Consider the following 72089-nt stretch of genomic DNA (forward strand, 5'->3'; position numbering starts at 1 on the left):
ACAGATGCTTGCACTATAGGGCCTATGGTTGCATTGGAAGTTATGTGCAAACAAAAAGGTGGATTGTCATCAGAAAAGACTTGTTCTACTTCATCCCCAAAATCATCTACGTCAGAGACATGTGAAGCAACATCATCAGCAGGATTGTCATTCTCGAGACTGCTTAAGGCTTCAAAGGAATTGTGAACGGGGATGGTGTACTCATTATCACCTACTGTCACCATGGGACGGTTTGACTGAGGCGCTCGAATTCCCCCGAATTGGAAGAATGAGCCTGGTTCTGGTTAGTTTGAGAATTGGAAGAATAAGCCTGGTTCTGGTTATTTTGAGAACCACGATATCTGTTTCCTCTACGGGTTCTGCGGTTGGAACGGCCACGGAAAGACCTAGAGTACTGAAGGTTATAGAGAGCATTGCACTCAGATGTGTCATGTCCATGTATTCTATGATAAGTACAGTAGGGAAGATCTGGGTACTCATCATCAATACGACGTCTCTTAGGGTAACTATCAGGACAATTAATTGCAATATGGCCACGGAAACCACAGTTGTAACAAGTCCGCCGACTATGGTTACTGAATGTACTATGAATACTACGAGGTTTATAATGACTCTGTACACTGGTCCTTGGTGATCTCTGCGATGGTTGACGACCATGATTTGTCTCTGTGGCGCAAACAAGAGGTGGTACAGACTGAGGCATATGTGTGAAATTACTTTTGATACATGGGAAAGTACCCTGGGGGGCATTAGTTCTTTGATTGCTCCAAAAGCTGCTATTTTAGCAAGCGATTCTGTAAATGGTTTAGCCTCTTCAGGGAGAAAAGCTGATGACTGGACAGCATTGATAAATGATGATAAAAGTTTGTCTAATCTAACAGCAAATGCACTCAACGATTCATTACTCATGGGTGTAGCATTCACTAGTTCCCTAAGAACGACATATGGATCAGCTGTTTTTACTAGGACAAGGAAAGAACGAATCAGTTCCTCATATTGTGACCACTTAGTAAGATTCCTGAAGTCACGCATATCAAGGAGATCAACAACGTGAACAGCAGCAGGGGATCGATGAAGAGCTTCTTTAGCAAGTCTGATAAGACTTTCCTCTGAAGGAGGACCTTCAACTAGAGCACCAGCACGAGAACGAATGGCCGCAAACCATGCTTCAAGACTATGTACATGGCCATTGAATAAAGGTAACGCATCAAGGGAATCACGAGTATAACTATAGTATCTCGGTGTCTGGGTCGGTCTGTCAGTCGCTAAGGAACTGTGAGGACTGATGACAGGGGCAACAGCAGTCTGAGAGGTCTGAGTGTCAACATTCACTAAAGTATCACTTGACGGCATGTGAGACATAATGGCAAGGAAATTGCACGAGAACAAATAAGGCAAAAATAGAGAACAATAAAAATGATACAAAATGCTAAAATTGAAATAAAAGAGATGCAACTAATTCTGCAGAAGTAACAAAAAATGTCTAAGATACACTGCAAGAGGAAGAACAACTCAATGTAAAGGACTATTGGCCAAGAAAAAAAAAATTACATTGAAATATACAAGTAAAAATATTACTGGAGACTGAATTAAATGCAAAATGAGCTGTCTGTACTCTTGCTAATAAAGGAATTAACTAATAAAATTTTAAATCAATGTAAAAAGTATAAAATAAAATTACTAAATTGTATGCAACGAGAGATAACTGGGAAATTTAAATATTTTCTAAGAATGCATAAACAAAATTAAAATATAATGCAAAGACAACATCAGGAAAATTAATAAAATGAAAAACAAGATGCAATAATAAACTGAGAATAATAATGCATAAAAATATCAATAAAAGAAAATAATTCACTGCAGAACAAGTGCAACAAAAATAATTCACTGCAGAACAAGTGCAACAAAATAATTCACTGCAGAACAAGTGCAACAAAATAAGGTGTAGAAATAATCACTGCAGTAATAAAGTGTCACTGGGAAAACTCAGGTTAAATAATAAAATAAAAATATGAAGAAAAAACTGATTGAACACTTTAACTCTTAATTGTAAATTAGACAAAACAATTTACTCAAACAGAGTAAAGAAAACACTTTACGTTAAAAGTAATTGAAATTACATCAAGAGTGAAATTGTTCAAAGAAATATGAAAAAGTATGAATAAAAATTAAAACAAGGAACAAAACGGGAAGTTTAACACTTACAAGTGGCGGGGCACACAACACATAATCACGTATTCATTATTTTATTATATTCTTACAACAAAATCTTGCTGTGACTGATACGACAAAAATTTGCTGGCAAAAATAATGGTACACAGTCTGCGAAAAAATTAGAGGAATGAGACACTGCTGGCATACGAAAAAAGACACACATAGAAATAAATGGATAATTTGGTAAACTGGGGTGAATATCACTGCATGAAATACAATGACAATTACTGGAGAATACAATGCTGAAAGAATACACGATAAAAAAATTAATCACTTCACACAGAGTGACTGACTGGTACACTACACAATAATACTTACTACAGACAGAGAGTAGCATAAAAAAAAACACAGATAAAAATATGAGATGAGCGATAACACTGAAAAATATTGCAAAAATAACGAGTCAAAGAAACACTGAGTCTACATTGAAAACACAAGGTTTAGAGTACACAAGAAATTCACTATCAATGTCTCACACACGCAAATGTCTTCAAATGCAAGAAAAATGTCTCTAAACAGAAAATTATCACAGAAGTCTGGAGGAGTCGACGGGATGACTGGTGATGAGGAAGGTTGTCCTGCGAGATGATGACGCCGACACTCACACTGTCGTCGTGAAGAAATGCGCTTTCTCGGTGAACTCACATAACTGGCTTTATCGGTGGTGCTCAGCTACAATCTCTTGACCAATTATGTGAGCCAAAACAGTATTAGGACCCGGTACAAGGGTGCAAACAACCACAGGTAGATGAGGTGGGTGGCGGTGGTGGTGGTGGTGGTGAGTAGAGTGGATGGGTGGTGGTGGGTGTGATGCTCGCTGGCGCTCACTCCACTCACTACCCACGAAGGTGGCTTGATAAGCCACTCTATGCCACAGGAATGGTTAAATTCACTCTTAGCATCCAACAGGGTGCACAAAGCGATACATGAAACAATACTTCAGAGGAACTTGCGTGGCTTCTTCTCTCTCTCAGCTGGGTTAGAAGCTGGGTTGGCTGACTGGCTTAACTCACGAGAATGGCTGACTGGAAGACGTGTAACGATGCACACAGCATAAAGGAGCAGGTGGATGACAGGAGACAGGCTGGATGATAGGCTGACTGGCGTTCACTTCCACAGTCTGGCTTACTGACTGGCTTAATTGCAAAATCCGGGTCAACCCCTCGGAGATTGAAGCAATTAGCACACGAACTAAGCCAGGAAGCTTGAAAAAACGGCTGCAACAGGCTTGCAGGCTGGAGGGTGTCAGGGGAGCGAGTAGCTGGTGGGTGAGACGGTTCACCTTTTGACCCGCCGGCTACTCACAGTCTTCTAACGTCTTGAAATACCCTTAAAAAAGCTTAAATCCACGATCGCACACCGCTGCCACCATTTATCATGTGGGGTTCGAACACGTGGATAGGGTAAAGTAATACTCACGTACGCTGGTAGTACGTATAATTACGGATAATGTGGGAAGCGCCCAAACAGCCGTGAACCTGCCTCCTTTCTCACTCTCGTATAACTGACCGCCCACAGTACCCATATGTGAGGGGGTCTTTGAATACTGCTGTGGTCAGCACAATATGAATACAGACAGTGACTCAGGCAGAGACGGTTGGTAGTGAGTCATCTACTGGTACACTGGTTACTGGTAACTGGTTACTACTACTGAGATGTGGGTGGCAGGTGGGTAGCAGGTGGGTGGCATGTGGGTGGCAGGTGGGTAGCAGGTGGGTGGCATGTGGGTGGCAGGTGGGTAGCAGGTGGGTGGCATGTGGGTGGCAGGTGGGTAGCAGGTGGGTGGCATGTGGGTAGCAGGTGGGTGGCAGGTTGGTGGCAGGTTGGTGGCAGGTTGGTGGCAGGTTGGTGGCAGGTTGGTGGCAGGTTTGGCAGACGGTACAGCACACTCTTTAGATCACTGGTTGTCTCCAGACTGGAATATTTCTGTGTACTAACAGTCACCTTCAAGGCAAGAAAAATTACTTAGCTGGAGAAATGTAGAGAATCTCCACAGGTCGTATACACTCACTCAAGCACCTAAATTACTGCCAGTGTTTGAAATCCCTGGAGCTGTACATGAACAACCCGCACACAGAAACGAGGAGCTCAGCACGACGTTTCGGTCTGATTTGGACTATTTACAAAGTCACACATTGTGACTTTCTAAATGATCCAAGACTGACCGAAACGTCGTCGTAAGCTCTTCTCTCCTATGTGTGTGTGCTGTTTATGTATTGTTTCAGTCACGGTATTGTACCTTTTTGTTCTACCCTAGAACTGTACTCCATAGAAAGTAGGCGAGAAAGATACATCATAACCTACACCTGGAAGATAATGGAGGGATTAGTCCCAAATCTGTACACCGAAATCACTACATATGAACACAAGAGGCTTGACAGATAGTGCAGAACACCTCCAGTGAATAACAGGGAAGTGGTGAGTACACTGGGAGAGTACTCAGTAAGGGTTAGGGGTCCACGACTCTTCATCACCCTCCCTTCATGCATAAGGGAGATTAACAACAAATCTGTATCTGCTTTCAAGGGAAAACTTGACAGATTCCTCAAAACAGTTCCTGATGAGCCGGGTTGTGGTGCATACGGTGGACTGCGGGCACTAACAGCTCGATCGATCAGGCCAGCAACCAGGAGGTCTGATCTGGGGCCTGACCTCGGGAGCGGTGACCCCAGAAGCGACTACAGGTAACCAATAGGCAACAGTGAGGTAGCTGGTAGGTGGGTGGCAGCAGTGAGGTAGGTGGTTGGCAGCAGTGAGGTAGGTGGGTGGCAGCAGTGAGGTAGGTGGGTTACCTGGAGGTTACCTGGAGGTTATTCTGGGGATCAACGCCCCCGCAGCCCGGTCCATGACCAGGCCTCCCGATGGATCAGGGCCTGATCAACTAGGCTGTTACTGCTGGCCGCACGCAGTCCAACGTACGAGCCACAGCCCGGCTGATCCGGCACTGACTTTAGGTATCTGTCCAGCTCTCTCTCGAAGGCAGCCAGGGGTTTATTGGCAATTCCCCTAATGCTTGATGGGAGGCTGTTGAACAGTCTTGGGCCCCGGACACTTATGGTGTTTTCTCTTAGTGTACCAATGGCGCCCTTACTTTTAATTGGGGGCATTTTGCATCGCCTGTCCAGTCTTTTACTTTCGTAGGGAGTGATTTCTGTGTGCAGATTCGGGACCATTCCTTCCAGGATTTTCCAAGTGTAGATTATGATATATCTCTCCCTCCTGCGTTCCAACGAGTACAAGTCAAGTGCTTCCAAGCGTTCCCAGTAGTTAAGGTGCTTGACAGAACTTATACGTGCAGTAAAGGATCTCTGTACACTCTCTAGATCTGCAGTTTCACCTGCTTTGAATGGAGATGTTAATGTACAGCAGTATTCCAGCCTAGAGAGAACAAGTGATTTGAAAAGAATCATCATTGGTTTGGCATCTCTCGTTTTGAACGTTCTCATTATCCATCCTATCATTTTCTTTGCACTTGTGATCGTGGCACTGTTGTGATCCTTGAAAGTGAGATCCTCAGACATTACTACTCCCAGGTCCCTTACATTATTTTTCCACTCTATTGCATGGCCAGAGTCTGTAGTATACTCTGTTCTAGTTATTATCTCCTCCAGTTTTCCATAACGGAGTAGTTGGAATTTGTCCTCATTGAACATCATATTGTTTACCGTTGCCCACTGGAAAACTTTGTTTATATCTTCTTGGAGGTTAACCGCGTCCTCAGGAGATGACAGCCTCATGCAGATCCTAGTATCATCCGCAAAGGATGATACGGTGCTGTGATGTATATCTCTGTCTATGTCTGATATGAGGATGAGGAATAAGATGGGGGCGAGTACTGTGCCTTGTGGAACAGAGCTCTTCACTATGGCAGCCTCCAATTTAACTCTGTTGACCACTACTCTTTGTGTTAGATTTGTTAGGAAGTTGAAGATCCATCTCCCCACTTTCCCAGTTATTCCTTTAGCACGTATTTTATGGGCTATTACGCCATGATCGCATTTGTCAAATGCTTTTGCAAAGTCTGTGTATATTACATCTGCATTCTGATTTTCTTCCAGTGCATCCAAGGCCATGTCATAGTGATCCAGTAGTTGTGAGAGGCAGGAGCGACCTGCCCTGAACCCATGTTGCCCTGGATTGTGCAGATTTTGGGAATCCAGGTGATTTGCAATCCTGCTTCTTAGCACTCTTTCAAAGATTTTTATGATGTGGGACGTCAGAGCTATTGGTCTATAGTTCTTAGCTAATGCTTTGCAGCAGTGAGGTAGGTGGGTGGCAGCAGTGAGGTAGGTGGGTGGCAGCAGTGAGGTAGGTGGGTGGCAGCAGTGAGGTAAGTGGGTAGCAGCAGTGAGGTAGGTGGGTGGCAGCAGTGAGGTAGGTGGGTGGCAGCAGTGAGGTAGGTGGTTGGCAGCAGTGAGGTAGGTGGGTGGCAGCAGTGAGGTAGGTGGGTGGCAGGTGGGTGGTAGGTGGGTGGCAGGTGGGTGGCAGGTGGGTGGTAGGTGGGTGGCAGGTGGGTGGCACAACACAATACCTCCATAACCTCCCAACATAACTCCCGGAAATTAATATATAATCCTTAAATAATCCATAAAAAAATCCCAAATAATCCCTAAATCGATTTCTTCTTTGGGATGGACTTAGTGGGAGGGAGACTACAGAGGATTCTGGGAGGGAGGGAGGGAGGGAGGGAGAGTGCTGGGAGTAACTCCATCAGTCTATTATGTAACTCCATCAGTCTATTATGTAACTCCATCAGTCTATTATGCAACTCCATCAGTCTATTATGTAACTTCATCAGTCTATTATGCAACTCCATCAGTCTATTATGTAACTCCATCAGTCTATTATGCAACTCCATCAGTCTATTATGTAACTCCATCAGTCTATTATGCAACTCCATCAGTCTATTATGTAACTTCATCAGTCTATTATGCAACTCCATCAGTCTATTATGTAACTCCATCAGTCTATTATGCAACTCCATCAGTCTATTATGCAACTCCATCAGTCTATTATGTAACTCCATCAGTGTATTATGCAACTCCATCAGTCTATTATGTAACTCCATCAGTCTATTATGCAACTCCATCAGTCTATTATGCAACTCCATCAGTGTATTATGTAACTCCATCAGTCTATTATGCAACTCCATCAGTCTATTATGTAACTTCATCAGTCTATTATGCAACTCCATCAGTCTATTATGCAACTCCATCAGTCTATTATGCAACTCCATCAGTCTATTATGTAACTTCATCAGTCTATTATGCAACTCCATCAGTCTATTATGCAACTCCATCAGTCTATTATGTAACTCCATTCAGTCTATTATGCAAGTCCATCAGTCTATTATGTAACTTCATCAGTCTATTATGCAACTCCATCAGTCTATTATGCAACTCCATCAGTCTATTATGCAACTCCATCAGTCTATTATGTAACTTCATCAGTCTATTATGCAACTCCATCAGTCTATTATGCAACTCCATCAGTCTATTATGCAACTCCATCAGTCTATTATGCAACTCCATCAGTCTATTATGCAACTCCATCAGTCTATTATGTAACTTCATCAGTCTATTACGCAACTCCATCAGTCTATTATGTAACTCCATCAGTCTATTATGCAACTCCATCAGTCTATTATGTAACTTCATCAGTCTATTACGCAACTCCATCAGTCTATTATGTAACTCCATCAGTCTATTATGCAAGTCCATCAGTCTATTATGCAACTCCATCAGTCTATTATGTAACTCCATCAGTCTATTATTTATTACATTACTGTTGTTTTCTCAGCCCTGGGGTAGAACTTCACTCTTGTAAGAACTGCTGTCTACTGTTTCTTCAACCAAAGTCCGGTTAACAGCGCACTTACCTCATACACTGAGGTCCTTGGTTCGATCCCCGGTAGTCCGGAAACATTAGGACGTATTTCCTTAAGACATCTGCTGTCCATGTTCACCTATCACTAAAATAGGTACCTGGGTGTTAGTCGACTGGTGTGGGTCGCATCCTGGGACAAAAGTAACCTAATTTGGCCGAAATGCTCAGCATAACAAGGGGCTTTCTATATAGCAGTATGTCGTTGATGTCAGCTATGTATACTTTGAACATGTACTTGCAGAAGTAAAGATTATTATTATTATTATTATTATTATTATTATTATTATTATTATTATTATTATTATTATTATTATTATTATTAATGGAAGAACGTAAGTATATGAGAAGGTTACAGAACGATATTCTGAATCTTGCTTTGGAGACTTTTTGAGAGACAAGCCTGGCCCGGGGTCGGACAAGCAGCAGACAAGCCTGGCCCAGGGTCGGACAAGCAGCAGACAAGCCTGGCCCAAGGTCGGTCAAGCAGCAGACAAGCCTGGCCCAGGGTCGGACAAGCAGCAGACAAGACTGGCCCAGGGTCGGACAAGCAGCAGACAAGCCTGGCCCAGGGTCGGACAAACAGCAGACAAGCCTGGCCCAGGGTCGGACAAGCAGCAGACAAGCCTGGCCCAGGGTCGGTCAAGCAGCAGACAAGCCTGGCCCAGGGTCGGACAAGCAGCAGACAAGACTGGCCCAGGGTCGGACAAGCAGCAGACAAGCCTGGCCCAGGGTCGGACAAGCAGCAGACAAGCCTGGCCCAGGGTCGGACAAGCAGCAGACAAGCCTGGCCCAGGGTCGGACAAGCAGCAGACAAGCCTGGCCCAGGGTCGGACAAGCAGCAGACAAGCCTGGCCCAGGGTCGGACAAGCAGCAGACAAGCCTGGCCCAGGGTCGGACAAGCAGCAGACAAGCCTGGCCCAGGGCCGGACAAGCAGCAGACAAGCCTGGCCCAGGGTCGGATAAGCAGCAGACAAGCCTGGCCCAGGGTCGGACAAGCAGCAGACAAGCCTGGCCCAGGGTCGGACAAGCAGCAGACAAGCCTGGCCCAGGGCCGGACAAGCAGCAGACAAGCCTGGCCCAGGGTCGGACAAGCAGCAGACAAGCCTGGCCCAGGGTCGGACAAGCAGCAGACAAGCCTGGCCCAGGGTCGGACAAGCAGCAGACAAGCCTGGCCCAGGGCCGGACAAGCAGCAGACAAGACTGGCCCAGGGTCGGACAAGCAGCAGACAAGCCTGGCCCAGGGCCGGACAAGCAGCAGACAAGACTGGCCCAGGGCCGGACAAGCAGCAGACAAGACTGGCCCAGGGCCGGACAAGCAGCAGACAAGCCTGGCCCAGGGCCGGACAAGCAGCAGACAAGCCTGGCCCAGGGTCAGACAAGCAGCAGACAAGCCTGGCCCAGGGTCAGACAAGCAGCAGAAAAGCCTGGCCCAGGGTCGGGCAAGCAGCAGACAAGCCTGGTCCAGGGCCGGACAAGCAGCAGACAAGCCTGGCCCAGGGCCGGACAAGCAGCAGACAAGCCTGGCCCAGGGTCAGACAAGCAGCAGAAAAGCCTGGCCCAGGGTCGGGCAAGCAGCAGACAAGCCTGGTCCAGGGCCGGACAAGCAGCAGGCAAGCCTGGCCCAGGGCCGGACAAGCAGCAGACAAGCCTGGCCCAGGGCCGGACAACCAGCAGACAAGCCTGGCCCAGGGCCGGACAAGCAGCAGACAAGCCTGGCCCAGGGTCGGGCAAGCAGCAGACAAGCCTGGCCCAGGGTCGGACAAGTAGTAGACAAGCCTGGCCCAGGGCCGGACAAGCAGCAGACAAGCCTGGCCCAGGGTCAGACAAACAGCAGACAAGCCTGGCCCAGGGCCGGACAAGCAGCAGACAAGCCTGGCCCAGGGCCGGACAAGCAGCAGACAAGCCTGGCCCAGGGCCGGACAAGCAGCAGACAAGCCTGGCCCAGGGCCGGACAAGCAGCAGACAAGCCTGGCCCAGGGCCGGACAAGCAGCAGACAAGCCTGGCCCAGGGCCGGACAAGCAGCAGACAAGCCTGGCCCAGGGTCGGACAAGCAGCAGACAAGCCTGGCCCAGGGTCGGACAAGCAGCAGACAAGCCTGGCCCAGGGTCGGACAAGCAGCAGACAAGCCTGGCCCAGGGTCGGACAAGTAGCAGACAAGCCTGGCTCAGGGCCGGACAAGCAGCAGACAACCTGGCCCAGGGTCGGACAAACAGCAGACAAGCCTGGCCCAGGGTCGGACAAGCAGCAGACAAGCCTGGCCCAGGGTCGGACAAGCAGCAGACAAGCCTGGCCGAGGGGCGGACAAGCAGCAGACAAGCCTGGCCCAGGGTCGGACAAGCAGCAGACAAGCCTGGCCCAGGGTCGGACAAGCAGCAGACAAGCCTGGCCCAGGGCCGGACAAGCAGCAGACAAGCCTGGCCCAGGGTCGGACAAGCATCAGACAAGCCTGGCCCAGGGTCGGACAAGCAGCAGACAAGCCTGGCCCAGGGTCGGACAAGCAGCAGACAAGCCTGGCCCAGGGCCGGACAAGCAGCAGACAAGCCTGGCCCAGGGCCGGACAAGCAGCAGACAAGACTGGCCCAGGGTCGGACAAGCAGCAGACAAGCCTGGCCCAGGGCCGGACAAGCAGCAGACAAGACTGGCCCAGGGCCGGACAAGCAGCAGACAAGCCTGGCCCAGGGCCGGACAAGCAGCAGACAAGCCTGGCCCAGGGCCGGACAAGCAGCAGACAAGCCTGGCCCAGGGTCAGACAAGCAGCAGACAAGCCTGGCCCAGAGTCAGACAAGCAGCAGACAAGCCTGGCCCAGGGCCGGACAAGCAGCAGACAAGCCTGGCCCAGGGCCGGACAAGCAGCAGACAAGCCTGGCCCAGGGCCGGACAAGCAGCAGACAAGCCTGGCCCAGGGTCGGGCAAGCAGCAGACAAGCCTGGCCCAGGGTCGGACAAGTAGTAGACAAGCCTGGCCCAGGGCCGGACAAGCAGCAGACAAGCCTGGCCCAGGGTCGGGCAAGCAGCAGACAAGCCTGGTCCAGGGCCGGACAAGCAGCAGACAAGCCTGGCCCAGGGCCACTAGCAGCAGACAAGCCTGGCCCAGGGCCGGACAAGCAGCAGACAAGCCTGGCCCAGGGCCGGACAAGCAGCAGACAAGCCTGGCCCAGGGTCGGGCAAGCAGCAGACAAGCCTGGCCCAGGGTCGGACAAGTAGTAGACAAGCCTGGCCCAGGGCCGGACAAGCGGCAGACAAGCCTGGCCCAGGGTCAGACAAACAGCATACAAGCCTGGCCCAGGGCCGGACAAGCAGCAGACAAGCCTGGCCCAGGGTCGGTCAAGCAGCAGACAAGCCTGGCCCAGGGCCGGTCAAGCAGCAGACACTCCTGGCCCAGGGCCGGACAAGCAGCAGACAAGCCTGGCCCAGGGCCGGACAAGCAGCAGACAAGACTGGCCCAGGGTCGGACAAGCAGCAGACAAGCCTGTCCCAGGGCCGGACAAGCAGCAGACAAGCCTGGCCCAGGGCCGGACAAGCAGCAGACAAGCCTGGCCCAGGGACGGACAAGCAGCAGACAAGCCTGGCCCAGGGCCGGACAAGCAGCAGACAAGCCTGGCCCAGGGCCGGACAAGCAGCAGACAAGCCTGGCCCAGGGCCGGACAAGCAGCAGACAAGCCTGGCCCAGGGCCGGACAAGCAGCAGACAAGCCTGGCCCAGGGCCGGACAAGCAGCAGACAAGCCTGGCCTAGGGCCGGACAAGTAGCAGACAAGCCTGGCCCAGGGTCGGACAAGCAGCAGACAAGCCTGACCCAGGGCCGGACAAGCAGCAGACAAGCCTGGCCCAGGGTCGGACAAGCAGCAGACAAGCCTGGCTCAGGGTCGGACAAGCAGCAGACAAGCCTGGCCCAGGGTCGGTCAAGCAGCAGACAAGCCTGGCCCAGGGTCGGTCAAGCAGCAGACAAGCCTGGCCCAGGGTCGGACAAGCAGCAGACAAACCTGGGCCAGGGTCAGACAAGCAGCAGACAAGAAGCAGACAAGCGTGGCCCAGGGTCGGACAAGCAGCAGACAAGCCTGGCCCAGGGTCGGTCAAGCAGCAGATAAGCCTGGCCCAGGGTCGGACAAGCAGCACACAAGCAGCAGACACTCCTGGCCCAGGGTCGGACAAGCAGCAGACAAGCCTGGCCCAGGGCCGGACAAGCAGCAGACAAGCCTGGCCCAGGGTCGGACAAGCAGCAGACAAGCCTGGCCCAGGGTCGGATAAGCAGCAGACAAGCCTGGCCCAGGGCCGGACAAGCAGCAGACAAGCCTGGCCCAGGGTCAGACAAGCAGCAGACAAGCCTGGCCCAGGGTCAGACAAGCAGCAGACAAGCCTGGCCCAGGGCCGGACAAGCAGCAGACAAGCCTGGCCCAGGGCCGGACGAGCAGCAGACAAGCCTGGCCCAGGGTCAGACAAGCAGCAGACAAGCCTGGCCCAGGATTGGACAAGCAGCAGACAAGCCTGTCCCAGGGCCGGACAAGCAGCAGACAAGCCTGGCCCAGGGCCGGACAAGCAGCAGACAGGCCTGACCCAGGGCCGGACAAGCAGCAGACAAGCCTGGCTCAGGGCTGGACAAGCAGCAGACAAGCCTGGCCCAGGGCCGGACAAGCAGCAGACAAGCCTGGCCCAGGGTCGGTCAAGCAGCAGACAAGCCTGGCCCAGGGTCGGTCAAGCAGCAGACAAGCCTGGCCCAGGGTCGGACAAGCAGCAGACAAGCCTGGCCCAGGGCTGGACAAGCAGCAGACAAGTCTGGCCCAGGGCCGGTCAAGCAGCAGACACTCCTGGCCCAGGGCCGGTCAAGCAGCAGACAAGCCTGGCCCAGGGCCGGTCAAGCAGCAGACAAGCCTGGCCCAGGGCCGGTCAAGCAGCAGACAAGCCTGGCCCAGGGCCGGTCAAGCAGCAGACAAGCCTGGCCCAGGGCCGGTCAAGCAGCAGACACTCCTGGCCCAGGGCCGGTCAAGCAGCAGACAAGCCTGGCCCAGGGCCGGTCAAGCAGCAGACAAGCCTGGCCCAGGGCCGGTCAAGCAGCAGACAAGCCTGGCCCAGGGCCGGTCAAGCAGCAGACAAGCCTGGCCCAGGGTCGGTCAAGCAGCAGACAAGCCTGGCCCAGGGTCGGTCAAGCAGCAGACAAGCCTGGCCCAGGGTCGGACAAGCAGCAGACAAGCCTGGCCCAGGGTCGGTCAAGCAGCAGACAAGCCTGGCCCAGGGCCGGTCAAGCAGCAGACAAGCCTGGCCCATGGCCGGTCAAGCAGCAGACAAGCCTGGCCCAGGGCCGGTCAAGCAGCAGACAAGCCTGGCCCAGGGTCGGTCAAGCAGCAGACAAGCCTGGCCCAGGGCCGGTCAAGCAGCAGACACTCCTGGCCCAGGGCCGGTCAAGCAGCAGACAAGCCTGGCCCAGGGCCGGTCAAGCAGCAGACAAGCCTGGCCCATGGCCGGTCAAGCAGCAGACAAGCCTGGCCCAGGGCCGGTCAAGCAGCAGACAAGCCTGGCCCAGGGTCGGTCAAGCAGCAGACAAGCCTGGCCCAGGGCCGGTCAAGCAGCAGACACTCCTGGCCCAGGGCCGGTCAAGCAGCAGACAAGCCTGGCCCAGGGCCGGTCAAGCAGCAGACAAGCCTGGCCCATGGCCGGTCAAGCAGCAGACAAGCCTGGCCCAGGGCCGGTCAAGCAGCAGACAAGCCTGGCCCAGGGTCGGTCAAGCAGCAGACAAGCCTGGCCCAGGGCCGGTCAAGCAGCAGACAAGCCTGGCCGAGGGTCGGGCTGAGAGAATTGGAAAACTCTCAAATCCCTTCAAATATCACCGGCGGTGGGGAGTGCAAAATCTGCCCAACAAAAGCCGGGTACAGCACGTTCACTACGATGAATTAGACACCGGTGCAACATCTGGGCATCTTTATTCTGTAGACGTTTCTCCAACCTGTTTGGTGAAACGTCTACAGAGTAAAGATACCCAGTTGCTGAACAGGTGTTTTATTGATAAATTAGACACATGTGCTACCTGGAGTCTACCTGGAGGGTATTCCGGGGGTCAACGCCCCCACGGCCCGATCCATGACCAGGCCTCCCGGTGGATCAGGGCCTAATTAACCAGGCTGTTACTGCTGGCCGCACGTAGTTTAACGTACGATTCACAGCCCGGCTGATCCGGCACCGACTTTAAGTATGTTTTGGAGATTGTATAGCAGTGATATACAGGACGACTACGAGACAACTTCAGTAAGAACGATGGTGTGGAGGTTGATCCAACACCCAGACTCTGACTTTAAGAAGGAACTTGACAAGAATAAGAGGCACAATACCGTGAATGGAACGATACACAAATAACCCGCTCATAGTGTGACTTTGTAAATGGTCCAAGTCAGATCGAAACGTCGTTGTAAGCTTTTCTATCTCCTTTATGTGCGGATTGTAAGTGCATTGAACTTGATAAGTTTCATTGAACTGATTCTTATCAATGGAACTCGGAGCTCTAAGCGCCAACAGCCTGACCTACTTGGTCAAGCAGGAGGTCTGGTCTGGGACCAACCCCTCGGGAGATGGATAGGAAGTTGGGGAGGCGGTGATCCAGCACCAGTCGCCTCGCTTCAGCCACACCATCAGTAAACACCTCTTTGTCATCAAAGTCTTTTGTTAGTGTGAGTGGCGATGGAGTATTATCCTCGGGGTTTCCGCCCTTCGGGGACAGACCGCCCAAGAACCGGCACAAAACGAGCACCAACAAGGCGCTTCCCAGCCATTCACAGCCATTCATACGTAAGCCACTCAAAATTGGTCCCGCTGGATCACGACCATCTCCCAATCCAGATGCCAGAGGGGTCGAAGACACCGGCGTTTCTGAGGACTCTGGGCTGTAAGGACTGTTGTGGGAATGCCTCTTCTTGGCGCCTTAAACGGTTCCTGTCGCAGCTGATGAATAGCGGGTCTGAAACCTACACCAATAAGCCTCTTGTCTGACCCGGCGGGAGAACCACCAGTGTCTCACTGGTAATTATATTCAGTGCTCCAGTAGCCTCACCACCACAACAACACCATCCACTCGAACCCACACAAACAGACACGGGGCTCCTCTCCACCGACTGGACCTTGGTAGCGTCAGGAAGGACTCGCGTATCTGCTAAAGAGGATCCCAGAAGTGGGTCGAAATATATAGATCAATCAGTTTCCTAATCTTCCGAGTAGGGTGATCGAGGCTAGGACCTTAGGCAGCTATAACAGAGATTAGACAAATATATGAGTGGGAGGGGCTGAGTTTGATTGGCGTCATTGGGTACGGGGGTAAATTCTTGGGTAGTTTTGGGTAGGGGTGGTTTTGATAAGGGCCTGCCTTGTATGGGCCAGTAGACCTTCTACAGTGTTCCTCCATTCTTATGTACTAAGTTTCTGTTTCCATGTGGGTTATTATTGAGCAAGGACTCACATACTGAAGCTGGCAACGGCCACCGGATGCAACAGGGCTTGATACGGCGTAAGCTATCAGTGGCCCTATAAACTACCAACAAGAGCACCATATGCAATCCTGTTGCAGGCTCTTGCAGAGATCTCTTCACCCTACCACAGCTAGAGTAAAAGCTCTTACGGAGAGCTCTTCCCGCTACCACAGCTAGGGTACAGGTTCGTACAGAAAGCTAGAGTTAGAGTGCAGCTCCTGTTACAACTGCTGCCAGTAAGTCGGAAAACAGCAATAAACAATTGACTACTTTTTTTCACGACGGAGTAGAGAGACTGCACTCGCTGACAGCAGTTAGGACAAGAGCTGCACTCTGACTCCCACAACTTCATCTACGCCTCCCACAGCCTCATCTCCTTCCCACAGCCTCCCACAGACACACCTATGGAGATCACTGACAGGAGAACAAAGGAGGAAGCAAATCCGTGTAGGCCAGAGCGGCGGGAGGAGATCTCCGAGCCAGCGGCAGCGTCCAGGGATGCTGTGAGAGCATCTATATAAGATCCCGGCTGACGGCAGTATTAGCGGCGGCCGCATGCGGCGACGGCCCGAGGCTGCGGCCCCGCCTGGGAGGAGGTTCAAACAAATATAACGGAAGTAATTTTCACCCCATTAAGGGAAGTAATTTCCACGAGAAATATATCCATAATAAATATATATATGTGAAATATCGTCATGAGAAATATATCCATGAGAAGTATAGCCATGAAAAATATATCCGTGAGAAATAGTCATGAGACATAACGCGTACTTACCTAAGGTGTCTTCACATGAACACACACACACAGGAGCTGTGACTCGACTCATGCAACCACAACTAGGTGAGTACATACACACACACACACACACACACACACACACACACACACACACACACACACACACACACACACGCCTCCCCACAAGTACCACTTAAACAAACACGACCTCAAGTGACAACTTAGAAAAACACACAAAGGGTCACCCTTGTTGTGCGACCTGTATAAATGACGCTAAAACCCACACTCCCAAGTGAGGTGAAGGTGAGGGGTGGCTGGTAGGTGGTAGGGGGTCGCATATTGGTGGTAGGGGGTAGCGGGGGTCGCAGGTAGGTGGTAGGGGGTAGCAGGGGGTGGTAGATAGGTGGTAGGGGGTAGGTAGGTGGTTGGGGGTGACAGTTAGGTGGTAGGGGGTAGCAGGGGGTGGTAGATAGGTGGTAGGGGGGCAGGTAGGTGGTTGGGGGTGACAGGTAGGTGGTAGGGGGGTGACTGAGGTGATGGAAGGGGGGTAAGGCGTGGTAGGTCGGAGCATTAGCACGGTGTGTATTGTCTGGGTGTTAGCGGCTCTCAGGGAAGAAAGATTTGCTTAATTACTAGTAACAAGGATATGTTGGTACCCCCACCATGACTGTAGGATGTTGGTAGTGGTGGTGGTGTGGTGGTAGTGGTGGTGGTAGTGGTGGTGGTGTGGTGGTAGTGGTGGTGGTAGTGGTGGTGGTTTGGGTGGTGGTGTGGTGGTGGTATGGGTGGTGGTTGTGTTGGTATGGGGGTATTGGTATGGTGGGCGGTGTTGGTATGAGGGTGGTGGTGTTATGTAGGGGTTGTGGTGTTGGTATGGGGGTGGTGATGGTATGGGTGGTGGTGATGGTATGGGGGTTGGTCAGGGGTGTGGTGTGGGGGGTGGTGATGGTATGGGGGTTGGTATGGGGGGTGGTATGGGGGGTGGTATGGGGGTGGTGGGGGGGGGCCATCAAACATACCATCACTAACATATCTTGAACCTGACGTCAACAAGGTGTAGTCAAGACTGTCATTTCGGAGTCCGAATTAAATCTTGTAATAAATCAAGTAATCAGAGAGTAAAGTTATGTACATTATGTACATTATTTACATTATGTATATTATGTACATTATATTATGTACATTACTCTCTCGTTACTTTACTCATTAAGATAATTACGCCCCTAAATGACTTTTCAGTAAGTCTTCTTTGAATATATTAAGTACAGAAACACTACTGGGAAAACTGGACAAGTATCTTCACCAGGTGCTAGATTGACCAGGCTGTGATGAATGTGCGGGGTAGCGGGCCTCCAGCAGCAACAGCCTGGTTGACCAGGCAAGCACCGGAGGAGCCTTGCCCAAGGCCGGGCTGTGGGAGTAGAGAAACTCTGGGAATTCATCAGAGGTTCAGCTCTCTCTCTCTCTCTCTCTCTCTCTCTCTCTCTCTCTCTCTCTCTCGTCAACAGATAACCATCTCCCTCCGAGGTTATTAACCCAGGATACCAAGCTGGCGGTCCGGGGTCAAACAAGGTGCTCGGGGTCACACAAAGAACAATGGGGCAGACGAGGTCATTTAGAAATTCGACAGGAAGATTAAATCTCCTTTGAGAGGGATGGAAGCAGCTGGAGAAGGATTGAGATGGCTGGGCAGTTGAGATCCTCAGCTGATTGCCTGCCCCAAGGTGGTGTCTCTGCCTGCCCCAAGGTGGTGTCTCTGCCTGCCCCAAGGTGGTGTCTCTGCCTGCCCCAAGGTGGTGTCTCTGCCTGCTCCAAGGTGGTGTCTCTGCCTGCCCCAAGGTGGTGTCTCTGCCTGCTCCAAGGTGGTGTCTCTGCCTGCTCCAAGGTGGTGTCTCTGCCTGCTCCAAGGTGGTGTCTCTGCCTGCCCCAAGGTGGTGTTTGCCAGTCCCAAGGTGGTGTCTCTGCCTGCCCCAAGGTGGTGTCTCTGCCTGCCCCAAGGTGGTGTCTGCCAGTCCCAAGGTGGTGTCTCTGCCTGCCCCAAGGTGGTGTCTCTGCCTGCCCCAAGGTGGTGTCTGCCAGTCCCAAGGTGGTGTCTCTGCCTGCCCCAAGGTGGTGTCTCTGCCTGCCCCAAGGTGGTGTCTGCCAGTCCCAAGGTGGTGTCTCTGCCTGCCCCAAGGTGGTGTCTGCCAGTCCCAAGGTGGTGTCTCTGCCTGCCCCAAGGTGGTGTCTGCCTGCCCCAAGGTGGTGTCTGCCAGTCCCAAGGTGGTGTCTCTGCCTGCCCCAAGGTGGTGTCTGCCAGTCCCAAGGTGGTGTCTCTGCCTGCCCCAAGGTGGTGTCTGCCAGTCCCAAGGTGGTGTCTCTGCCTGCCCCAAGGTGGTGTCTGCCTGCCCCAAGGTGGTGTCTCTGCCTGCTCCAAGGTGGTGTCTCTGCCTGCCCCAAGGTAGTGTCTCTGCCTGCCCCAAGGTGGTGTCTGCCAGTCCCAAGGTGGTGTCTCTGCCTGCCCCAAGGTGGTGTCTCTGTCTATATAGATCCACCGAACTTCTCTCGGTAAGGATAGGAGTGTAGGCAGGTGTGGGTGCTCAACCAGGGACGATTTAAGCCTGAGTGCAATGTAAACAGACTGAAATATGTTGTATTAGCCAGTTTTAAGCCTGGTTGCAATGTAAACAGACTGAAGGATGTTGTAAAAGCCAGATTTAATCCTAGTTGTAATATAAACAGACCGAAGGATGTAAGAGCCAGATTTAAGCCTGACACCCATGTAAACAGACTGAAGGATGTTGTAATAGCCAGAAATAGCATTTATTTCTCCTCTGGGTGGTCCTAAGAAAGGAGAGGTCGCGTGTCAGTGGGATCGAACACCAGCTGCCCAAACAGAAACAGTAGATGCAAGAAGACCTGCCAAAAATAAAACGTCTCCCCAACCTTGAAATCGAATCCTGTACCCTTGGATTGTAAGCCAAGCTGATAGTCTGTCCTTCCACTTCACGGTTTCTTGATCAAAAATTACTTCAACTCTTCATATCACATTAAAATTACTTTCATTACAGTGTGAAATTGATAGTTTCTCCGAGTACCTCACAGGTATTCTCAGTCCCCAGATAATAGCAATGAAACAAGGCAATTAGGCTGTTCGCAGCGCAGGTGCAGGCTTGACACGGTAATAACATCACAAGGATCGTTGTTAGTTGTGTGTGGAGTGTAGTTCGGGACGGGACGGTGTTGAACACACCTTGCACAGTAATGTTAAGAGCCTCCACGATGGAACACACATCACTGCTTCAAACAGTGTGACAGGATAATAAGCTTCAACTAGACCAAATGTTGTATAATTTTGTAATGTTTTCGTTTAGCACATGTTCATTTTGATGCTGGTCATGGGAAGGTGATAGTGATGGTGATGGTGGTGGTAGATGCAGTGTAAGTACTAGTGGGTGTAACAGTAATGGCGTTACTACACTGGGTTATCTGGAGTTTACCTGGAGAGGGTTTCGGGGGTCAACTCCCCCGCGGCCCGGTCTGAGACCAGGCCTCATGGTGGATCAGGGTCTGATCAACCAGGCTGTTACTGCTGGCCGCACGCAAGCTGACGCACGAACCACAGCCCGGTTGGTTAGGTACTGACTAGGTGCCTGTCCAGTGCCTTCTTGAAGACAGCCAGGGGCCTATTGGTAATCCCTCTTATGTATGCTGGGAGGCAATTGAACAGTCTTGGGCCCCGGAAACTTATTGAGTTGTCTCTCAGTGTACTCGTGGCACCCCTGCTTTTCATCGGGGGAATGTTGCATCTCCTGCCGAGTCACATTCATAGGGAGTGATTTTCGTGTGCAGGTTTGGTACTAATCCCTCCAGGACCTTCCAAGTGTATATTATCATGTATCTCTCTCGCCTGCGTTCGAGGGAAAACAGATCAAGGACCTTCAGCCGTTCCCAGTAGTTTAGGTGCCTTATCGCACTTATGTGTGCCGTGAAAGTTCTTTATACACTCTCCAGGTCTGCAATGTCGCCAGCCTTGAAGGGGGCCGTTAGTGTACAGCAGTATTCCAGCCTAGAGAGCACAAGCAATTTGAAGAGAATGATCATGGGTTTGGCGTCCCTAGTTTTGAAGGTTCTCATTATCCATCCTATCATTTTCCTAGCAGATGAGGTAAATACATTGTTGTGGTCTTTGAAAGCGAGATCCTCTGACATTATCACTCCCAGGTCCTTCACATTACTTTTCCGCTCTACTGTATGGTTAGAATGTGTGGTATACCCTGACACATTTTTAATTTCAAGTTTTCCGTATCTAAGTAATTTAAATTTCTCCTCGTTGAACTTCATATTGTTTTGAGTGGCCCATTCAAAGATTTGGTTGATGTCCGCTTGGAGTCTCGCGGTGTCTTCGATGGAGGTCACTGCCATGGTGATCCGGGTGTCATCCGCAAAGGAAGACACGGAGCTATGGCTTACATCTCTGTGTCAGAAATGAGGATGGGGAATAGAATGGGAGCGAGTACTGTGCCTTGTGGAACAGAGTTTTTAACCATGGCTGCCTGGGACTTTACTCTGTTTACTATTACTCTTTGTGTTCTATTTGTCAGGAAGTTGTAGATCCATCTACCAACTTTTCCTGTTATTCCTTTATCCCGCATTTTGTGTGCTATTACACCATGGTCACACTTGTCGAAAGCTTTTGCAAAGTCTGTGTATACTACATTTGTATTTTGTTTATCCTCTACAGCATCCAGGACCTTGTCATAGTGGTCCAGTAGCTGGGACAGGCAGAAGCGACCTGCTCTAAACCCGTGTTGTCCTGGGTTATGTAACTAATGGGTATCTAGGTGGTTGGCTATCTTGCTTCTTAAAGCCCTCTCAAAGATTTTTATGATGTGGGATGTTAGTGCTATCGGCCTGCAGGTCTTTGCAATTGCTTTACTGCCACCTTTGTGGAGTGGAGCTGTGTCTGTTGTTTTTAGTGTGTGTGGGATGACCTCTGTGTCCATGCTCCCTATCCATAAAATGCTGAAGGCACGCGATAGGGACTTCTTGCAGTTCTTGATGAACACGGAGTTCCACGAGTCTGGACCTGGGGCAGACTGCGTGGACATGTTATTGTTAATTGCCTCTTCGAAGTCTTGTGGAGTTAGAATAATATCCGAGATATTTGGGATGACCAAATTTTGGGTTTTGTTCATAAAGAATTAATTTGGATTAATTTGGCTCTCTGAACACTGAGTCATATTGGGACTTGAATATCTTATTCATTTCTTGGTTGTCATCTGTGTATGTCCCATCCCGCCTAAGAAGGGGCCCAGTACTGGATGTTGTTTTTCTCTTAGATTTGGCATAAGAGAAGAAGTATTTTTCTTTTCAATTTCATTTATGGCTTTTAGTTCTTCCTGTGATTCTTGCCTCCTATAAGATTCCTTCAGCTTAAGTTCGATATTTGAAATTTCATGGACTAGTACTTCCCTTCGTATTTCAGATATATTGACCCCACTCAGCAGCTCTGTGACTCTTCGTCTTCGTCTGTATAGGGAACGTCTCTCATGATGCACATGAATGTCTTTATATGTAGATGTTTCGCCATCCAGTGGCTTTATCAATACAATACAAGGACAAATTGTGAAGACAGTAGAACTATATACAAAAGACGAAGTAATCAGTTCCTCAGCCTTGGAGTTCAAATCCTGTCACTGTCAGCTTACATCTAGCCCCTGTCAGCTCAAATACAGCCCTATCAGTCAAATCCAGCCCCTGTCAGCTCAAATCCTGCCACTGTCAGCTCAAATACAGCCATTAACACTCTATATCGTCCTTGTTGCAGGCATACTAACATTCTCTGAGGCGCTGCTGCAAGGCTCCTTGCAGTCTTTCACGCACACTATTGCAGCCACCGCAGTGAGACGCAGACTCTTGCACGGGAATCTGTGAGTTTGGTAGTGTAAACTTTCTCTTGTCCAGGTCCCTGGTGGTGATCGAAGTATTGCTGACTGAACTCATCTTATAAAAGACGAGTTCACTGGACACGTTGATAAGTAGACCTGTGTGAAGCGAAGACGTCCTCACTGGCCTTTGTGTTAGTGTTAGTCATCTTTTGATATATGAGACAATTGTGTAACATTTGTGTATCTTTATTCTGGGACAGCGCTGTATAGCCCTTGTGGCTTAGCGCTTCTTTTTGATTATAATAATAATTTATTCTGGAAACATTTCGCCAACCAGTGGCTTCTTCAGCCCAGTGACTTCTTCAGCCCAGTGGCTTCTTCAGCCCAGTGGCTTCTTCAGCCCAGTGACTTCTTCAGCCCAGTGGCTTCTTCAGCCCAGTGACTTCTTCAGCCCAGTGGCTTCTTCAGTACAGTGACTTGTTCAATACAGTGACTTCTTCAGCCCATTGCTTTTGCAGCTGTCTTTTTTGTTGGGGTTTATAGGGCCACTGACAGCTTACACCGTATCAAACCCTTGCTAATGTTAGTCAAGTGTCAGGAATATCTTTTCTGAGCCTTGAGCTGCTGTACTATCAGGTGGAGACAAGGCTGGAGGAAGCTAGCAAGGCGATACAGCTTCTTGGAGAGGAGAAGAAGATATATTCTTAAAACAAGGGGGAGAATACCAGCCATAACGAATGGAAATTGGTCTTCAAAAAAGGACTGATGGTGAAGATACCGCTGCCGAGAACACCATTTCCTTCGCTAGATTGCTTAATGAATGTGTGTTCGCAACAAAAGTCACTAGTGAAGGTAAGAATGTTGCGTGTTTATTAGAAAACGTTTCGGTCTTGGGACCTTGATCACTTCTAACACACACACACACACACACACACACACACACACACACACACACACACACACACACACACACACACACACACACACACACACACACACACACACACACACACACACACACACACACACACACACACACACATACACACACACACACACACACACACACACACACACACACACACACACACATACACACACACATACACACACACATACACACACACACACACACACACACACACACACACACACACACACACACACACACACAAACACACACACACACACACACACACACACATTAAAATGACAGTATATATGAGGAGAGTGGGGTGTGAGTGACATATGAGGAGAGTGGGGTGTGAGTGACATATGAGGAGAGTGGGGTGTGAGTGACATATGAGGAGAGTGGGGTGTGAGTGACATATGAGGAGAGTGGGGTGTGAGTGACATATATGAGGAGAGTGGGGTGTGAGTGACATATATGAGGAGAGTGGGGTGTGAGTGACATATATGAGGAGAGTGGGGTGTGAGTGACATATATGAGGAGAGTGGGGTGTGAGTGACATATATGAGGAGAGTGGGGTGTGAGTGACATATATGAGGAGAGTGGGGTGTGAGTGACATATATGAGGAGAGTGGGGTGTGAGTGACATATATGAGGAGAGTGGGGTGTGAGTGACATATATGAGGAGAGTGGGGTGTGAGTGACATATATGAGGAGAGTGGGGCGTGAGTGACATATATGAGGAGAGTGGGGTGTGAGTGACATATATGAGGAGAGTGGGATGTGAGTGACATATATGAGGAGAGTGGGGTGTGAGTGACATATGAGGAGAGTGGGGTGTGAGTGACATATGAGGAGAGTGGGGTGTGAGTGACATATGAGGAGAGTGGGGTGTGAGTGACATATGAGGAGAGTGGGGTGTGAGTGACATATGAGGAGAGTGGGGTGTGAGTGACATATGTATACTGCCAGTTTAATCTCTTTATGTTAGAAGTTATCAAGGTCCCATGACTGAAACATTTTCTAACAAATATGTCCTAGTGTTTGCTCACATATCTTCTTAAACCAATTTGTCGGCATCAATTACCAAAATTTATACCAAAAAATGCCGTTCCAGTAAGATTCTCAGATGAGATATATGAACAGAGCTCTTTATAACAAAGACAGGAAGAGGAGGCAGAAGGTGTGTTTTCCTGGGGTAAAGGAGAGACGATAACGTTATTAGATATAGAAGTACCATGACTAGAAACACTGTTATCTGCTTCATTACCGGAGGAAATGTTGGGAAGTGTAGACGAGAGGATCTGCTTGCAATAACTGGGACATGTCTGCCGAATGCCAGATTCAGGGGATCAATTTTGTGAACGTTGATAAAAAAAGACAGGAAGAAGGGGGTACTATACTTTCAAGACAACTTGAATTGTTTCATTTAAAAACATAAGAACTGAGTATAATTTGTAGAAGAACGTGAAAAGATGATTTTTAGATGTGCTGTAACGACCTCTGACTTATTTAAGGCTTCAAGGCATGAACTTAAAGCAACCTTTGGCACAGTTACATGTAGAATTTTAGGAAATTGAAGTCATTAGGTTTGTCAACTACTTCCATGTGGGTTGGTAGGTAAGACACATAGACAACAGTTAGGCAACTTTATTCCGAAACGTTTCGCCTACACAGTAGGCTTCTTCAGTCAAATAAAGAAAGTAGGCAGGAACAGTAGATATGTGAAGACGATGTAATCAGTCCATCACCCTTGAAGTCGTAGATTTGAGGTTGTCAGTACCTCAGCCTGGAGAAATTCAGTTCCATGGTCAGGAACTATCTGTAGATCAAGTTGTTGTTAAAGATTCGCCGGTATTCTCCCGGCCCGGGCCCTTCCAAGTGGTGGCCCGGCACTGGCTCCCTGTCTAGGGAGTGTCTGAGACCTAAATCTCCATGGGAGGAGGCACAAGTACCCCCCTCATCTTGTGAGCTACAAACTCGGGCTCTGGCACCAACCCTGCCCTAGAAGGGCAATGCATGGTGTCGATCGTGCTAGCGCTGTGCTCTCCTGTGTGGAGTGTCGTGTGTTGGTGTTTATTTTCATTCATGTTGATTCGCTGGTACTTCCGGCCCAGGTCTTCTCCAGATGGTGACCCGGCAGTTGCCCCCCGGGTGGGGGGTGACGATCATCATCTTCTTTCTTCTCTCTTGGCCCTCCGGTTGGAAGGTGTCGTAGATCAAGTGACAGTGCGGAGACTTAAATACTGTCGGAAGGAGAGGTGCAGAGTAGTAGTAGTAGTAGTAGTGAGAATGTAGCCACTGAGAGGTCACGTCCTTCCATCTCCAATATTTAGATATAAATACATAAATGCCGTGGCTGGACAAAAAAAATAGCAAATTCAATGGACACTTACAAGACTAACTTGGGAAAGAAACTAACCTCAGCATTCGTAACCTAAATATCATAGATTTTAATTTAACCGGATGTCATGGTGAAGGTGACTGAATTACAAGAGGCAATAAGTGGTAGCAATAAGCTTTAGTAGCCTGTTTAGCTTATTATTAACGAGTATAAATAACAGAAGTCGACAAACAGTGGAAGTATCAAGGTCAGTGTTCAATTTAACAAAAGTATTTAAGTTTATACAATCATTTTGCGTATTGTTGGTAAGTCATCAGTTAGAGAACTTGACGAAGATTTGGTCTCCAGTTTATGGTAGGATCCTTGACCTGGAGAACACCAAGATGCGTGAAAAACTTGATTACCTTTGAGAAAGTAGATTGTTACGAAAGCAGACTGAGAACTCAGTGTTTACAGTCACTTGAAACACTCAAAATAAATGTGTAAAAACGAATGTCAGCCTATGGCCTATGCTAGGCAGGTCCCATTCGCAACCAATCATTCCCAATCATGTATATGTTTGACGGAGGATGCGGTTGAGGTGCAGAATAGAGCATGTGGATAAATAAAGGAATGTGCACAGAGTGCTAAAATCGTGTGGTCATACCTTTGACATACCTTTAATGAGCTCCCAGAGTTTTGCCACTCCCGGAGCCCGGCCATGGGACAGACTCGTCTGGTGCTTGCCTTGTCAACCAAGCTGTTGCTGTTAGTGGCCCACAGTCCCACATATCCATCACAGCCCATGTGCAGCACCTGGGTATCTTTATTATGTAGATGTTTCGCTAACCAGTGACTTTATATATATAATAAAGGAACAGAAGCGGAAGACTGAAGAGGTAGAAGATGAGGTAAACAGTCTCTCAGCCTCGCAGCATGTGTACAGTACCACAGTCTTGGTTCATCAAGGGACTGACCACCTCCCACTGAGGGTGACTAACTGATCACGTCAAAATAACTTCAACTGCTTCCTGAGTTCGACCGAAGAAGCATTTTGTGCAGGCGAAACGTTTCGTCAATAAAGACAGCCAAGTGCTGTACATGCGTCTTAAGCACCAACCTGAGAGTATTGTAAACCATCACTGATAAAACACAGCGTGTGTAAGAACATAAGAAAGAAGGACTACTGAAGCATGACATGGTCTTGGATGCACTGGAAGAAAAAACAGAATGCAGATGTAATATACACAGACTTTGCAAAAGCATTTGACAAATGCGATCATGGCGTAATAGCCCATAAAATACGTGCTAAAGGAATAACTGGCAAAGTGGGGAGATGGATCTTCAACTTTCTAACAAATCGAACACAAAGAGTAGTTGTCAACAGAGTTAAATCGGAGGCTGCCATAGTGAAGAGCTCTGTTCCACAAGGCACAGTACTCGCCCCCATCTTATTCCTTATCCTCATATCAGACATAGACAGAGATATACATCACAGCATCGTATCATCCTTTGCGGATGATACTAGGATCTGCATGAGGCTGTCATCTGCTGAGGACGCGGTTAACCTCCAAGAAGATATAAACAAAGTTTTCCAGTGGGCAACGGTAAACAATATGATGTTCAATGAGGACAAATTCCAACTACTCCATTATGGAAAACCGGAGGAGATAATAACTAGAACAGAGTATACTACTGACTCCGGCCATACAATAGAGCGGAAAAATAATGTAAGGGACCTGGGAGTAGTAATGTCTGAGGATCTCACTTTCAAGGATCACAACAGTGCCACGATCGCACGTGCAAAGAAAATGATAGGATGGATAATGAGAACTTTCAAAACGAGAGATGCCAAGCCAATGATAATCCTTTTTAAATCACTTGTTCTCTCTAGGCTGGAATACTGCTGTACATTAACATCTCCATACAAAGCAGGTGAAATCGCAGATCTAGAGAGTGTACAGAGATCCTTTACTGCACGTATAAGTTCTGTCAAGCACCTTAACTACTGGGAACGCTTGGAAACACTTGACTTGTACTCGTTGGAACGCAGGAGGGAGAGATATATCATAATCTACACTTGGAAAATCCTGGAAGGAATGGTCCCGAATCTGCACACAGAAATCACCCCCTACGAAAGTAAAAGACTGGGCAGGCGATGCAAAAATACCCCCAGTGAAAAGTAAGGGCGCCACTGGTACACTAAAAGAAAGCACCATAAGTGTCCGGGGCCCAAGACTTCTCAACAGCCTCCCAGCAAGCATAAGGGGAATTACCAATAGGCCTCTGGCTGCCTTCAAGAGGAAGCTGGACAGATACTTAAAGTCGGTGCTGGATCAGCCGGACTGTGGTTCGTACGTTGGACTACGTGCGGCCAGCAGTAACAGCCTGGTTGATCAGGCCCTGATCCACCGGAAGGCCTGGTCGTGGACCGGGCCACGGGGGCGTTGATCCCCGGAATACCCTCCAGGTACTCTCCAGGCAGGTAGGCCTACTGGCCGATGCGAGGCAGGTCCAAGTCTCTTAACAGCTTAAGCCAATGACTCAACCTAGTCAGGTGAGGTCACATTCACGGAGCATCTGTCTGATACAACAACCTGGAGTCTTGGTACAGACAATCCTTCATCGCTCTCCTAACCAACCTATTGACGTGACCTTCGCTTTAATGTTATGTACAACAATACTAGTCCAACTAATACCACATTTTATTGTTGCAACGTTTCGCTCAGGATGTTATAAACAGCACAGGGACACAGTGGGTATATATAGGTATAGAGTGAGGTGAAAAACATAACTGTTGTAGGTGGTAGTAGTAGTAGTAGTAGTACTTGTGATAATAGTAGTAGTACTTGTGATAGTAGTAGTAGTACTTGTGATAGTAGTAGTAGTACTTGTGATAGTAGTAGTAGTAGTACTTGTGATAGTAGTAGTAGTAGTACTTGTGATAGTAGTAGTAGTAGTACTTGTGATAGTAGTAGTAGTAGTACTTGTGATAGTAGTAGTAGTAGTACTTGTGATAGTAGTAGTAGTACTTGTGATAGTAGTAGTAGTAGTACTTGTGATAGTAGTAGTAGTAGTACTTGTGATAGTAGTAGTAGTACTTGTGATAGTAGTAGTAGTAGTACTTGTGATAGTAGTAGTAGTAGTACTTGTGATAGTAGTAGTAGTACTTGTGATAGTAGTAGTAGTACTTGTGATAGTAGTAGTAGTAGTACTTGTGATAGTAGTAGTAGTACTTGTGATAGTAGTAGTAGTAGTACTTGTGATAGTAGTAGTAGTAGCAGTACTTGTGATAGTAGTAGTAGTACTTGTGATAGTAGTAGTAGTACTTGTGATAGTAGTAGTAGTACTTGTGATAGTAGTAGTAGTACTTGTGATAGTAGTAGTAGTAGTACTTGTGATAGTAGTAGTAGTAGCAGTACTTGTGATAGTAGTAGTAGTACTTGTGATAGTAGTAGTAGTAGTACTTGTGATAGTAGTAGTAGTACTTGTGATAGTAGTAGTAGTACTTGTGATAGTAGTAGTAGTAGTACTTGTGATAGTAGTAGTAGTAGCAGTACTTGTGATAGTAGTAGTAGTACTTGTGATAGTAGTAGTAGTAGTACTTGTGATAGTAGTAGTAGTACTTGTGATAGTAGTAGTAGTAGTACTTGTGATAGTAGTAGTAGTAGTACTTGTGATAGTAGTAGTAGTAGCAGTACTTGTGATAGTAGTAGTAGTAGTACTTGTGATAGTAGTAGTAGTACTTGTGATAGTCGTAGTAGTAGTACTTGTGATAGTAGTAGTAGTAGTACTTGTGATAGTAGTAGTAGTAGTACTTGTGATAGTAGTAGTAGTACTTGTGATAGTAGTAGTAGTACTTGTAATAGTGATAGTAGTAGTAGTAGTAGTAGTAGTACTTGTGATAGTAGTAGTAGTACTTGTGATAGTAGTAGTAGTACTTGTGATAGTAGTAGTAGTAGTACTTGTGATAGTAGTAGTAGTACTTGTGATAGTAGTAGTAGTAGTACTTGTGATAGTAGTAGTAGTAGTACTTGTGATAGTAGTAGTAGTACTTGTGATAGTAGTAGTAGTAGTACTTGTGATAGTAGTAGTAGTACTTGTGATAGTAGTAGTAGTACTTGTGATAGTAGTAGTAGTAGTACTTGTGATAGTAGTAGTAGTACTTGTGATAGTAGTAGTAGTACTTGTGATAGTAGTAGTAGTACTTGTGATAGTAGTAGTAGTAGTAGCAGTACTTGTGATAGTAGTAGTAGTAGCAGTACTTGTGATAGTAGTAGTAGTACTTGTGATAGTAGTAGTAGTAGTACTTGTGATAGTAGTAGTAGTACTTGTGATAGTAGTAGTAGTAGTACTTGTGATAGTAGTAGTAGTACTTGTGATAGTAGTAGTAGTAGTACTTGTGATAGTAGTAGTAGTAGTACTTGTGATAGTAGTAGTAGTAGTACTTGTGATAGTAGTAGTAGTACTTGTGATAGTAGTAGTAGTAGTACTTGTGATAGTAGTAGTAGTAGTACTTGTGATAGTAGTAGTAGTAGTACTTGTGATAGTAGTAGTAGTAGTACTTGTGATAGTAGTAGTAGTAGTACTTGTGATAGTAGTAGTAGTAGTACTTGTGATAGTAGTAGTAGTAGTACTTGTGATAGTAGTAGTAGTAGTACTTGTGATAGTAGTAGTAGTAGTACTTGTGATAGTAGTAGTAGTAGTACTTGTGATAGTAGTAGTAGTACTTGTGATAGTAGTAGTAGTAGTACTTGTGATAGTAGTAGTAGTACTTGTGATAGTAGTAGTAGTACTTGTGATAGTAGTAGTAGTAGTACTTGTGATAGTAGTAGTAGTACTTGTGATAGTAGTAGTAGTACTTGTGATAGTAGTAGTAGTACTTGTGATAGTAGTAGTAGTACTTGTGATAGTAGTAGTAGTACTTGTGATAGTAGTAGTAGTACTTGTGATAGTAGTAGTAGTAGTAGTACTTGTGATAGTAGTAGTAGTACTTGTGATAGTAGTAGTAGTACTTGTGATAGTAGTAGTAGTACTTGTGATAGTAGTAGTAGTAGTAGCAGTACTTGTGATAGTCGTAGTAGTACTTGTGATAGTAGTAGTAGTACTTGTGATAGTAGTAGTAGTACTTGTGATAGTAGTAGTAGTACTTGTGATAGTAGTAGTAGTAGTAGTAGTACTTGTGATAGTAGTAGTAGTACTTGTGATAGTAGTAGTAGTACTTGTGATAGTAGTAGTAGTACTTGTGATAGTAGTAGTAGTACTTGTGATAGTAGTAGTAGTAGTACTTGTGATAGTAGTAGTAGTAGTACTTGTGATAGTAGTAGTAATAGTACTTGTGATAGTAGTAGTAGTACTTGTGATAGTAGTAGTAGTACTTGTGATAGTAGTAGTAGTACTTGTGATAGTAGTAGTAGTAGTACTTGTGATAGTAGTAGTAGTAGTACTTGTGATAGTAGTAGTAGTAGTACTTGTGATAGTAGTAGTAGTAGTACTTGTGATAGTAGTAGTAGTACTTGTGATAGTAGTAGTAGTAGTACTTGTGATAGTAGTAGTAGTACTTGTGATAGTAGTAGTAGTACTTGTGATAGTAGTAGTAGTACTTGTGATAGTAGTAGTAGTAGTACTTGTGATAGTAGTAGTAGTAGTACTTGTGATAGTAGTAGTAGTAGTACTTGTGATAGTAGTAGTAGTACTTGTGATAGTAGTAGTAGTACTTGTGATAGTAGTAGTAGTAGTAGTACTTGTGATAGTAGTAGTAGTAGTACTTGTGATAGTAGTAGTAGTACTTGTGATAGTAGTAGTAGTAGTAGTACTTGTGATAGTAGTAGTAGTAGTACTTGTGATAGTAGTAGTAGTAGTACTTGTGATAGTAGTAGTAGTACTTGTGATAGTAGTAGTAGTAGTAGTAGTAGTACTTATGGTAGCAGTACTTGTGATAGTAGTAGTAGTAGTACTTGTGATAGTAGTAGTAGTACTTGTGATAGTAGTAGTAGTACTTGTGATAGTAGTAGTAGTACTTGTGATAGTAGTAGTAGTAGTATTAGTACTTGTGATAGTCGTAGTAGTACTTGTGATAGTAGTAGTAGTACTTGTGATAGTAGTAGTAGTACTTGTGATAGTAGTAGTAGTACTTGTGATAGTCGTAGTAGTAGTACTTGTGATAGTAGTAGTAGTAGTACTTGTGATAGTAGTAGTAATAGTACTTGTGATAGTAGTAGTAGTACTTGTGATAGTAGTAGTAGTACTTGTGATAGTAGTAGTAGTAGTACTTGTGATAGTAGTAGTAGTAGTACTTGTGGTAGTAGTAGCAGTAGTACTTGTGGTAGTAGTAGTAGTAGTACTTGTGGTAGTACTAGTAGTACTTGTGGTAGTACTAGTAGTACTTGTGGTAGTACTAGTAGTACTTGTGGTAGTACTAGTAGTACTTGTGGTAGTACTAGTAGTACTTGTGGTAGTACTAGTAGTACTTGTGGTAGTACTAGTAGTACTTGTGGTAGTACTAGTAGTACTTGTGGTAGTACTAGTAGTACTTGTGGTAGTACTAGTAGTACTTGTGGTAGTAGTAGTAGTAGTAGTACTTGTGATAGTAGTAGTAGTAGTACTTGTGATAGTAGTAGTAGTACTTGTGATAGTAGTAGTAGTAGTAGTACTTGTGATAGTAGTAGTAGTAGTACTTGTGATAGTAGTAGTAGTAGTACTTGTGATAGTAGTAGTAGTACTTGTGATAGTAGTAGTAGTAGCAGTACTTGTGATAGTAGTAGTAGTAGTACTTGTGATAGTAGTAGTAGTACTTGTGATAGTAGTAGTAGTACTTGTGATAGTAGTAGTAGTACTTGTGATAGTAGTAGTAATAGTACTTGTGATAGTAGTAGTAGTACTTGTGATAGTAGTAGTAGTAGCAGTACTTGTGATAGTAGTAGTAGTAGTACTTGTGATAGTAGTAGTAGTAGTACTTGTGATAGTAGTAGTAGTACTTGTGATAGTAGTAGTAGTACTTGTGATAGTAGTAGTAGTAGTACTTGTGATAGTAGTAGTAGTACTTGTGATAGTAGTAGTAGTACTTGTGATAGTAGTAGTAGTACTTGTGATAGTAGTAGTAATAAAGTTGGTAGAATTACCGACAATATGTAAAGTAAAAGGACACAAGTGCAACTAATGTGACATTTTTATTGTTGTGACGTTTCGCTCACCAGGAGCTTTGACAAAGCTCCTGGAGAGCCAAACGTTAGTGGAGTTTATCCACCAGTGACACAGTTTATATGCTGTCTGCAGTATATAAGTCCCTTCTCTCTGCATATTCTGTAATATATTACCATGATTTTAAAGGGGTGGAGGGGTAAGCCGGCGGAAAGCCTCGGTCAGATGACCAAAAGTTCCAGTTGTGGGTCATCATATGACTAAGTCCCGCGTCACTTGTCCTGTTTCTTGTACTTTTAAAAAGACTTTTATCTCCAGGCTGAGGGACTAATTACCTCACACTCCTGTTCCTCTTCCTCCACCGTTCTTTGTACTGGACTGATGATATCCAGGTGTTGCACATGTGGTGTCTTATTCACCTGTTTGTTTCTTTTGTGTACCATTTATGTGATTAATAACACTGCTAGTGTGGCAGGTGTATTGCACCTGAGTCTTACCCTGTAAGTCGCTAGTTCTCTCTCTCTCTCTCTCTCTCTCTCTCTCTCTCTCTCTCTCTCTCTCTCTCTCTCTCTCTCTCTCTCTCTCTCTCACACACACACATACACAGATGGAAATTCGAGAAAATGGAAGGAATAGATGAGACGGGAGAAAGAGACTACATAGCAGGTACACTTCAGTCTGGGGAACACAAAGTGGTAATTGCAGTGATGTATAATCAATCCACCACAGAACTGCAGGAGGCCTAGAGAGGAATATGAAGAGAGCAACAGAGCAATGGTGGACACACTTGCTGAGGTGGCAAGAAGAGCTCACTCCAGCAGAGCAAAGTTGCTGGTTATGGGGGATTTCAACCACAGGGAGATTGACTGGGAAAACCTGGAGCCACATGGGGGTCCCGAAACATGGAGAGCCAGGATGTTGGACGTGGTGCTGGAAAACCTCATGCACCAAAATGTTAAGGACACTACCAGAGTGAGAGGGGAGGATGAACCAGCAAGATTGGACCTTGTGTTCACCCTGGGCAGCTCAGATATTGAGGACATCAAGTATGAGAGTCCCCTAGGAGCTAGCGACCACGTGGTTCTGTGCTTTGAATACATAGTAGAGCTGCAAGTGGAGAGAATAACAGGAGTTGAATGGGAAAAGCCTGACTATAAAAGAGGGGACTACATAGGGTTGAAGAACTTCCTGCGGGAGGTCCAGTGGGACAGAGAACTGGCAGGAAAGCCAGTAAATGAAATGATGGAATATGTAACAACAAAATGCAAGGAGGCAGTGGAAAGGTTTATTCCCAAGGGCAACAGTAACAACGGGAAGACCAGAACGAGCCCCTGGTTTACCCGACGGTGTAAGGAGGCAAAAACAAAGTGCAATAGAGAATGAAAAAAGTACAGAAGGCAGAGAACACACGAAAATAGGGAGATCAGTCGCAGAGCCAGGAATGAGTACGCATAGGTAAGGAGGGAGGCCCAGCGACAGTATGAAAATGACATAGCATCGAGAATCAAGACTGACCCGAAACTGTTGTATAGCCACATCAGGAGGAAGACAACAGTCAAAGACCAGGTGATCAGATTAAGGACAGAAGGTGGAGAACTCACAAGAAATTATCAGGAGGTATGTGAGGAGCTGAACAGGAGATTTAAGGAAGTTTTTACAGTAGAGACAGGAAGGGCTGTGGGAAGACAGCACAGAAGAGAACATCAAGAGGGAATATACCAACAAGTGTTGGATGACATACGAACAACTGAGGAGGAGGTGAAGAAGCTCTTAAGTGACCTTGACACCTCAAAGGCGATGGGACCAGACAACATCTCCCCATGGGTCCTTAGAGAAGGAGCAGAGATGCTGTGCGTGCCTCTAACCACAATCTTCAACACATCCCTTGAAACTGGGCAACTACCTGAGAAATGGAAGACAGCTAATGTAGTCCCCATATTTAAGAAAGGAAACAGAAACGAGGCACTAAACTACAGACCTGTGTCTCTGACATGTATTGTGTGCAAAGTCATGGAGAAGATTATCAGGAGGAGAGTGGTCGAACACCTGGAAAGGAACAAGATTATAAATGAAAACCAGCATGGGTTCATGGAAGGCAAATCTTGTATCACATACCTCCTGGAGTTTTATGACAAGGTAACAGAAGTAAGACACGAGAGACAGGGGTGGGTAGATTGCGTTTTCCTAGACTGCACGAAGGCCTTTGACACAGTTCCCCACAAGAGATTAGTGCAGAAGCTGGAGGATCAGGCGCACGTAAAAGGGAGGGCACTGCAATGGATAAGAGAATACCTGACAGGGAGGCAGCAACAAGTCATGGTACGTGAAGAGGTATCACAGTGGGCGCCTGTTACGAGCGGGGTCCCACAGGGGTCAGTTCTAGGACCAGTGCTATTTTTGATATATGTGAACGACATGATGGAAGGAATAGACTCTGAAGTGTCCCTGTTCGCAGATGACATGAAGTTGATGAGAAGAATTAAATCGGACGAGGATGAGGCAGGACTGCAAAGAGACCTGGACAGGCTGGACATGTGGTCCAGCAACTGGCTTCTCGAATTCAATCCAGCCAAATGCAAAGTCATGAAGATTGGGGAGGGGCAAAGAAGACCGCAGACAGAGTATAGGCTAGGTGGACAAAGACTACAAACCTCACTCAGGGAGAAAGACCTTGGGGTGACCATAACACCGAGCACATCACCGGAGGCACACATCAACCAAATAACCGCTGCAGCATACGGGCGCCTGGCAAACCTGAGAATAGCGTTCCGATACCTTAATAAGGAATCGTTCAAGACACTGTACACTGTGTATGTTAGGCCCATACTGGAGTATGCAGCACCAGTCTGGAACCCACACCTGGTCAAGCACGTCAAGAAGTTAGAGAAATTACAAAGGTTTGCAACAAGGCTAGTCCCAGAGCTCAAGGGAATGTCGTACGAGGAAAGGTTAAGGGAAATCGGACTGACGACACTGGAGGACAGAAGGGTCAGGGGAGACATGATAACGACATACAAGATACTGCGGGGAATAGACAAGGTGGACAGAGATAGGATGTTCCAGAGAGGGGACACAGGGACAAGGGGTCACAACTGGAAGCTGAAGACTCAGACGAGTCACAGGGACGTTAGGAAGTATTTCTTCAGTCATAGAGTTGTCAGCAAGTGGAATAGCCTAGCAAGTGAAGTAGTGGAGGCAGGAACCATACATAGTTTTAAGAAGAGGTATGACAAAGCTCAGGAAGCAGAGAGAGGACCCAGTAGCGATCAGTGAAGAGGCGGGGCCAGGAGCTGAGTCTCGACCCCTCCAACCACAATTAGGTGAGTACACACACAGTGTTATTATGAAGATAAAAAGTCTTTTAAGGATTCGCAACACTGTGTTACATGCAGGCCTATTGTGTTCCACGCAGGCCTATTTTGTTCCTTGTAGGCCTATTGTGTTCCACGCAAGCCTATTGTGTTCCACGCAGGCCTATTGTGTTCCACGCAGGCCTATTGTGTTCCACGCAGGCCTATTGTGTTCCATGCAGGCCTATTGTGTTCCACGCAGGCCTATTGTGTTCCATGCAGGCCTATTGTGTTCCATGCAGGCCTATTGTGTTCCATGCAGGCCTATTGTGTTCCACGCAGGCCTATTGTGTTCCATGCAGGCCTATTGTGTTCCACGCAGGCCTATTGTGTTCCACGCAGGCCTATTGTGTTCCACGCAGGCCTATTGTGTTCAACGCAGGCCTATTGTGTTCCACGCAGGCCTATTGCGTTCCATGCAGGCCTATTGTGTTCAACGCAGGCCTATTGTGTCCCATACAGGTCTATTGTGTTCCACGCAGGCCTATTGTGTTCCATGCAGGCCTATTGTGTTCCACGCAGGCCTATTGTGTTCCATGCAGGCCTATTGTGTTCCACGCAGGCCTATTGTGTTCCACGCAGGTCTATTGTGTTCCATGCAGGCCTATTGTGTTCCATGCAGGCCTACTGTGTTCCACGCAGGCCTATTGTGTTCCACGCAGGCCTATTGTGTTCCACGCAGGCCTATTGTGTTCCACGCAGGCCTATTGTGTTCCATGCAGGCCTATTGTGTTCCACACAGGCCTATCGTGTTCCACGCAGGCCTATTGTGTTCCACGCAGGCCTATTGTGTTCCACGCAGGCCTATTGTGTTCCACGCAGGCCTATTGTGTTCCACGCAGGCTTATTGTGTTCCATGCAGGCCTATTGTGTTTCATGCAGGCCTATTGTGTTCCACGCAGGCCTATTGTGCTCCACGCAAGCCTATTGTGTTCCACGCAGGCCTATTGTGTTCCACGCAGGCCTATTGTGTTCTGTGAGCGAACGAGAAACGAGCTAAAGAGAAAGTAATATGCGTGAATGTGGTGGGGGGAGGGAGGGGGGAGGGAGGGAGGGGGGAGGGAGGGAGGGGGGAGGGAGGGGGGAGGGAGGGGTTTAGGGAGGGGGGAGGGAGGGGGAGGGGGAGAGAGGGTCAGGTGACCAGAGGTCAGGTAGGGTCATCATCAGAGGTCAATTACGTTACGAGGTCCCGTGAACTCCGCCTTCGGCGCCAGTCTGACTGTCGCTTCAGTAGTAGTAATAATAATAATAATAATAATAATAATAATAATAATAATAATAATAATAATAATTGCAGTGTGTTACTACACTATTCTATTTGATAGTTGTGTATAACAGTTAATGGTACTTTAGCAGTGCTTGATAGTCCAGCAGTGCTTGTTCCAGCAGTGCTTGTTCCAGCAGTGCTTGTTCCAGCAGTGCTTGTTCCAGCAGTGCTTGTTCCAGCAGTGCTTGTTCCAGCAGTGTTTGTTCCAGCAGTGCTTGTTCCAGCAGTGCTTGTTCCAGCAGTGCTTGTTCCAGCAGTGTTTGTTCCAGCAGTGCTTGTTCCAGCAGTGTTTGTTCCAGCAGTGCTTGTTCCAGCAGTGTTTGTTCCAGCAGTGTTTGTTCCAGCAGTGTTTGTTCCAGCAGTGTTTGTTCCAGCAATGCTTGTTCCAGCAGTGCTTGTTCCAGCAGTGTTTGTTCCAGCAGTGTTTGTTCCAGCAGTGCTTGTTCCAGCAGTGTTTGTTCCAGCAGTGTTTGTTCCAGCAGTGCTTGTTCCAGCAGTGCTTGTTCCAGCAGTGCTTGTTCCAGCAGTGCTTGTTCCAGCAGTGCTTGTTCCAGTACCGCTTGTTCCAGCAGTGCTTGTTCCAGCACCGCTTGTTCCAGCACCGTTTGTTCCAGCACTGCTTGTTCCAGCAGTGCTTGTTCCAGCACCGCTTTTCCAGCACCGCTTGTTCCAGCACCGCTTGTTCCAGCACCGCTTGTTCCAGCAGTGCTTGTTCCAGCACCGCTTGCTCCAGCAGTGCTTGTTCCAGCAGTGCTTGTTACAGCAGTGCTTCCAGTAGTGCTCGTTAAAGCACCGCTTGTTCCAGCAGTGCTTGTTCCAGCACCGCTTGTTCCAGCACCGCTCTTCTAGCAGTGCTTGCTCCAGCACCGCTTGTTCCAGCACCGCTTGTTCCAGCACCGCTTGTTTCAGCACCGCTTGTTCCAGCACCGCTTGTTCCAGTACTGCTTGTTCCAGCACCGCTTGTTCCAGCACTGCTTGTTCCAGCACTGCTTGTTCCAGCACCGCTTGTTCCAGCGCTGCTTGTTCCAGCACTGCTTGTTCCAGCACCACTTGTTCCAGCACTGCTTGTTCCAGCACCGCTTGTTCCAGCACCGCTTGTTCCAGCACCGCTTCTTCCAGCACTGCTTGTTCCAGCACCGCTTGTTCCGGCACCGCTTGTTCCAGCAGTGCTTGTTCCAGTACCGCTTGTTCCAGCAGTGCTTGTTCCAGTACTGCTTGTTCCAGCACTGCTTGTTCCAGCACAGCTTGTTTCAGCAGTGCTTGTTCCAGCACCACTTGTTCCAGCACCGCTTGTTCCAGCACTGCTTGTTCCAGCACTGCTTGTTCCAGCAGTGCTTGTTCCAGCACTGCTTGTTCCTGCACCGCTTGTTCCAGCACCGCTTGTTCCAGCACAGCTTGTTCAAGCACCGCTTGTTCTAGCACCGCTTGTTCTAGCACTGCTTGTTCCAGCACTGCTTGTTCCAGCACCGCTTGTTCCAGCACCGCTTGTTCCAGCACTGCTTGTTCCAGCACCGCTTGTTCCAGCACTGCTTGTTCCAGCACTGCTTGTTCCAGCACTGCTTGCTCCAGCACCACTTGTTTCAGCACCGCTTGTTCCAGCACCACTTGTTCCAGTACTGCTTGTTCCAGCACTGCTTGCTCCAGCACTGCTTGTTCCTGCACTGCTTTTTCCAGCACCGCTTGTTCCAGCACTGCTTGTTCCAGCACTGCTTGTTGCAACACCGCTTGTTCCAGCACTGCTTGTTCCAGCACTGCTTGTTCCAGCACCGCTTGTTCCAGCACTTCTTGTTCCAGCACCTCTTGTTCCAGCACTGCTTGTTCCAGCACTGCTTGTTCCAGCACTGCTTGTTCCAGCACTTCTTGTTCCAGCACAGCTTCTTCCAGTACTGCTTGTTCCAGCACCGCTTGTTCCAGCATTGCTTGTTCCAGCACTGCTTGTTCCAGCACTGCTTGTTCCAGCAGTGATTGTTCCAGCACTGCTTGTTCCAGCACTGCTTGTTGCAGCACCTCTTGCTCCAGCACTGCTTGTTCCAGCACCGCTTGTTCCAGCACTGCTTGTTCCAGCACTGCTTGTTCCAGCACTGCTTGTTCCAGCACTGCTTGTTCCAGCACAGCTTGTTCCAGTACTGCTTGTTCCAGCACTGCTTGTTCCAGTACTGCTTGTTCCAGCACTGCTTGTTCCAGCACTGCTTGTTCCAGCACTGCTTGTTCCAGCACTGCCTGTTCCAGCACTGCTTGTTCCAGTAATGCTTGTTCCAGCACTGCTTGTTCCAGCACTGCTTGTTCCAGCACTGCTTGTTCCAATACTGCTTGTTCCAGCACTGCTTGTTCCAGCACTGCTTGTTCTAGCACTGCTTGTTCCAGCACTGCTTGTTCCAGCACTGCTTGTTCCAGTACTGCTTGTTCCAGCACTGCTTGTTCCAGTACTGCTTGTTCCAGCACTGCTTGTTCCAGCACTGCTTGTTCTAGCACTGCTTGTTCCAGCACTGCTTGTTCCAGCACTGCTTGTTCCAGCACTTCTTGTTCCAGTGCTGCTTGTTCCAGCACTGCTTGTTCCAGCACTGCTTGTTCCAGCACTGCTTGTTCCAGCACTGCCTGTTCCAGTACTGCTTGTTCCAGCACTGCTTGTTCCAGCACTACTTGTTCCAGTACTACTTGTTCCAGCACTGCTTGTTCCAGCACTGCTTGTTCCAGCACTGCTTGTTCCAGTACTACTTGTTCCAGTACTACTTGTTCCAGCACTGCTTGTTCCAGCACTGCTTGTTCCAGCACTGCTTGTTCCAGCACCTCTTGTTCCAGCACTGCTTGTTCCAGCACCGTTTGTTCCAGCACTGTTTGTTCCAGCAATGCTTGTTCCAGCACTGCTTGTTCCAGTACTACTTGTTCCAGTACTGCTTGTTCCAGCACTGCTTGTTCCAGCACTGCTTGTTCCAGCACTGCTTGTTCCAGTACTACTTGTTCCAGTACTGCTTGGTCCAGCACTGCTTGTTCTAGTACTGCTTGTTCCAGTACTGCTTGTTCCAGTACTACTTGTTCCAGTACTGCTTGTTGCAGTACTACTTGTTCCAGCACTGCTTGTTCCAGCACTGCTTGTTCCAGTACTACTTGTTCCAGTACTGCTTGTTCCAGCACTGCTTGTTCTAGTACTGCTTGTTCCAGCACTGCTTGTTCCAGTACTACTTGTTCCAGTACTGCTTGTTCCAGTACTGCTTGTTCCAGTACTACTTGTTCCAGTACTGCTTGTTCTAGTACTACTTGTTCCAGTACTGCTTGTTCCAGCACTGCTTGTTCTAGTACTGCTTGTTCCAGCACTGCTTGTTCCAGTACTACTTGTTCCAGTACTGCTTGTTCCAGTACTACTTGTTCCAGTACTGCTTGTTCCAGCACTGCTTGTTCCAGTACTACTTGTTCCAGTACTGCTTGTTCCAGTACTACTTGTTCCAGTACTGCTTGTTCCAGTACTACTTGTTCCAGTACTGCTTGTTCCAGCACTGCTTGTTCTAGTACTGCTTGTTCCAGCACTGCTTGTTCCAGTACTACTTGTTCCAGTACTGCTTGTTCCAGTACTACTTGTTCCAGTGCTACTTGTTCCAGTACTGCTTGTTCCAGTACTGCTTGTTCCAGCACTGCTTGTTCCAGTACTACTTGTTCCAGTACTGCTTGTTCCAGTACTACTTGTTCCAGTACTACTTGTTCCAGTACTGCTTGTTCCAGTACTGCTTGTTCCAGTACTGCTTGTTCCAGTACTACTTGTTCCAGTACTGCTTGTTCCAGCACTGCTTTTTCTAGTACTGCTTGTTCCAGTACTACTTGTTCCAGTACTACTTGTTCCAGTACTACTTGTTCCAGTACTACTTGTTCCAGTACTGCTTGTTCCAGTACTACTTGTTCCAGTACTGCTTGTTCCAGTACTACTTGTTCCAGTACTGCTTGTTCCAGTACTACTTGTTCCAGTACTGCTTGTTGCAGTACTACTTGTTCCAGCACTGCTTGTTCCAGCACTGCTTGTTCCAGTACTACTTGTTCCAGTACTGCTTGTTCCAGCACTGCTTGTTCTAGTACTGCTTGTTCCAGCACTGCTTGTTCCAGTACTACTTGTTCCAGTACTGCTTGTTCCAGTACTGCTTGTTCCAGTACTACTTGTTCCAGTACTGCTTGTTCCAGTACTACTTGTTCCAGTACTGCTTGTTCCAGCACTGCTTGTTCTAGTACTGCTTGTTCCAGCACTGCTTGTTCCAGTACTACTTGTTCCAGTACTGCTTGTTCCAGTACTACTTGTTCCAGTACTGCTTGTTCCAGCACTGCTTGTTCCAGTACTACTTGTTCCAGTACTGCTTGTTCCAGTACTACTTGTTCCAGTACTGCTTGTTCCAGTACTACTTGTTCCAGTACTGCTTGTTCCAGCACTGCTTGTTCTAGTACTGCTTGTTCCAGCACTGCTTGTTCCAGTACTACTTGTTCCAGTACTGCTTGTTCCAGTACTACTTGTTCCAGTACTACTTGTTCCAGTACTGCTTGTTCCAGCACTGCTTTTTCTAGTACTGCTTGTTCCAGTACTACTTGTTCCAGTACTACTTGTTCCAGTACTACTTGTTCCAGTACTACTTGTTCCAGTACTACTTGTTCCAGTATTTGCTTCTAACAAACAAGAATTAGTTTCAGTTCTCCAGTTTTAATAAATTAGTTTCCGGTCAATAACTGGGGAATGATTACTCTGGTCGGTTTCAAACCTTCAACACTGGTGTTACTTGCTCAGAAAAATGTTTGGATTCATTCTGGGAAGTGTATTGTCTAATTTTCGAATGCCTCATCCGGCTGTCTTCAAACCTACTATGCCGGTAACTCGAGAATGATACTTCTGAGTGGATTCAAACTCAGCATAATAGTTTAATGAGGGATATTGATCTCTATTCAATAGCTAGAAAATGCCTCTTCCGAGTAGCTTCAAACCTTCAAAGCTGGAGTTACTTAGTGGAAGGTTTGAACTTGTACATTTATTAAAGAATTTGGGATACTATTTTTCATGTGATAACTTGTTAATGCTCGTTCCGAATGGCTTCAAACCCTCAGTGCTGACATTTAAATACATTAGAAACTAAATCTTTACGACTCACTCGCCATGGGTTCAAATCCCACCCGTTCTGTGGTATGTACTATTCCTTTTGCGTGAATTGCGGTAGAAATAGTGGGATACCTTCCTCGAGTGATGGAGGAGGAGGAGGAGGAGATGGAGGAAGAAGTAGAGGAGGTGGTGGTGGTGGAGGGGCTGAACCAGTAAGCCTACGGCAGTGCTCCTCCAGTCTTGTCTTGTTACCGTATTAAACAGCGGGTCATCATCAAAGGTCAACTATGGGTCACTAGACCGTGTGAACTCCGCCCTTGGCGCCACACACCTGACCACACCTCACCTACCTCTGTCTTATTGTAAGTACAACCACTAGTCTGTGTTACAGTTACATGGTGGGAACACTAGCAGTGTGTTGCTACACTAGTCTGTGTGACAGTTACATGGTGGGAACACTAGCAGTGTGTTGCTACACTAGTCTGTGTGACAGTTACATGGTGGGAACACTAGCAGTGTGTTGCTACACTAGTCTGTGTGACAGTTACATGGTGGGAACACTAGCTGTGTGTTGCTACACTAGTCTGTGTGACAGTTACATGGTGGGAACACTAGCAGTGTGTTGCTACACTAGTCTGTGTGACAGTTACATGGTGGGAACACTAGCAGTGTGTTGCTACACTAGTCTGTGTGACAGTTACATGGTGGGAACACTAGCAGTGTGTTGCTACACTAGTCTGTGTGACAGTTACATGGTGGGAACACTAGCAGTGTGTTGCTACACTAGTCTGTGTGACAGTTACATGGTGGGAACACTAGCAGTGTGTTGCTACACTAGTCTGTGTGACAGTTACATGGTGGGAACACTAGCTGTGTGTTGCTACACTAGTCTGTGTGACAGTTACATGGTGGGAACACTAGCTGTGTGTTGCTACACTAGTCTGTGTGACAGTTACATGGTGGGAACACTAGCAGTGTGTTGCTACACTAGTCTGTGTGACAGTTACATGGTGGGAACACTAGCAGTGTGTTGCTACACTAGTCTGTGTGACAGTTACATGGTGGGAACACTAGCAGTGTGTTGCTACACTAGTCTGTGTGACAGTTACATGGTGGGAACACTAGCAGTGTGTTGCTACACTAGTCTGTGTGACAGTTACATGGTGGGAACACTAGCAGTGTGTTGCTACACTAGTCTGTGTGACAGTTACATGGTGGGAACACTAGCAGTGTGTTGCTACACTAGTCTGTGTGACAGTTACATGATGGGAACACTAGCTGTGTGTTGCTACACTAGTCAGTGTGACAGTTGCATGGTGGGAACACTAGCTGAGTGTTGCCACACTAGTCTGTGTGACAGTTACATGGTGGGAACACTAGCTGTGTGTTGCTACACTAGTCAGCGTGACAGTTACATGGTGGGAACACTAGCTGTGTGTTGCTACACTAGTCAGTGTGACAGTTACATGGTGGGAACACTAGCTGTGTGTTGCTACACTAGTCTGTGTGACAGTTACATGGTGGGAACACTAGCAGTGTGTTGCTACACTACTTAGTGTGACAGTTACATGGTGGGAGCACTAGCTGTGTGTTGCTACACTACTTAGTGTGACAGTTACATGGTAGGAGCACTAGCTGTGTGTTGCTACACTAGTCAGTGTGACAGTTACATGGTGGGAACACTAGCTGTGTGTTGCTACACTAGTCTGTGTGACAGTTACATGGTGGGAACACTAGCTGTGTGTTGCTACACTAGTCTGTGTGACAGTTACATGGTGGGAACACTAGCTGTGTGTTGCTACACTAGTCTGTGTGACAGTTACATGGTAGGAACACTAGCTGTGTGTTGCTACACTAGTCAGTGTGACAGTTACATGGTAGGAACACTAGCAGTGTGTTGCTACACTAGTCAGTGTGACAGTTACATGGTAGGAACACTAGCAGTGTGTTGCTACACTAGTCTGTGTGACAGTTACATGGTAGGAACACTAGCAGTGTGTTGCTACACTAGTCTGTGTGACAGTTACATGGTGGGAACACTAGCAGTGTGTTGCTACACTAGTCTGTGTGACAGTTACATGGTGGGAACACTAGCAGTGTGTTGCTACACTAGTCTGTGTGACAGTTACATGGTGGAACACTAGCTGTGTGTTGCTACACTAGTCAGTGTGACAGTTACATGGTGGGAAAACTAGCAGTGTGTTGCTACACTAGTTTGTGTGACAGTTACATGGTGGGAACACTAGCAGTGTGTTGCTACACTAGTCTGTGTGACAGTTACATGGTGGGAAAACTAGCAGTGTGTTGGTACACTAGTCTGTGTGACAGTTACATGGTGGGAACACTAGCTGTGTGTTGCTACACTAGTCTGTGTGACAGTTACATGGTGGGAACACTAGCTGTGTGTTGCTACACTAGTCTGTGTGACAGTTACATGGTGGGAGCACTAGCTGTGTGTTGCTACACTAGTCTGTGTGACAGTTACATGGTGGGAACACTAGCAGTGTGTTGCTACACTAGTCTGTGTGACAGTTACATGGTGGGAACACTAGCTGTGTGTTGCTACACTAGTCTGTGTGACAGTTACATGGTGGGAGCACTAGCTGTGTGTTGCTACACTAGTCTGTGTGACAGTTACATGGTGGGAACACTAGCAGTGTGTTGCTACACTAGTCTGTGTGACAGTTACATGGTGGGAGCACTAGCTGTGTGTTGCTACACTAGTCTGTGTGACAGTTACATGGTGGGAACACTAGCAGTGTGTTGCTACACTAGTCTGTGTGACAGTTACATGGTGGGAGCACTAGCTGTGTGTTGCTACACTAGTCTGTGTGACAGTTACATGGTGGGAGCACTCGCTGTGTGTTGCTACACTACTTAGTGTGACAGTTACATGGTGGGAGCACTAGCTGTGTGTTGCTACACTACTTAGTGTGACAGTTACATGGTGGGAACACTAGCTGTGTGTTGCTACACTACTTAGTGTGACAGTTACATGGTGGGAGCACTAGCTGTGTGTTGCTACACTACTTAGTGTGACAGTTACATGGTGGGAGCACTAGCTGTGTGTTGCTACACTAGTCAGTGTGACAGTTACATGGTGGGAACACTAGCTGTGTGTTGCTACACTACTTAGTGTGACAGTTACATGGTGGGAGCACTAGCTGTGTGTTGCTACACTACTTAGTGTGACAGTTACATGGTAGGAGCACTAGCTGTGTGTTGCTACACTACTTAGTGTGACAGTTACATGGTGGGAGCACAAGCTGTGTGTTGCTACACTACTTAGTGTGACAGTTACATGGTAGGAGCACTAGCTGTGTGTTGCTACACTACTTAGTGTGACAGTTACATGGTGGGAACACTAGCTGTGTGTTGCTACACTACTTAGTGTGACAGTTACATGGTAGGAGCACTAGCTGTGTGTTGCTACACTAGCCTGTGTGACAGTTACATGGTGGGAACACTAGCTGTGTGTTGCTACACTACTTAGTGTGACAGTTACATGGTGGGAGCACTAGCTGTGTGTTGCTACACTACTTAGTGTGACAGTTACATGGTAGGAGCACTAGCTGTGTGTTGCTACACTAGCCTGTGTGACAGTTACATGGTGGGAACACTAGCTGTGTGTTGCTACACTACTTAGTGTGACAGTTACATGGTGGGAACACTAGCTGTGTGTTGCTACACTACTTAGTGTGACAGTTACATGGTGGGAGCACTAGCTGTGTGTTGCTACACTACTTAGTGTGACAGTTACATGGTAGGAGCACTAGCTGTGTGTTGCTACACTAGCCTGTGTGACAGTTACATGGTGGGAACACTAGCTGTGTGTTGCTACACTACTTAGTGTGACAGTTACATGGTGGGAACACTAGCTGTGTGTTGCTACACTACTTAGTGTGACAGTTACATGGTGGGAACACTAGCTGTGTGTTGCTACACTAGTCAGTGTGACAGTTACATGGTAGGAACACTAGCAGTGTGTTGCTACACTAGTCTGTGTGACAGTTACATGGTGGGAACACTAGCTGTGTGTTGCTACACTAGTCTGTGTGACAGTTACATGGTGGGAACACTAGCTGTATGTTGCTACACTAGTCAGTGTGACAGTTACATGGTAGGAACACTAGCAGTGTGTTGCTACACTAGTCTGTGTGACAGTTACATGGTGGGAACACTAGCTGTGTGTTGCTTCACAAGTCTGTGTGACAGTTACATGGTGGGAGCACTCGCTGTGTGTTGCTACACTAGTCTGTGTGACAGTTACATGGTGGGAACACTAGCAGTGTGTTGCTACACTAGTCTGTGTGACAGTTACATGGTGGGAACAATAGCTGTGTGTTGCTACACTACTTAGTGTGACAGTTACATGGTGGGAACACTAGCTGTGTGTTGCTACACTACTTAGTGTGACAGTTACATGGTGGGAACACTAGCTGTGTGTTGCTACACTACTTAGTGTGACAGTTACATGGTAGGAGCACTAGCTGTGTGTTGCTACACTAGCCTGTGTGACAGTTACATGGTGGGAACACTAGCTGTGTGTTGCTACACTACTTAGTGTGACAGTTACATGGTGGGAACACTAGCTGTGTGTTGCTACACTAGTCAGTGTGACAGTTACATGGTAGGAACACTAGCTGTGTGTTGCTACACTAGTCAGTGTGACAGTTACATGGTAGGAACACTAGCAGTGTGTTGCTACACTAGTCTGTGTGACAGTTACATGGTGGGAACACTAGCTGTGTGTTGCTTCACAAGTCTGTGTGACAGTTACATGGTGGGAACACTAGCAGTGTGTTGCTACACTAGTCTGTGTGACAGTTACATGGTGGGAACACTAGGTGTGTGTTGCTACACTAGTCTGTGTGACAGTTACATGGTAGGAACACTAGCAGTGTGTTGCTACACTAGTCTGTGTGACAGTTACATGGTGGGAACACTAGCAGTGTGTTGCTACACTAGTCTGTGTGACAGTTACATGGTGGAACACTAGCTGTGTGTTGCTACACTAGTCAGTGTGACAGTTACATGGTAGGAACACTCGCTGTGTGTTGCTACACTACTTAGTGTGACAGTTACATGGTGGGAGCACTAGCAGTGTGTTGCTGCACTAGCCTGTGTGACAGTTACATGGTGGGAACACTAGCAATGTGTTGCTACACTAGTCTGTGTGACAGTTACATGGTGGGAACACTAGCTGTGTGTTGCTACACTAGTCTGTGTGACAGTTACATGGTGGGAGCACTAGCTGTGTGTTGCTACACTAGTCTGCGTGACAGTTACATGGTGGGAACACAAGGTGTGTGTTGCTACACTAGTCTGTGTGACAGTTACATGGTGGGAAAACTAGCAGTGTGTTGCTACACTAGTCTGTGTGACAGTTACATGGTGGGAACACTAGCTGTGTGTTGCTACACTAGTCTGTGTGACAGTTACATGGTGGGAACACTAGCAGTGTGTTGCTACACTAGTCAGTGTGACAGTTACATAGTGGGAACACTAGCTGTGTGTTGCTACACTAGTTAGTGTGACAGTTACATGGTGGGAACACTAGCTGTGTGTTGCTACACTAGTCTGTGTGACAGTTACATGGTGGGAACTCTAGCAGTGTGTTGCTACACTAGTCTGTGTGACAGTTACATGGTGGGAACACTAGCAAAGTGTTGCTACACTAGTCTGTGTGACAGTTACATGGTGGGAACACTAGCAGTGTGTTGCTACACTAGTCAGTGTGACAATTACATAGTGGGAACACTAGCTGTGTGTTGCTACACTAGTTAGTGTGACAGTTACATGGTGGGAACACTAACAGTGTGTTGCTGCACTAGCCTGTGTGACAGTTACATGGTGGGAACACTAGCAGTGTGTAGCTACACTAGTCTGTGTGACAGTTGCATGGTGGGAACACTAGCATTGTGTTGCTACACTAGTCTGTGTGACAGTTACGTGGTGGGAACACTAGCATTGTGTTGCTACACTAGTCTGTGTGATAGTTACATGGTGGGAACACTAGCAGTGTGTTGCTACACTAGTCTGTGTGACAGTTACATGGTGGAACACTAGCAGTGTTTTGCTGTACAAGTCTGTGTGATAGAGGGGCTCAGGAATACAAGGCACTAGTACCAGCACCAGTACCACCACCAGCACTAGTACCAGCACCAGTACCACCACCAGCACTAGTACCAGCACCAGTACCACCACCAGCACTAGTACCAGCACCAGTACCACCACCAGCACTAGTACCAGCACCAGTACCACCACCAGCACTAATACCAGCATCAGTACCACCCATCATTCTCAGCTCACATCTCACTGACAGTATGACACAACAGTACCAGCACCAGTACCAGTACCACCACCAGTACCAGTACCAGTACCAGTACCAGCACCAGTACCAGTACCAGCACCAGTACCAGTACCAGTACCAGCACCAGTACCAGTACCAACCATCACTCCCCAGCTCACACCTCACTAAGAGTAAGACACACACGTAATCTCTCAACACACAAGATTCCTCCAGGCTACTCTCCTCAGACATTTTCTAGGCTACTCTCCTCAGACATGTTCCAGGCTACTCTCCTCAGACATGTTCCAGGCTACTCTCCTCAGACATGTTCCAGGCTACTCTCCTCAGACATGTTCCAGGCTACTCTCCTCAGACATGTTCCAGGCTACTCTCCTCAGACATGTTCCAGGCTACTCTCCTCAGACATGTTCCAGGCTACTCTCCTCAGACATGTTCCAGGCTACTCTCCTCAGACATGTTCCAGGCTACTCTCCTCAGACATGTTCCAGGCTACTCTCCTCAGACATGTTCCAGGCTACTCTCCTCAGACATGTTCCAGGCTACTCTCCTCAGACATGTTCCAGGCTACTCTCCTCAGACATGTTCCAGGCTACTCTCCTCAGACATGTTCCAGGCTACTCTCCTCAGACATGTTCCAGGCTACTCTCCTCAGACATGTTCCAGGCTACTCTCCTCAGACATGTTCCAGGCTACTCTCCTCAGACATGTTCCAGGCTACTCTCCTCAGACATGTTCCAGGCTACTCTCCTCAGACATGTTCCAGGCTACTCTCCTCAGACATGTTCCAGGCTACTCTCCTCAGACATGTTCCAGGCTACTCTCCTCAGACATGTTCCAGGCTACTCTCCTCAGACATGTTCCAGGCTACTCTCCTCAGACATGTTCCAGCTACTCTCCTCAGACATGTTCCAGGCTACTCTCCTCAGACATGTTCCAGGCTACTCTCCTCAGACATGTTCCAGGCTACTCTCCTCAGACATGTTCCAGGCTACTCTCCTCAGACATGTTCCAGGCTACTCTCCTCAGACATGTTCCAGGCTACTCTCCTCAGACATGTTCCAGCTACTCTCCTCAGACATGTTCCAGGCTACTCTCCTCAGACATGTTCCAGGCTACTCTCCTCAGACATGTTCCAGGCTACTCTCCTCAGACATGTTCCAGGCTACTCTCCTCAGACATGTTCCAGGCTACTCTCCTCAGACATGTTCCAGGCTACTCTCCTCAGACATGTTCCAGGCTACTCTCCTCAGACATGTTCCAGGCTACTCTCCTCAGACATGTTCCAGCTACTCTCCTCAGACATGTTCCAGGCTACTCTCCTCAGACATGTTCCAGGCTACTCTCCTCAGACATGTTCCAGGCTACTCTCCTCAGACATGTTCCAGGCTACTCTCCTCAGACATGTTCCAGGCTACTCTCCTCAGACATGTTCCAGGCTACTCTCCTTAGACATGTTCCAGGCTACTCTCCTCAGACATGTTCCAGCTACTCTCCTCAGACATGTTCCAGGCTACTCTCCTCAGACATGTTCCAGGCTACTCTCCTCAGACATGTTCCAGGCTACTCTCCTCAGACATGTTCCAGGCTACTCTCCTCAGACATGTTCCAGGCTACTCTCCTCAGACATGTTCCAGGCTACTCTCCTCAGACATGTTCCAGGCTACTCTCCTCAGACATGTTCCAGGCTACTCTTCTCAGACATGTTCCAGGCTACTCTCCTCAGACATGTTCCAGGCTACTCTCCTCAGACATGTTCCAGGCTACTCTCCTCAGACATGTTCCAGGCTACTCTCCTCAGACATGTTCCAGGCTACTCTCCTCAGACATGTTCCAGGCTACTCTCCTCAGACATGTTCCAGGCTACTCTCCTCAGACATGTTCCAGGCTACTCTCCTCAGACATGTTCCAGGCTACTCTCCTCAGACATGTTCCAGCTACTCTCCTCAGACATGTTCCAGGCTACTCTCCTCAGACATGTTCTAGGCTACTCTCCTCAGACATGTTCCAGGCTACTCTCCTCAGACATGTTCCAGGCTACTCTCCTCAGACACGTTCCAGCCTACTCTCCTCAGACATGTTCCAGGCTACTCTCCTCAGACATGTTCCAGGCTACTCTCCTCAGACATGTTCCAGGCTACTCTCCTCAGACATGTTCCAGGCTACTCTCCTCAGACATGTTCTAGGCTACTCTCCTCAGACATGTTCCAGGCTACTCTACTCAGACATGTTCTAGGCTACTCTCCTCAGACATGTTCCAGGCTACTCTCCTCAGACATGTTCCAGGCTACTCTCCTCAGATATGTTCCAGGCTACTCTCCTCAGACATGTTCCAGGCTACTCTCCTCAGACATGTTCCGGACTACTCTCCACAGATATGTTCCAGGCTACTCCCCACAGACATGTTCCAGGCTACTCTCCACAGACATGTTCCAGGCTACTACTCTCCACAGACATGTTCCAGGCTACTCTCTACAGACATGTTCCAGGCTACTTTCTACAGACATGTTCCAGGCTACTCTCTACAGACATATTCCAGGTTACTCTCCACAGACATGTTCCAGGCTACTCTCTACAGACATGTTCCATCCTACTCTCTACAGATATGTTCCAGGCTACTCTCCACAGACATGTTCCAGGCTACTCTCTACAGACATGTTCCAGGCTACTCTCTACAGACATGTTCCAGGCTACTCTCTACAGACATATTCCAGGTTACTCTCCACAGACATGTTCCAGGCTACTCTCCACAGACATGTTCCAGGCTACTCTCTACAGACATGTTCCAGGCTACTCTCTACAGACATATTCCAGGTTACTCTCCACAGACATGTTCCAGGCTACTCTCCACAGACATGCTCCAGGCTACTCTCCACAGACATGTTCCAGGCTACTCTCCACAGACATGTTCCAGGCTACTCTCTACAGACATGTTCCAGGCTACTCTCTACAGACATGTTCCAGGCTACTCTCTACAGACATGTTCCAGGCTACTCTCCACAGACATGTTCCAGGCTACTCTCTACAGACATGTTCCAGGCTACTCTCTACAGACATGTTCCAGGCTACTCTCTACAGACATGTTCCAGGCTACTCTCTACAGACATATTCCAGGTTACTCTCCACAGACATGTTCCAGGCTCATCAAGGCAGTCTTGAGGCAGCAAAGTTTTTACCAGTTGACCTCTTCCATGACCATCTTGGCATCCTTCCATCTCATCAAATGTCTTTGTTAACTCATGTATTATGCAAGTGATATTGAAATTATCTCAACTGCATGTGAATTTGTATTTAACAAGGTGCTAGTTCAAGCTTCTCATGCATGCATTTAACATACACACATAATATACATATACATACATAAACGTAATATACATACACATAACACACACATCTCACAACACACAACACGCAACACACATCACACATCACGCAACGTAGCAGTAACAGCCTGGTTGATCAGACCCTGATCCACCAGGCTGTTACTGCTACGGGGGCGTTGACCCCCTAAGCCCTCTCCAGGTAAACTCCAGGCTACTCTCCTGAGACAAGTTCCAGGCTATTCTCAGACGTGTTCCAGACTTCTCCAGTAATCCTGTGTAATGTCTGAACAAGTGGACTGCATCTGACCACCTGTGTCGTAGTGTGTTCACACACCTGTGCTGTTTTCACACACCTGTGCTGTCTTCTCACACCTGCCAGATATTATTTATCATTTGTGGAATAATGAGATCATTTTTTTTCAGAATAGCTGAATACTGTTAGTGGGTATAGTTATTGTATAGTTTACTATTACAATTACTACGACTATTATTACTAGTACTACTATAACTGCTAATATTACTATTACTATTACTGTTACTATTACTATTGCTACTATTACTGCTACTCCTGCTGTTGACACTACTACTGCTACTACAACTACTATTACTACTGCTTTAACTGCTACTATTACTGTTGCTACTATGACTATTCAAATCCTACTATTATTATTACAACAACCTAGGTCTCTGTTTTTTCCGAAACTTTTCGTCTACACGGTAGACTTCTTCAGTGGAGTACAGAAAAGGCAGCAGAAACATTGCAGATGTTGCCTTCTCAGTATACGACTGATGAAAGGTTACCGTGTGGGTGAAACGTTTCATTAATAAAGATACCTAACTAATGATATCACCATACAATTTACGCCCTGACGCTCGCCCGCGTCAGGTGACGCTCCTCTCTGGTGACGAATTAGCCAACCAGCAGCACGACAAAAGAGAACAAAAGATATTGGCAGAAAGAGCGCGTGACACTGCCCTACATGAGAGGACATGAGCGGGTGTGTCCCCCAGCACAGGGTAATGAGGTGAGGTGAATTGTTGTGGAGGTGTGAGGTCTATCCTGGCGCCAGTGACGCGAGTCTCAGACGTTCCAGGACCTCAGCGACCCTCACCGGCTTGTACAACACCTTGATTGTGAAGCCTGCACACCTTGATATGGAAGCTTGCACAACATCTTGACTTGAAAGACGACATTTCGCGCTACACAGATCGAGACGTCGTCTCTACTTTCATCTGAAACTAAGATACTGATAAGCAAACGATGTTTTTTCCATTCATCAAAGACTGACCTACACAACCTGTGTCTTGGCTTCACGAGTTGTCGCTGTACTCTGCCCGACCCTCACCACTCATGCTAGTCAACACCTTTTGATCTCAGGATTAAATCTGGTACTAAATCTGATCGGAGGCTTCCATTTCCCGTGCGCAATGCGCTGCTACTCTAGTTTAAATAAGTTACATTGCGGGAACAACGGGACTGTTATATTAACTAGTAACCAGTTATCCTGAACTACAAGACTCCAAAGCAATAAGGACACTACCAGTGCAAATATAAATACACACAAATAACCCGTACATATAAAGACTGAAACTTGCTGCGACATTTCCATCCTACTCGGACCATTAACTAGTCACATGCCACAAGTTTCTGTCTCCTATCTGCGGGTTATTTGTGTATTGTGCTGAAGGTTAAGTGACTTCGGTAGCTTCGAGTGATTAAGATACTGCTAATTATTATTATTATAATCAAAGGGGAAGCGCTAAACCCGGAGGATTATACAGCGCCTGGGGGGGGGGATGTGGAAAGCATTCAGGCTTAATTTGGGGAACTGGAGCACAGATTCAATTCCCTAAATCAAGAGCCCCTCACCAACATCAAGAAACCTTCCTTGAGGGGAAGATACTGCTAAGCATTCAAGAACCCAGGCTCACATCTCCAGCACCCGGGCCACGGCCCAGGCTCACATCTCCAGCACCCGGGCCACGGCCCAGGCTCACATCTCCAGCACCCGGGCCACGGCCCAGGCTCACATCTCCAGCACCCGGGCCACGGCCCAGGCTCACAACAATATGTGTGTGGGTTTTCACAAACGACCTGACCTGAACCAGCCACAAGGGAACTGCTAATTGACGTAAGGTCAACAACCTTAGTCTTGATTGCTTGTTGGTTTTCCGAAATTCCTCTTCATGCGCCACTGCTGCTGCTGCTGCTGCTGCTGCTGCTGCTGCTGCTGCTGCTGCTGCTGCTGCTGCTGATATTACTACAACTGTTTTCTGTGCTGCTGTTATTACTACACCTGCTGTATGTTCTGTGGAAGGTAGCGTAAGAGCATGTGGATACACAAAAGGTTTAGGAACTAGGCCCCAAAAGAGTTAACAGGAGAAAATCTGGATTTACATCTACAGTTCACTTATCTGTTACAAGTAAATTTAGGATATTTGCTTAATTTATCTCGTATCTTATTTTCATTAATAAGCTATCTTGACAAATTACATGGGTATTATACTATCTCTATATTCCTTAACAAGTGGAGAGTTAAACACTTTGAATTAAAAACAACGACCTTAGGCAGCCCTAACAATACTCCGCTAATAATCATAACTTTATGAGGAATACAAAAGGAGTAGTAGAAATGAAATAAAGATGATGCAATTAATCCCTCAGCCTGGAGAAGAGTTCAGCTCCATGGTCTGGAACGATGTCGTTCCAGACCATGGAGCTGAACTCTTCTCTAGGCTGAGGGACTGACCACATCAAATACTTTTTCTTCAAGGTAGATGGACTGATTACATCATTTTTATTTAATTACTACTTCTCCCTTTGTATTTGACTGAAGCAGTGTACTGTGTAGGCGAAACGTTTCAACAATAAAGATACCGGGCCGCGGGGGCGTTGATCCCCGGAATAACCTCCAGGTAACCTCCAGGTAACCCAACTGTTGCACATGTGTCTTAATCTTCAGCTCCTCGGTATTTTACACCATTTTCAACAACAATAATGGGAATCTTTATTGAGGAAACGTTTCGCCAGCCAGTGACTTCTTTAGTCCAATACAGGAATAACAGAGGAAGATGATAATGGTATTGTATACCATTATCTTCACGGTCCCTTGGTACACAAAATGTCATCGCTGACTCTTGTTGTCTGACGACCACAAGTGAGAATGGACGGATCTGAGAGGAGGCTGTCCTCTTAATGTTTACATTCTTATATTAACTACACAAAATAAAATTATCATGCACATATAAAATCCAAACTATTTTAAAACCAAACTAACATATGCACTAAAAACCAACCATACACACAAAATCAAACTCGCACGCACAAAATTCACCCCATGAGCAAAACTAAACCATCCTCCACAAAAACCGAACGATTGCACGCACACACACACACACACACACATACAAACACACACACACACACACACACACACACACACACACACACACACACACACACACACACACACACACACACACACACACACACACAAATACACAAATACACATATACACACACACACACACACACACGATATCTAAGTAAGGAATCATTCAAGACTGTACACCGTGTACGTCAGGCCTATATTAGAGTATGCAGCACCAGTATGGAACCCACACCTGGTCAAGCACGTCAAGAAATTAGAGAAAGTGAAAGGGTTTGCAACAAGACTAGTCCCGGAGCTAAGGGGCATGTCCCATGAGGAGAGGTTAAGGAAAATCAACTTTACGAAACTGGAGGATAGGGGGACATAATAACGACGTATAAAATACTGAGGAAATGATAAGGAGGACAGGGACAAAATGTTTCTGAGATGGGACACAGCAACAAGGGGCCAAAATTGGAAGCTGAAAACTCAGATGAGTCACAGGGATATTAGGAAGTATTTCTCGGTTATTCCTCATTTAGATTATGCTGCACAGTTCTGGTCACCGTATTACAGAATGGATATAAATGCACTGGAAAACGTACAAAGGAGGATGACAAAGTTGATCCCATGTATCAGAAATCTTCCATATGAGGATTGACTGAGGGCCCTGAATCTACACTCTCTACAAAAGCGTAGAATTAGGGGGGGATATGATTGAGGTGTATAAATGGAAGACAGGAATAAATAAAGGGAATGTAAATAACGTTGCTAAAAATATCTAGCCGAGACAAGACTCGTAGCAATGGTTTCAAGTTGGAAAAATTCAGATTCAGGAAGGATATAGGAAAGCACTAGTTTAGTAATAGAGTTGTGGATGAGTGGAACAAACTCCCGAGTACAGTTATTGAGGCTAAAACGTTGTGTAGTTTTAAAACTAGGTTAGATAAACACGTGAGTGGGTGGGGGTGGGTGTGAGTTGGACCTGAATAGCTTGTGCCAGTAGGTCTGATGCCGTGCTCCTTCCTTAAGTGGGTGTGACCTGGACCTAACTAGGTTGGGTTAGCGGCATAAGCCGGTAGACGACTTGGACCTGCCTCGCATGGGCCAGTAGGCCTGCTGCAGTGTTCCTTCTTTGTTATGTTCTTGGTACACAGAACGTCTTCGCTTACTCTTGTTACCTGACCACAAGTGACGAGTGAGACTGGACGAACCTAAGAGGGGCTGCCCTCTTAATGTTTACATTCTTACCGCCACTAGAGGGCTCTGTCTCGCCTGTCGTTAACATTATCTACGCCTCACCTTTGACAAGATGTGTTCACTTCATCAGTCTTGATTGATGGACTGTACATATCGACTCCAGCCTGAGGGACTGATTACCTCAAACTCCTGCTTATCTTTCTTTGTTATTTTCTATATTGGACCGAAGAATCAACTGGCTTGCGAAACGTTTCCCGCGATAAAAAATGCTTGGTGTTGCACATGTGTCTCAGTCATCAGCTTGTCAATATTTTGTAACATTTATAGCATAACAGAAGAGAAATTTAACAACCTACATGAGTGTGACTCTTGAGTATCTTAATTTCCGAAACGTTTCGCCTGCACAGCAAGCTTCTTCAGTCGAATATAGGCGAATATTATAAATAGTCTTGACGTGATCAGTCTGACGGTCAGTCTTGGTAGGAGGTGGTCAGTCCCTCAAGCCAAAGGGACCGATATATCATATATATCAACATGTACCACTGCATGCCATCAGCATGATACACAATCGTGTAAATATGAACGCTAGAGACGTACTTGGGACACCTTGAGCTCTTCCCTAGGCCAGGCTCGTTTGCTGGCAATCCCTTGACCAAACAACCCTCTCTCAAAGTAATCTATGTTGACCTAAACTGGATATTTGATGGCCGTTGTGACCTGAGTCTGGCGCCCTCTAAACTGGGTCAGCACAGGTGACCTCTAGGGAGGGGCGGGTAGGTAAGGTCTGGGTTATTATCATGGTGGCTGGCGTTCCCCAGGGTACCCATGTTTGTTTTACCTCTGCTATCTTATTATACCACTTTAGGGATTATGTGGAGGACTGTGTCTGGTCCTCAACCCTAAGGTTGACCTTGAGTGTGCCTAGGAGTGGACCTTCCATACGGAAATATCAACACTTAAGCAGTACAATGTGATTATTGACAACGTTTCGCCCACACAATGAGCTTTATCAAGTCATAAACAGATGTGTCAGTTGTCAATGAAGGATTACATTGTACTGCTTATGTGTTTATATTTCCATTGTGTAGTTATTTTATACCATTTATTTCCAGTGTGTTGATGTTATGTTGATGTTGATGTTATGTTGATGTTGATGTTAGTATTATGGAAGAACTGGAAGACAGTCACAGGGAGAGAAGACAGTCACAGGGAGGAGAGAAGACAGTCACAGGGAGGAGAGAAGACGGTCACAGGGAGAGAAGACAGTCACAGGGAGGAGAGAAGATAGTCACGGGGAGACAAAGTAATAATTGGGCGCTAGACTAAATGGTATCCCCTGAGAGACTGGCAGACAGGGGCGGGAAACTGGCAGACAGGGGCGGGAAACTAGCAGACAGGGGCGGGAAACTGGCAGACAGGGGCGGGAAACTGGCAGACAGGGGCGGGAAACTGGCAGACAGGAGCGGGAAACTGGCAGACAGGGGCGGAAGACTAGCATACAGGGGCGGGAAACTGTCAGACAGGGACGGGAGACTGGCAAACAGGAAGACTGGCAAGATGGCGTAGCTGTGACTCAAGTTGACTACAATCCTCTCTCTCCCTGTGTGTGTGTGTGTGTGTGTGTGTGTGTGTGTGTGTGTGTGTGTGTGTGTGTGTGTGAATTGTTGCAGCAGTCTGCGGAATATCCGTGAATTATTGCAGCCAGTCAAGTAAGTCTTCACAGTTATCACACGCGATAACTGTGACTTCTTGTTATCCCTCTGTTAAATAAATAAGAACACTGTTATCCTTGTTATCTAATCTGGTATTACAGCGACCTCTTCTAGCAATGATAACGTTCTTAGTGATGACTGAGTTGTCACTGGAAAACTGCATCTGAATACGTCAATAACTACCCATAGTGTATATACCCTTACACTAGTATAAACCTCAGTATATATACAACTAGAGTCTAAACTGCATATCTCAGTGTAGATTCACCTAGGACTGTGTATCTCAGTGTATACTCACCTAGGAGTGTATATACCTCACTGTATATTCATCTAGGAGTTTATATATCTCAGTGTATATTCACCTAGAGTTTTCCCTAACTTCTGTCTTAGTGATTCAGATCTTGATGCTAGTGTAGTAGACAGATGGTGTGTCTAACACAGAGACTGGTGATGCTAGTGTAGTAGACAGATGGTGTGTCTAACACAGAGAATGGTGATGCTAGTGTAGTAGATAGATGGTGTGTCTAACAATGTATCTAACAACAGGAGTCAGGTACCAGTGGTACCTACTTCCAACTAGTTAGACATAATTCTCAGTTTGATTTCACTGGTAAGATCGGGAGACGACTGTGTCTTGCTTTGTCAGGGAGTGGTCAGTGTGGTGTTGGGGAGGGGAGGAGGGGAGGGAAGGGGCAAGTGAAGGAGGGAAGGGGCAAGTGAAGGAGGGAAGGGGCAAGTGAAGGAGGGAAGGGGCAAGTGAAGGAGGGAAGGGGCAAGTGAAGGAGGAAGGGGCACGTGGGGGAGTTAGAGGCAGGGGAAGGGAAGGTAGGTAAGCTTCTCTCAAGGTACTTGGGTCATAGAATAGTGTCGCCTCGAAGCTTACAAACACCGCTTGTTGTATGTGTGTGTGTGTGTGTGTGTGTGTGTGTGTGTGTGTGTGTGTGTGTGTGTGTGTGTGTGTGTGCGCAAAACAGACAGAGACTATCTCATGTTGCCAGTCTTCTCTACTCTCACTCTACCTTAGTCTACCTTCTACCCTCTCACTCTACCTTCCAGACACAACAGGGTCAACATCGTCAACATTCTCCTCATGTTTCCCAAACATCAACATCAACTCTCTAACTTAAACACAACCTGTGAGGCCAAACGTCCTTGTTACTACCCTTGGTCAACCAGACTGTTGCTGCCAGCATACAGTAGACCCACCTAGTCAGCGCATCCCAGCTGAGCTATAGCAGGTACCAGCACATGTAAGAGGCCTGGTCACGGACCGGGCCGCGGGGGCGTTGACCCCGAAACATCCTAAAGCTATACATGGTATATATGGGATATATACACTGAGTATATATACAGTCTGTATATACACACAGAGACACTAGCCACAGTTACTCGCAGCCACAGTGTTCCGCGGACGGAGGGTCTAACCTCCTGCCTTCCTTGACGTTGAATGGTCCAGGCAGACATCAACCAAATATTTCAGTGGGCTGCAGAAAACAATATGAAGTTCAACGATGAGAAATTTCAATTACTCAGATATGGTAAACATGAGGAAATTAAATCTTCATCAGAGTACAAAACAAATTCTTGCCACAAAATAGAGCGAAACACCAACGTCAAAGACCTGGGAGTGATCATGTCGGAGGATCTCACCTTCAAGGACCATAACATTGTATCAATCGCATCTGCTAGAAAAATGACAGGATGGATAATGAGAACCTTCAAAACTAGGGAGGCCGAGCCCATGATGACACTCTTCAGGTCACTTGTTCTATCTAGGCTGGAATATTGCTGCACACTAACAGCACCTTTCAAGGCAGGTGAAATTGCCGACCTAGAAAATGTACAGAGAACTTTCACGGCGCGCATAACGGAGATAAAACACCTCAATTATTGGGAGCGCTTGAGGTTCCTAAACCTGTATTCCCTGGAACGCAGGAGGGAGAGATACATGATTATATACACCTGGAAAATTCTAGAGGGACTAGTACCGAACTTGCACACGAAAATCACTCATTACGAAAGCAAAAGACTTGGCAGACGATGCACCATCCCCCCAATGAAAAGCAGGGGTGTCACTAGCACGTTAAGAGACCATACAATATGTGTCAGGGGCCCGAGACTGTTCAACTGCCTCCCAGCACACATAAGGGGGATTACCAACAGACCCCTGGCAGTCTTCAAGGTGGCACTGGACAAGCACCTAAAGTTAGTTCCGGATCAGCCGGGCTGTGGCTCGTATGTTGGTTTGCGTGCAGCCAGCAGCAACAGCCTGGTTGATCAGGCTCTGATCCACCAGGAGGCCTGGTCTCAGACCGGGCCGCGGGGGCGTTGACCCCCGGAACTTTCTCCAGGTAAACTCCAGGTAAACACGGGTTTAGCTCTTTACGCCAACAATTGAAATTGAGAAAGCTGACTATTAGTATTTAGTTGAGAGGCGCCTTACATATTGTCTCTATACCGGAAGTTGAAGCTGTCAGCTGTCTTGTGACAACACAACACCTCTCACTTCCTCTCATCATTAACAACAATAATAATAGTGAAAATAATAATAATCAACTAATAATAATAATAATAATAATAATAATAATAATAATAATAATAATAATAATAATAACAGCAACAGCAACAACAACAACAACAACAACAATAATAATAATAATAATAATAATAATAATAATAATAATAATAATAATAATAATAATAAACTAATAATAATAATAATAATAATAATAATAAACTAATAATAATAATAATAATAATAATAATAATAATAATAAACTAATAATAATAATAATAATAAACTAATAATAATAATAATAATAATAATAATAATAATAATAATAATAATAATAATAATAATAATAATACATTAAATTTAACCAAACTTAACCTAACATTGCCAGAAAAAATCCATAGCATAAATGAACACATTTTACCTCAATTATCCAAAAATTTGTAGTTATAGTGGTAGTAGTAGTAGTAGTTGTTGTTGTTGTCGTAGTAGTGGTAGTAGCAATTGTTGTCGTAGTAATAGTTGTAGCAGTAGTGTGAGATAGTCGTCATTCTGACAGTGTGGACGGAGGTGTTCGGTACATCATCAGTCTAGAGGAACCTGAAGGTAGATGACCTAGGACGGAGCTTTGTATGCTGGAAATAGGTGAGGTGTAGCAGCTGGGGGCGGCATCACAGGTGGGTGGGGGCCACCGGTAGAAGAAATCACTTCACCAAGAAGTCATTGTATCAGACCAATAGTATATATTAATATTTTACAAAAGCGATAAGTAGAGAAATAAAACACCTGTACAACACCTGGGTAAAGACGTTTCCACCACAGCTGTTTTATCAGTCTAATGCAGAGAATAATTGTGGAGAGTTCTACACATCTGCTACACCTGGCTTCTGCTTCTCCAGTATTGCACTGATAAAGTCACCGCTGGGCGAAACATCTCCACAACAAAGATAATCAACAAAGGTAATCAGTCCCTCAGCCAGGCTGAGGGACTGATTACCTGAAACTCCTCTTCTCCTTACCCATTTCTACTTTGTATTGGACTGATGAAGCCACTGTGTGGCGAAACGTTTCCTCAATAAAGATTCCCATATGTTGCATAAGTGTCTCAATCTTCCTCTACGAATTTATATAACTTATCTAATAATTTATACAAATTATCTAATAATTTATACAACTTATCTAATAATTTATACAAATTATCTAATAATTTATACAAATTATCTAATAATTTATACAACTTATCTAATAATTTATACAAATTATCTAATAATTTATACAAATTATCTAATAATTTATACAAATTATCTAATAATTTATACAAATTATCTAATAATTTATACAACTTATTTAATAATTTACATTACGTGTTGGTAATACATGTTTTATTGTATTTGTTAATGTTCGGAGGATCCACGTCACTGGTGGATTACCTTATCAACTAGGCTCTTGGTGCTGGCCTCACGCAGCCCGATATACACACCACAGCCTGGCTGATCAGGAACTGATCTAAAGATCTTATATTATTGGAAGACAGCTAAAGATCTGTTGGTAATCCTCCTTATGTATGATGGTAGGCTGTTGAATAGTCTTGGGCCCCATACACTTACTATGTTGTCTCTCGGTATACTTCTGGCATCCCTGATTTGTTTGGGAGTATATTGCACTGTCTGCTGAGACTCTTGTTTTCGTAGGGAGTCATTTGTGTGTGCAGATTTGGGACCAGTTCCTCTAGGATTTTCTTGATGTAAATTATGATGCCTCTTTCTCGCCTGCTTTCCAAGGAGTACAGGTCAAGGGATTTCAAACGTTCCCAGTAATTTAGGAGCTTGACTGAAATTATATGTGCAATGAAAGTTCACTGTACATTCTGCAGATCTGCAGTTTCGCCTGCCTTGAAATGGGTTGTTAGTGTACAGCAATATTTCAATCTAGAGAGAACAAGAGATTAAAAGATCATCATTGGCTTAGCATCTCTTGTTTTGAAGGTTCTCATTATCCATCCTATCATTTTCCTCGTGGAAGTTGTGAATGCTCCAATAAGGACCGAAACGTCCTCACAAGCTTTTCTTTCTCCTATGTGCGAGTTATTGTGTATTATCCTCGCAGTTGTGATAATGACATTGTTGTGGTCATTGAAAGTGAGATTCTCCGTCGTTATCACAACCAGGTCCTTCACATTAGCTTTCCGTTCTTTTGTGTGGTTAGAATTTGTAGTATATTCCGTTCTAGCTTATTATTTCCTCCAGTTATCTATAACGGAGTAACTGGAATTTGAACATCATATTGTTTTCTGCGGTCCACTGGAAGTCTTGGTATATATCCGCTTGAATATATAGTGTCCTCCATGGATGACACTCTCATGCAGATCCTAGTATCGTTAGCAAGGGAAGACACAGCAGAGCGATTTACATCTTCGTCTATGTCAAACATAAGGATAAGAAAAAGGATGGGGGCGAGTACTGTGCCTAGTGGAACAGAGGTTTCCACTATGGCAGCCTCCGACTTACCTCTGGTCACCACTAATCTTGTGTTGTGTTGGTTACAAAGTTGAAGATCCATCTATCCACTTTTCCTGTTATTCCTTTATCACGCATTTTGTGCGCTGTTACACTTTGATGGTACTGATTCAAGACCAGTCCTTGGTAGGCTTATTTGCTGGTGGTGGGCTCTTGATCACAGGTGCTGGAGTTATCCCTCTCCCCTTCCTCGGAGCAAACCTGATTATTCCACAAACGCTGTCCTGCTACTGCTGGTTTAGCGTTTCTCTGTGAATGTGAATAAAATAATAATAATAATAATAATAATAATAATAATAATAATAATAATAATAATAATAATATTATTATTATTATTATTATTATTATTATTATTATTAAAATAATGAGTGCGTGAGTATTATTATTACTATTATTATTATTATTATTATTATTATTATTATTATTATTATTATTATTATTATGGGGAAGCCCTAAACCCGCAGGGCTCATGCAGCGCCTGACTAACAGGTGATAAGGTTTGATCCAGTGAGAGGAAGGGTAGTTCCAGTATCTTGGATCAAGAGCCCTTGACCAGCATCAAGGAGTCAGGTGACAGGTTTCACTGCGTGACGTCACGGTGCTTCAGCGGCTTCAGTAACGTCTCTCTCTTTTCAACAAACTGTCATTTTGTGATCCCATTCTGGCTAGATTGGCGCGTGTTCGAGATGGCCTTTGGCGGACATTTGGCGATTATTATGCGGATCGTGGTCATTTATTCTTTTGTTTGAATGTTTGTGCAGGAGTTGGTGGAGTGGGAGTGGTAAGGAGGCCAGGGGTGACCTGACCTCACCTTGTGGGGTGCCTGCTTGACTCAATGTGGAGGTCAAGCCACATTACAGTGTGGAAGGGGTGTTCGTGGCCCTGTCCCAAGCCTTTATCTCAGAGCCATCTTCACTTTTAATGGTCGTACCTACATAAAACCTGCCATTTTCTCATTCAGTAATAGGCTACACCTGAGAGATGGGGGGGTCGGTCCCCTGGGGATGAAAAACAAATATTGTCGCGGGCGACTTCGTGGCCCCACCCCCCAGCCGCGAGATCCACCAATCACACCCCGCCGATGTCCGTCTTTCCAGTTAGCGATTGGTCGAGGCGGAGGAGAGGCGTGGCTTCCGAAGATACAAAACCCACAAAGCTCGACAAATGAAGGTAGTTCCCTTCAAGCACTCGTGAATGAGACGTGCTGCCGACCTTTCTATGAGGTAGTTAAGTGACCCAACCCTCCCGTCCCTTCCCCTTCCGGCCGACTCTTGTATAGTGCAGTGCAATAAGTGATAGAAGGATCGAGTGCAGTGTATAGCCATGTACGAGGAGGAGCTCTTATACCTACGCAGCCGTGGCATGGCCCCGGTGGGCCAGCTGGGCCTCCACCCGTACCTCGGAGCTGGCTTGCCGGCCAATCTTACCGACCACCTCGACAAGTACCGGCTTGGCTTCCACGGTAGGTTCCCGGTACCGATTTCACCCTTTCACTCTCCGTACCTTCTCTCCCTCAAAAAAAAAAAATGAGTAAATCTGTACCAACCTGACGTCCGCACTGAACAACTGCGCAAACTCTCCCCCAAAAGCAAATCTGACGGAAATTTTCTTGTTATTCCCACAGGCGGAGTGCCCACCCAGGCTCCCTTCGGTCATGGGTTCCCCGGGGACTACCTGAAGCCCCCGCCGCAGTGTGGAGGCTTCCCCACCCCGGGGCTGCCAGGGGGGAAGCCTGACCCTCGCATCAAGGCTCGCCTCGAGAATGAGAATCTCTGGAACCAGTTCAATAAGTTCGGCACAGAGATGATTATCACTAAATTAGGCCGGTGAGTACACTTAAGTTAGCTATATAAGTTGATAGAAACACAACAATAATAATAGTAATATTATTATTATTATTATTATTATTATTATTATTATTATTATTATTATTATTAAGATTAATATATAAAACTACTATTAATATTATTAATAATAATATTACAATTATTAATATAATTAATAATATTAATATTATAATTAATAATATAATTATTATTAATTATAATATATAAAATATATAACATTATAATTAATAATATAATAATAATATTAACATAATTAATAATAATTATTTTATATTTTTATTGTTATATTATTATTACTATTATTATTATTTTCCAAGGAGATACAAACAATTTCTTTATTTTATGGAAAAGCCTTGACTTTAGTCTATATATTGCAAACGTTAAAACCAGGAATAATAATAAAAATAATAAATTAAACATTCTAGTACTCTATATGTATTATAAATCACAAAGGCCTAGGACTCAGAGCCTAGTAAACACCACTCACAGCCTAGTAAACACCACTCACAGCCTAGTAAACACCACTCACAGCCTAGTAAACATGGCCAGAATTAAGAATGCCTGCTACAAATCAGTCATGTTGATTAGGCAATATCTGCCACAAATCAGTCAGTGTATCTATGGTTATCTGCCGCGGATCAGTGAGTAGACTAGGTATATCTGCCACACATTAGGTATATCTACCACAGATTTACTAGACTAGTAACATTTGCCACAAATCAGTCAGTAGATTAGATATGTCTTCCGCATATCTGCCACAAAATCGGTCAGTAGACACAACATCACCATAGCCAAACTATAGCCCAAACTGTAGTTATAGCCCGCTATAGTCCCACGATAGCCAGACAGTAACCCACAACATGCCGCACATTCCACTCCCGAGTGACCGCCAGCGGGCGGTCCATGATGTTATCGGCAACCATACCGCCGCCACTGTTACCGCTGATCATGATTCAGTTTACTCCGCCGCTTTGATCTCCAGATACACCTTGAGTGGCTGCTGATATGTATATTTTACTTGACTTATCCTTATGTGCGTTCATTTGTAAACCAAGAGATCCTCGTGTGGGTTCCTTGTAATCTTAGAGATCCTCGTGTGGGTTCCTTGTAATCTTAGAGATCCTCGTGTGGGTTCCTTGTAATCTTAGAGATCCTCGTGTGGGTTCCTTGTAATCCTAGAGATCCTCGTGTGGGTTCCTTGTAATCCTAGAGATCCTCGTGTGGGTTCCTTGTAATCCTAGAGATCCTCGTGTGGGTTCTTTGTAATCCTAAAGATCCTCGTGTGGGTTCCTTGTAATCCTAGAGATCCTCGTGTGGGTTCCTTGTAATCCTAGAGATCCTCGTGTGGGTTCCTTGTAATCCTAGAGATCCTCGTGTGGGTTCCTTGGAATCTTAGAGATCCTCGTGTGAGTTCCTTGTAATCTTAGAGATCCTCGTGTGAGTTCCTTGTAATCCTAGAGATCCTCGTGTGGGTTCCTTGTAATCCTAGAGATCTTCGTGTGGGTTCCTTGTAATCCTAGAGATCTTCGTGTGGGTTCCTTGTAATCCAAGAGATCCTCGTGTGATTCTCATGTAATCCTAGATATTTTTGTGTCATTCCCATGTAATCCTAGGGATCCTTATGTGATGTAACGCTAGAGATACTCGTGTGGTTCCCATGTAATCCTAGCCATCCTAGTGTGGGTTCCCATGCAATCCTATCCATCCTTGTGTGGGTTCCCATGTAATCCTAGAGGTAGGTGGTAGCCTCGTGCTGGTCATAATAACACTGTTCTTTGATATCCTTGACCGCTGGGCCGCCGCCAATGTGACCGCCACGATAACCGCCGCACGATTTATGCGCGCGTGGCGATTAACCACAGATGTTAATAACCACAGCAGATGTTATTAACCATAGAAAATGTTACTAACCACAACATGTTAATAACCACAGTAGACATTATTCGGCACAGTAAACATTTATCACAGTCGATGTCATTCATGAATCGGTGGCAAAAATGCGTTCATAAATTATGTATGTATGTATGGATATATATATATATATATATATATATATATATATATATATATATATATATATATATATATATATATATATATATATATATATATATATATATATATATATATATATATAATGGTCATTTAGCAAGACCCCTTTCAAATTAAGTCCTTTCTAAAATTTTATCTTCTACGTTTAAAGATTTTTTTCACTTATGTTAATGTAAAAATTAATAATTTTGTACCAAAAGAACCTTAGAAAACTTACCTAACCTTATTATAACAAGCACAATTTAATTCAGCCTAATCCAATATTTTAGATGAGTTTACAATAACTTAATAATAAACAAACACAGTGAAATTTTTTTTCGTTAGGTTCAGAACGATTTTTGCGAAATTATTACATACACAAATTTTCGCTTGCTTTATTCGGCAAGAAGAGCGTTGCTATTTAAGCCAAAATCACAAGTTTTACGTATTCGGCACTATATATATATATATATATATATATATATATATATATATATATATATATATATATATATATATATATATATATAATTAAACTTATTACACATTTATAATTATAAGTGAAGGGCGTTCATAATTAATAAAATAAGATATATCGTTTTGGAACGCTAGGCATTTTCTGGTCTCTGGTTTAAAATTAAAATCATATTATAAACCAGTGTTATGTAAGCTGGTGGGCAGCTTAGGGTTAACCTCGGTTAAATCATCATTTGTCAGCGCTGCTGTAGGCATTGACGTGTTGTGTGTAGCTGCCTAGTTGTACCTCCCCGTGTCGAGTCCTCAGCTCTTAGTCTATGTGCGCGTTGTGAATTGTCGAGATTTTTTCGTCTTAACCTCCTACCCTTATAGACTGTCATAACTGTTCTTAAAACTATGTGATGGGCCTACCTCCACTACTACTTCGTTGAAGTTATTCCGCTTCCTGACCACTCCGAAACTGAAGAAATACTTCCTGACATCCCTGTAGTCCATCTGTGTCTTTAATTCCCCGTGTAGTGCTACTTGTTTCCTGCCTCTCAGTCATTGCCTGTCCACCCTTTCAAGTCCTGAGTATTTTGTATTTCGTTATTGTGTCTCTCCTGGTTCCTCTTATGTTCTAATATCGTCGCGTTCCCATACTGTAGTATTTCCTCATAGATCATTCCCATCAGTTCTAGGACAAGTCTTGTTGCATACTTCTACACTTTCTCCAGTTCCTTAACGTCCTTTATGAGGCAGGAGCTTCATGCTGGTTATGCATACACGGAGATGGAGTTAACATACGTTATATAAAGAGCCTAGATTTACTCTGCTGAGATTCCTGAAAGCCACTCAGATTGGCAATACGAGCATTGTCTGCAGAGGTTATCCAGTTGATGTGAGCTTCCAGTGATGTGTTCGGCACTGTACTCACCCCTAGGTCTCTTTTGAGTGAGGTCTGCAGCCTCTATCGAGTCTCTTAGTTTCCGGTCTTTTTGTCTCTTCCTCAATTTTAATAACTTTGCCTTTGCTCGAGTGGAATTCCAGTAGCTACGTGTGTGTGTGTTTGTGTACGTGTGTACGCGTGCGTGCTTACGCGCGTGCGCTCTGATTACCTCTCCCAAGCTCTGAATGTCAAAATATAGGTATTGCGTCAGTTTTCGAACGTAATAATCATATACCCTGAACCCATCTTTGCTTCCATAGCCTGTACACACACAAACACACACACACACACACACACACACACACACACACACACACACACACACACACACACACACACACACAACCGGTGAAGAGGCGGGGCCAGGAGCTAGGACTCGACCCCTGCAACCACAAATAGGTGAGTACACACACACACACACACACACACACACACGTATATATAAGTATATATATCTATCTATATATATATATATATATATATATATATATATATATATATATATATATATATATATATATATATATATATATATAACGCTTAGCAAGTTGAGGTCAAAGTTGAAATTTTTACCAAGTAAACTAAGAAAAAAGTCAGGATGCTGAGACTTTTCCTATCTTAGTCCTATCTCCAGGAATAACCTCCAGGTAGTCATCTCAGTCGTATTTATGTCATCCTGATCCTATCAGAGCCATTTCGATATTATTCTAGTAATCCCGGTCTTATCCTAGTCATTCTAAACCTATCCTAGCCATCCTGATTGTATCCTAATACTTATCATATTCTAGTCATCTTAATCTCCTAGTCATCCTGATCTTATCCTAGTCATGCTCAGAGCGGTGTATTTAAGACAACAATTAGCGTATCCTATAACCGTGACCAACCGGATAATGATGTGACTCATTGTGTCAACGAGAGTGAGGTGGAACTCTGAGTGAGCGCTGAGGTGAAGCTCTTGAGTGAGCGCTGAGGTGAAGCTCTTGAGTGAGCGCTGAGGTGAAGCTCTTGAGTGAGCGCTGAGCCGAACTGGTCAGATTAATCTATGAGCTCCTTGCTTTTGTGTTGATATGTGCTTGTATTTTCATGGCAAATGAGTATTAACAAGCCAGGTATTACTAATGAAATTGTTAAGCCAGGTATTACTAATGAAATTGTTAAGCCAGGTATTACAGCTGAGGGTATTAAACAAGCCAAGTATTATTACTGAGGGTATTAACAAGCCAGATATTATTACCGGGAGTATTAACAAGCCTGGTATTACTACCAAGAGTATTAACAACTGTGATATCAGCACACTTCTGGCAAGGCGGCGCTTGAATGAATGATGATTAATGTGTTTTATTTTGCCTTGTGGAGGGAGACGGCGTGCGCGCGCGCGTGCGTAAAACAATCTGATAGGAAATAACAAGGGAATAACTTGAGCGCTCTCCAGCGTGTGCGCGACCGTTTTCAGAGGAACTAAAGAGAGGACGGGAGAGCAGCATTAGTAGTGCACTGATAAACTGTTTCTTAAAGTGTTGGAACACCTCGAGGCTGCGTTCAGCTTCCCTTAAACACACACCTGCCTCACCCCCGGGGATCACAAGGTTACCTCTGACAACTGTTATTTAATCTCTCTCTCTCTCTCTCTCTCTCTCTCTCTCTCTCTCTCTCTCTCTCTCTCTCTCTCTCTCTCTCTCTCTCTCTCTCTCTCTCTCTCTCTCTCTCTCTCTCTCTCTCTCTCTCTCTCTCTCTCACCCTCTCTCTCTCTTTCTCACCCTCTTTAACACAGGATTTTACAAGGTTAGGTTAAGATTTTTCACTTTATTCACAAGCTAGAAGTTGTTAACTACATCAGCTGTTGTTATTGTTTTTTGAAAATATGCGCTTAACATGTACGTCCGGCCAAGGTGGCTGGGGAGGAAGAGCTGTAGGAGTAGAATAAAAATAAAGAGCAAAAGAAAGAAACGGAGAAAGGGGGAAGGCGATGAAAGTAACGTGATAGCGTGTAGGTAAAGTGAGAAGTGTAGGTTGTTTGTGTGTGTGTGTGTGTATGTGTGTGTGTGTGTGTGTGTGTGTGTGTGTGTGTGTGTGTGTGTGTGTGTGTGTGTGTGTGTGTGTGTGTGTGTGTCTGTCTGTCCGTCCGGCTGCTCGGGGCAGTGTCTCTGAGTTTCAATGTTTGAGCACAAATGTTTGAGTCACTTTAGCTGACCAACACAACAAGACTCAAGTGTTTGTCACAGGTGGGCGGCCGAGGTGCGGCACCTCACACACACACATTCTCTGTTTTATCTTTGTCTCGCTCTACAACCTCTCACAATATTTGTCTTGGCACTAGTAAGTGTCTGAAGGAATATCTGTTATTTTGTCCTAAATAAGTTACTCCCAAGAGACATTTTTTCATAATGAATTTCTAGCTGGATCTGGATGACGTACTGTTGGTGATGATGAAGATGAAGCAGAAACGTTGAAAGGAGAACGTTTCGCTTTTTTTTGTAGAGCTTTATCGTCTTCAATTGTGTATTGTTGCTGGTGCATGAACGAATAATTTTTGGGGGTCTAAATGAGTTTTTTGTCTTTGTTTTAGGAGCATACTTGATAATATGAGAAATGGTGAAAACGCTTGGAATACTACTCCTATCCACTGTGATTATATTGTATATTAAAATATTACACGTGCCTTGTTATCTTATTGCATACAGCAGTATTTATTTATATATTTTTTTTTTTTTGGGGGGGGGGAAAGTTCTTCGCTTTGTTGTTGTCATTTTCTGTTGTTTTTCTCTTATTTCAGACTCATGGACCAATATGTGTTATTTTAGCCTAAATAAGTTCTTTCCTTGTCCCTGGCGTATAAAGGTATATTTAGTATTTTATGCTAAATAATTATGTTTCCCTTGTTGCAGGCGCATGTTCCCGACGGTAAAGATGTCGGCCAGCGGTCTGGAACCCAACACCAAATACTACGTGCTGATGGACATCGTGCCGGCGGACGACTCTCGTTACAAGTTCCAAGGCAAGGAGTGGGTGGTGGCTGGCAAGGCTGAACCTCACATGCCCGGTCGACTCTACATACATCCGGACTCCCCGGCCTCTGGAGCCCAGTGGATGCGACATCCCATCAGTTTCCAGAAGCTCAAACTCACCAACAACAACTTGGACCAACAGGGACACATCATCCTCAACTCCATGCATAAGTATCAACCCAGGATTCACATTGTAGCGGCGCCAGACCTGGTTTCGCTCCATTGGGCACCCTTCAACACCTTTAACTTCCCCCAGACGTGCTTCATGGCCGTCACGGCCTACCAGAACGAGCGCATCACTCAACTCAAGATCGACAATAATCCCTTCGCGAAAGGTTTCCGGGAAAATGGGCAGCTGCGCTCCAAAAAGAGAGCGGGAGGAACGTCTCCACAGACGGGCGAAATGACTGCTGCACCGCCAGAAAAATCTAGCGAAGCTGACGACGGTAAGCTGCTTAAAATTATGTACTATAAGAATTAAGTAGAGTGAACGGGATTCGACACACAGAGTGATTAACGCGATGAACCGGTAATCTCACATGACAGGTCGAATCTTCATCACCCTATTATACTGCTAAATTCGTTTATTACTAGTTTATAGTAAATATTCTCTTAGATTGAAGTAAATATGTATATTTGTCTGAAAACGT

General features: G+C 46.0%; 2 protein-coding genes across 2 annotated transcripts in view; one reads left to right on the forward strand and one right to left on the reverse strand.

Moving 5' to 3' along the window:
• Positions 1 to 14588: 14588 nt before the first annotated feature.
• LOC138853809 (plectin) lies at positions 14589 to 48751 on the reverse strand. The gene is made up of 3 exons (XM_070092814.1): positions 48704 to 48751; positions 37703 to 41783; positions 14589 to 15004 (listed from the first exon to the last, which is right to left on the reverse strand). Exons 1-3 carry the CDS (start codon positions 48749 to 48751, stop codon positions 14589 to 14591), a joined length of 4545 nt encoding a protein of 1514 aa, XP_069948915.1.
• A 15570-nt stretch (positions 48752 to 64321) lies between these two features.
• LOC128695819 (T-box protein 2) overlaps positions 64322 to 72089 on the forward strand; it is a 9069-nt gene continuing 1301 nt past the window's right edge. Inside the window, exons 1-3 of the mRNA XM_053786688.1 lie at positions 64322 to 64613; positions 64776 to 64977; positions 71320 to 71885. Of these exons, the coding sequence (XP_053642663.1) occupies positions 64475 to 64613; positions 64776 to 64977; positions 71320 to 71885 (907 nt within the window). The 5' untranslated portion in view covers positions 64322 to 64474. The remainder of the gene's footprint in view (positions 64614 to 64775; positions 64978 to 71319; positions 71886 to 72089) is intronic.

The sequence above is a fragment of the Cherax quadricarinatus genome, chromosome 41 (assembly GCF_038502225.1).
Source record: "Cherax quadricarinatus isolate ZL_2023a chromosome 41, ASM3850222v1, whole genome shotgun sequence".
Taxonomy (NCBI): domain Eukaryota; kingdom Metazoa; phylum Arthropoda; class Malacostraca; order Decapoda; family Parastacidae; genus Cherax; species Cherax quadricarinatus.

Excerpts from the sequence above, each read along its gene's own strand:
- LOC138853809 (XM_070092814.1), bottom strand. The coding sequence starts at position 48,751 with ATGTCTGAGGAGAGTAGCCTGGAGGAATCTTGTGTGTTGAGAGATTAC. Across the intron at positions 41,784-48,703 it reads CTTGTGTGTTGAGAGATTAC|AAGCAAATACTGGAACAAGT; the intron begins GTGTGTGTCTTA and ends CTTGTTTGTTAG. Across the intron at positions 15,005-37,702 it reads AAGCACTGCTGGAACAAGCG|GCGCCAAGAAGAGGCATTCC; the intron begins GTACTGGAACAA and ends GAACCGTTTAAG.